Here is a 71,754-nt window from a genome sequence, read left to right on the forward strand (position 1 = left end):
GGGGGCTCCGCGGGGGTGGCGGGGCTCAGCGGGGCTCCAGGCACGACCCGGAGCGACGGCCGGTCCCGGCACTCCCCGGGAGGGAGACTGCTGCCCTGCGTGAGGATGACCAGGAGATCGCGAGGGGAAAATAAATTTAGCTGCAGGAGAAGGGCCGCGGGTGCGGCCAGGGGGGCTGGCAGCAGGGAGACAGGGCAGAAAGAAGAGATCTGGGATGAGTTTCCCCGGGCATCCTTGTGGCTAAAGTCGCCGCAAAACTTCGAGAGAGAAATTTCCCCTCTTTTACACTTTGCATCCCCCGCCCGCGCTGCCGGGCACGCAGCGGGATTGCCTTTGAGAGCCTCCCTCTGGCTCCACCACAAAAACCTGCCCTCGTCTTCACCGCTTCTGAGCTTGGTCTTGAATTTGACCGATGGTGCAGTGGCAATAAGAAGCCATTCTTTTCGGTTGCAAGAGCAGAGAGCAAGTCAAAAACAAGGAAAGTGAACTTTCTGGAGACAGCCTGGTGTAGGCTGGGGTTTCCATCCTCTACGAGAAACCGTGACCAGATTTCAAGTGAGGGATGGGACTTTGGACCCCTTTGGGGGCTGTGTGAGAGGAAGAAAATATAATTTGGGAACGATTCCTTGCAGTGCATCGGAGTGAAGAGGTCGAGTGGGAGCACGGAGATGTTGGAGCATCCAGCCCTGCCGAGCTGCTGCAGCTGAGAGCCTTTTCCAAGATGTGCCAGAGTACAATAGAAATACTCGCTAGCATGGCACTTCACCTGCACACCCAGCCCTGCAGTCAAATCCCACATCCCTCTCCAGACAGCAGCCTTACATTCCTGAGCTAGACAAATGATGAAAAAGTTCCAGTTACCGTCTAATGAAAGGCCTCCATCTCCCTTCCCCCAGAGGTTTCCGATGCACATATAATTAGCTCTCAATATTTCATGAATATGGGGTTTTACTAATTCCTTTTCACTCAGGAGATTTCTCGTTCGCCGTTTTACCCTCTCTGTCATTTTGCACAAAGCCGTGGCTGTGGGAAGGGTGGCTGTGGGCTGGGGTGGGCTCTTTCAGCTGGATACACAACATCCTTCAGTCGCCTGAGGCCTCAGCCCAGACATCATGGGAGACACAGATCTCAAATGAAGGACCACAGCTTTTTTTTTTATTGCAGGAAATTAAATGTGCTGTGGGATTTTGGTCCTTTGGGGCAAGCATTTTTTTGCATGGGTAGCAATTCAGGAGCAGGTCTTCTGCTTCTGAGTTACAGCATGCTTTGGAGGGAAATTGGTACTTTCTGACCAAAAAAAGCAGTCATCTCAGACAAACCAGGAGGCGAAGGCAAACTAAATGTCATCAAGAAATGTCCCATTAAACCTTAGTGATCTTCCACAGCAACAGCTTCAAATTGTCTAAATACTACACAAGTGTATCAGCAAGGACAATTTCAAGTTCCTATTCTGTACAATGAAGGGGAAGGCTTTGTCAGCATCATCTTTAATTTTTTTTCTTCTTCATCTAATCATGCCAGAGATATTGACTATATCTTTTTTTCTCATTCTGTTCAGTCCAAATGTATGTGCCTCGAATAAAGTGATATAATGATAGTACAGTCCTGGGTGAGTTATTCTAAACACACTGCAAGAACAAAGTTTGGTTTTCCAGTTAAAGCAGATTTAGACTAATGGACTTTTCACCACATCCCTCAATGCTAAATACTGGCATTTGCAATGCAGTGGATGAGTATCTGCAAAGGCAACCCCCAACCAGAAACAGCTCATTAAAAATCCCATTATCCCTATAACTCACCTGTTATTAGTTTAAATGACTGTCTTATGATTTGTAAGAGGGAAAACAAATCCTAAAACAAATGATACTTATAATCACTGAGCCTGGTGGGCAATGGATTTTATTTGCCACACATTTTTAGCTGGATGTTAAAAAGGTTTTCCAGTTTACAATAATTGCTGTCTCTCTATGTGGTCCATTGAAGGATAGCTTTGTTTTCTCACATTAAACTTAGTGAGTCACTGGTTACTGTGCTTTGCCTATTTCTTAATAATAACTTTACACTTATATAGAATTGCAGGGCATTTTCCACCCTGCAATTCTATAGCTGTTTACTAGGAAGCCAAGAGGAGCTGGTGAAAAGGAGAGGAGTTCCCTGAGTGACTGACATGGATGCAGGATCAGAACCTGCAGGCGTTCTGCTGAGCTCTGAGTCACGTTCAACAGGATTTTTCCCTGTGTCAGAGACGGGGAGTTCATTCCCATAATGTCTGTCTGTGGGTGTGCCACAGTGGGGTTTTGTCTGTGCTCATCAGTCCCTGGGGCTGACAGTGCAGGTAGTGAAACCCCACAGGAGCTGGCAAGTTTGGAGGTTGTAAACCCAGGCCAATGCTGCCTACAGGAAACATCTCAGAAGCTGAAAGTATCTCCTTTAGCTCTCTGGGGAGAGACCTGCAGCAGAAGCAGGACCCTATGGGAGAAAGGGATTGTTCATCACTGCTCTGGGCTGAGACAGCCAGTGCTGAGATCCCATCAGCTGCAGGCTGTGCTGCAAGGGATCCAAAGCTGTGCAGACACTGCTCTGGAGTGCAAGAAACAGGTGGTAGAAGGGCTCCCAGAGAGGACTGCCCCAGTTCTTCTGTTTTCTGCTGCACTGTGATAATTCTTTAATCTGGTTTCCAATGTGCACTCTTTGCTGTTTGTCCCATGACTTCAGAAGTCAGTTTCTGATTCAACAGTGATTTACAGATCCACAGTTCTCATCCATGCATTAAAGTGCCACGTGTGCAACCTCATGGGCCAAGTTGTCACCTGGAATAAACTGTTGTGGAGAGGGACCTTTAGCAAACAGGGCTGTCCCTGCCCTGCTGCTCCCAGAACAGGCTCAGAGCAGCACATGTGCCAGGGCTCAGGGCTCGCTGCAGATGGAAACAGCCCGGCCCCTTTTCTGGGGTTATTAATGCCTTTTTTGTGTCCAAATGCTGGTTTCCAGAGACATCTTGTGGCTCTCACCAGCTATCACAGCTGAGCTGCTCCACATCCCAGCACGCTGCTCTTCCTGCAGGGCTGGACAGCTGAAAGCTGCTTCTCAGGCTGCTTGTTTCCTTATTTCATTTGATGACAATGCTACAAAGAGAAACCTAAAGCAAAAGCACTTTTGGAAGAAGCAGGGGAAGGACAGCATTGGCACATGTCTGGAGGATGCTTTGAATCCCTGTGTACTGCAGGCAGGAGGGCCCTCTCCAGCCCCTGCAGCAAAGATTTCCAGCAGCAGTTTCTCAGCTGAAGTAGGAGAGATGAACCCTACTGGGGTGTGAAAGACAATCTTTTTTGGAAAAGGGAGGTAGGAAACAAATATGAGGATTGAACCCCATGACTGTGTAGGTCCCATCCATCCACAGGCTGACTGCACAGACGGTGATGTGAAAGCACAGTCCTCCCAGACTGCAGTGAGCAAGGACTGTTGGCTTTTAAAATATTTTCAAAGGTAATGAATTAGCAGTAATTATTCAGAAGATAAAGGAAGCCACCCAGTGTCAGCAGATCTCTTCTTGTTTAACCTCTTGTTTAGACAACAAGCCCATCATTTTGTCTACCAGAGTGGCTTGTTCTAGCAAGCATGGGCAGCCCCGTGCCCCTGAGCACATGCAGGGCTGCCAGCCAACTCCTCACTCATGGCCACAGAGCTCAGGAGGGAGCAGCCAGGTTCAGGCAAGGAGATGAAGGCTGTTCCTCAGCCTCAGGCACACAGGGATTGTTGTGGTGCCACGCTACATGGGATCTGTCTGTCCAACACCCAGTTAATCCTCTCCCCTTTCTGTGGGGAGATAGCAGCTACAGCTATGGTGTCTGAGCCAGCAGATTACTTGTCTCCATCCTGCCAGGGATTCCCTTCCTATTGCACAAAGAAAGCTTCAGAAATGAGGGTGATTTCAAATGTACATCCCATAGTCACACTGACTCTTGTTGGGTCCAAGCCATCTATGCTATCTATACTTTCCCACTGGTGTATAATTTTCTTGGCACTTTCCATGCAACAGGTGGACTGCAAAATAAGGAAACATAATGTGACTGCTTCACTAAGAAGAAAGATTTACTGCAGAAGACACATTGCTTACAGTTTTATGGAGATTTCTTATCTAAAGCCATGTAACACCCTATGGCGGGGGGCCACAATGTTGAGAAAGTCTCAGAACATCCAAACAAATGTTTTCAAGCAGGAAAGGAGCCAAGTTACCATGTCTGTGCACAGCACCAGGACACTGGGCTGGGAACTGCAGTTGAGATCACATGGTGCTCTAACCCCATTTCGCCTGTCTGGTGTCCAAGGAACCTTGTGTAATTCACCCAGCCCTGGAGGAGAGAAGATACCACAGATGAAAAATGACTTCCCAAGTGCCCAGGACAATGTGTTGGCTGTGCTGACTCAGACAGCTTGCTGTGCTCTGTCCCTGAGCTAATCATCAGTGTCTCCATCCAAGAGGTGGCCAAGCCCATAACACAGCCTGTCACACCCACGAGAGGCCAGGACACAGATCCCTTCACCCACGGCTGTGAGCAGGTCCACACCAGATATGATAATATCTCCTGGCCTCTCACAGATGTAAGAAAAGGACACAGAGAGAGAGCTGCTGTCCCTGCTTTGCTGCTTGAGGTGGTTTTCCTGCATGGGTTTGTAGTTTTCTGCAATGTCCACAGTGACAGCCAGTCCCTCTGTCACAGACGCTGCTAAGCACCAAGCTTGTCATGAGTTACAACCACTGAACAGCAAGGCAACACTAATAAATCTTAATCTGAAGGCTGATAAACTGTAAAACACAACATAAAATATGATGCATGGGTTGGTGTTGAGAGTCCAAGCCTCTGATCTCTTCCCACGGGTGCAAATTCTGGCTGATTTTTACTGATGGAGCTCCAAGTGGGCCAGCTGCTGTCACCCGGGCTAAAGCCAGCCTCATGACTCTTATCTATGTAATTCCTGGTTATTAATAACTTTTATAGCTGATCCGTGGGACTGAATGGTGTGTGCTTTTGCAGTGAGGATAAACCATTCAATCATGGAGAGCATGGCCTCAGACATGTTGCTAGATGAATCATTTAGGTTGATTGAGGGCTGTGTAAGTGATATATTAAAGATGTGCCAAGCAACATTCCTTGATGGGGAAAATTATGTGTTTTCTGGCAGATTCATAAGCTAAGGAATTCATCTGTGGGTTGTTAAGGAGATTATTGTCTGGTATGTGTGTCTATACATGGGAGCAGGAATACCAGTCAGTCCATTTTAATAGATATCCAAAATAATCTTGGTTTGCTGAAATGGAACTGTCAGCCCGGTCTGATGCTGGGTAAACTTTTGACTCATCAAATCAAAGCAATTCTTTCTGTAATTCTTATGCCAAGGAAGAACCTGGCCCATGGGTTTCAGAGACAGGATCTGTGTGGGACATGACCAGCAGAGTGGACTCAGTGAATGTAGTTCCCTTTTAATGTCAATAGAATTGTTTTCTAGGACCACTGAAAGGATGGCTAAACACTTCTGTAACTCTAGAGGACTTTAGGATGATGTGAAAAGTGCAGTAGTTATCAAAACCAGTTCAATTCCTCCATACATTAAAAATAATCCTAGCAACTCTTTTCTTTATGGTGGTCCATGCTGTGACCTAAAAGATTAACTCTAAACCCACAAGAAACTTTTGGTGCCTATGATGCCATCCCAGGGCAAACCATAATGCCTCCAGTTCCCCAACCAGTCTTTCAGGAAGATGTCCCTCTGGGCTGGCAGGGCTGGGCACAGGGTCTGGCTGGGGGCCATGCCCAGCCCTACACTGCCACCAAAACAGCATCTTCCCTAAACTGGCAGCTGTTTGCCATCCACCAACACTCACATCAAGGAGAAATGAGAAAAAGCAGGATCAGAGAATATATTTTGCGATACCTACATGTTTAAAGCATTTTTTTTTCTTTTAGTTTTGCTGAAAATCAAGTGTGTGTCCCTGCCCCTTGAACTCCCATACTCTCTACTTTCAGTTTCACACTGTCTACTCAGCTGGAGTTCAGTATGGTCTTAGTTTGGGTTGCCATTCAGTTCTTCAGGCTATCTTCAGTTTGCTTCAGTTCATATAGCTTATGCTAAGTTTATATAGTTTATATAGTTTGCTGCAGTTTACATAGTTTATGCAGTTTATATAGTTTATGCTAAGTTTATATAGTTTATATAGTTTGCTCCAGTTTATATAGTTTATGCAGTTTATATAGTTTATGCAAATCTCGGAACCTGAATATCATGTTAGAAACATGAAGGCAGCACTGCAATTTGCAGTGTGCTGTACAGTCTGAACTTTGCATCATCTCTTCAAAGCAGAGTTATTTATTGTCTCATGATCCGTTTTGTAGGATTTCCTAGTTTATAGTTGGTACTTTTCCACCCCTTCATTACATACTGTAATTTTATCATCCTCCAGTGAAGGATTTTAAATCACTGCTTGGTTTCTGCCCTGAATCCTCCATCCAAGGGCACACAGCACTTTTCTGCAAGCCTCTTCCTATCAGTTGAAAAAGTATGGGAAACCCCATTTTGGCACATTTCTCCCTAATACTTCTCTTCCCTGCTTTACTCTGCTTCTGCCCATGAGCTGCCAGTGAGGGAAGGGCTCTCCTTGGCTGTGACTCGGAGAGCACTGCTCCCTACGGAGAGAGAGAGACAACAATTAATAATATTAACTGTATGTCATGGACAGAACCAGCTTATGAAGAGCCCAGAAAGCTTGCAGATGGGGAGCTTATGGTGGCATCAATCAGCTGAACAAGCAAATGAGAGAGGCAGGCCCTTAAGCCCATTTACTCAGCAGCTTGGTGCTCCACAGAGCTCGAGTGCTTTGGCTGTCTCTCTGTGTGCTTTATAAGGTTATTGTGGCCATTATATATCTCACCTTCACATTACCCATTATGGCTTTGAGAGATGTTTAAAGTGAACTTCAAAGAAAGCTTAGAGTTGCTTAATGCTGTTGAGGGAACTTTAATATCCAGTAGCTTGGGCAAGGTTTAATCTACAGGGAAGCGTGTTAGGGTACAAATCCCAGAGTGGGCTGCAGACCATTTGCCTTGACCTGCAAGGGTGAGCATGGCTGGATACTGCTCTGATGGGAAAACCAATCCTGGTATGGATGCAGCCTTGGCCACTGAAGGAATATTTTTCTGGTTTATACTATTGGAAGGATGCAAAGTAGCATTAGGTCAGGCTGGGTAGACGCTCTGCCAACTGCAGGTGGACAAGACTTAGGTGGTGGCTATTTCTTTATGGTAGTATAAGTATAAACATAATGATTAAATGTTGCATGTCTGAAAAGCTATGACTACCTGAATAGCTTCCCAAACAATACTTGGTGCTTTTCCACCATTAAGAGTGTGATGATGCTGAGACCCTCTCCCTAAACTCTCTTCTTAGCAGAATGTAGACCAAAGAACACTCAAATTCAATTAAACATATCAACTGTTCAGTAAAGAAATTTGTTGGACATTCTCAGCTAGTCTCCAAGGAGCCTGAGCTCCTCAGCTGGCTGAACCAGATAATATCTTTCAGCTACTTGTTGGGAGCACGCATTCCTTGGAAAAGCTATGATAAACCCGGCACTTAACAAGGCTCACAAACCAACTAAACAGCTGTGGGAGACATTTGGTGCGTTCGACAGTAAAGACAGGAATGCTTTGAAGAGCGGGCTTGTAAGGCAGAGCTCTGTCAGGCAGCCCCGGAGCAGCCCGGCGAGCGGCCGGGGCGCATGGAGCGGGCTCAGCCTTGATGGCTCGGCAGCCCGGCACTGCCCTCCCGGCCGGCGGGGCCGTGATTTATCCACCCCACACCCCCGGGATGCTTTGCTGCTCTCGCTCCCGGCATTTTCCAGGGCTCTGTTTCACATTAACTCATCAGCAGGTTGCAAAGTTAGCGAGCCTGGAGAAAAGCTTTTTAAGAGAGACCCTGCGGATCATCATCTCTTAGCCACAGAAGGGAGCGGGATGGGAGGAGGTCGCCTCCTGCTCCTTACAGCCATCAGCTCCTCCGTTCAGCAGATGTGGATAGTCTTCACTCCTTGGCACACGAGGAAGAAGTGCAGGAGCAAAAGAGCTCTGAGCTGGTCAAAGTCACCCATGGGTTTATACTTTTACAAATTGTTCCTCTTGCTTGGAGAGTGCTGCAGAGCGCTGTAGAAAATGCAGCCCTGGGTGTACCAGGCATCTGCCTGGGTCTGTTATAAACAGTGTGTGCAGAAATATTTTTTTCCTACAAGATACAATATTGTGTCACCTTTCCTCAAAGAACAAAGGACTGAAGTTACTTCACCATAACACAGGGCAGGAGAATGCTGCATTCCCACCCATGTTTCCACCTTGCCCAGTTGGGTTCAAGTCATCCTCGTGCAGATGCTCTCAGAGAAGAATATCCAAGTCTTTGACAAAAAAGTCAAGTTTACTCTGAGTTGTTCCCACAAAAAAGGGATCATAGAATCACAGAACCATTTGAGTTAATGGACCTTTTAAAGGCCATCTAGTCCAACACTACTGCAATGAGCAGGGGCATCTTCAACTAGATCAGGTCGCTCAGAGCCCAATCCAACTTGACCTTGAATGTTTCCAGGCAAGGGACAACCACCACCTCTCTAGGAACACTTTCATCTTACTACAGGTGATGGATCATTTCACAGATCCAATTGGTAATCACTGTGATTTAGAAATATACTTTTTTTCCCTGAAGACCAATATCTACTCACAGCACTAACTCAGGATTCACAAATGGCTACATTTCTTTTGCTTGCAAAATATGCTCTCAGTAAAGTCCATATCGCCTCTGAGACCCTTTCTTGCATAAGCAGCCCAGGAGAAGGCACTAGCTAGCTGTGTAACACCCCTGTGAAATCTGTAGTGATATTTTGAATTTTCATGGTAGATATTTAGGTATCTGAACTGAAGGTTTCATCTTTCCAAAAGGAAAGATTTAAGCAACATCGCACAAAAAAACAAAAAAACAAACAAAAAAAACCCAACCCAAACAAAACAAAACAAAACAAAACAAAACCCAGATAAAACGTCGAAGAAACCTTTCCCCGTCTATCAAGGAATTTCCCATACCTTTTAGCGCCTGCCTAGGAGAGGAGGCAGAGCACACGCTTGTGCATCTCTCGCAGTGGATGCTCGCAGTGGAGCCGCTGGCCGGGTGTCCCCGCAGCCCTGGAGAGGCTCCGGCGCGCACCACAAGGTGGGGATGCTGCAATGCTGAATGGCAGCGGCTCCGGGCCGGGCTAATCACATCCATCTCTGTCTAAGATGAAGTTTCCAACAGCCAAAAGCCAATATGAGGCAAGGTAAGGTATACTAAGCGAGGTATACTTAGCCCTGCAGAGCTTGCTTCATGTCCCAGCAAGTTACCCCCCATTGTATCTGCTACATCATCAGCATTAAATATTTTAGAAAACTTTGGTGCAAGTGTGGTTTGGTCTTGGGGTCCCAGAGTCTTTTCTATCACCTGAAGAGCCAGCAGCAAGGCTGCTCCTGAGGCTGGGGTGACACAGCAAGACACAGCAGTGCTGTGGAGAGAGGGGAAATCTGATGTGCCTCGTGTGGTTTTTTTCATGCAAGAGCAAGGTGACACCACCGTCAAAGAACAGTGATGGATTTCAAGTAATTAAGGGAGCCTCTTTCTCTAGAGGCTGAGCTGGGCTGGAAAACTCTGCGCTCCCACTCAGCATTACTTGTTTTCCACAGGCAGATGCCACAGTGAGAGCAATTCCTGCACAGAGGCAGTGGATGATGGTTCCTGAAAAACTTTAAAAGACAAGTTTCAGAGTGCAGTCAGAGGGCAGCACAGAGGTATTTCCCTCCTGCACATTGATCACCTCTCCTGCCCCAAAACTTCCCCTGCCAGGGGTGTCAGCAAAAGTGTGGCAGGCTCAGGGCTGTGCCTGTGGGTTCTGCTGACATCAGTGATTTCAGCACATGCCATCCTGCTCTGCCTGCATCCCACGGGCTCCTGAAGACTCCAGGCTGGGTAAGAGGGATCCTTCCCACCAGCTGGGAATGGCGCATCTGGCATAATGAATATGGGCAAACAACAGCTGTGATCCTTCTTGGAGCTAACAAAGTATTTGACTGACTAGAAAAGAGAACTGGGATCTTGAGTATAGTCTTCAATGTGCAAGAGGTTATTATGAAGAGGGCAGCTCTCAGTGGCTCTCCACAGCTACCAAGGGGAGGACAAAAAGGAATGAGCTGAACATTTAGCAACAGAGCTTCTGAACATTTTGCAACAGACCTTCTCAGTAGGCATTTGGGAGAATCAGGAATAATCTTCAGACCCTCCCAGACCAATACCTTCTGCCTTTGTGCTTTCAACATTTCCCTCCTGCAGGTCTTGTTTTATATCCCTAGGGATGAAGCTTGGCAGAGAGGTTCCCTGTGTCTGGGGAGAGTTTTCCCCAGTCCCCACCCATCTAGATGTGGTTCTTGGAGCTTTTCTGACACCATCAGAGGTGTCTCAGCCTCTTCATTCAACTCTATTAGTTCCTACATTGCCCTAACCCTTTCCCATTTTGATTCCCAGGAGCCCCCCTGCTCTGAACACCCCAGCTCCTGGTCCCTCTGCCTGCAGGAGCAGTCTCAGGTTTTGTCTGAAGTGTTTCATCTCTGTACAGAGCTGCCTCTCGCTGGACTAGGAGTGGGTGAGGAAAGCCCTAAGTCTTGCTCATGTCTTAGTGAGGCTTGCAGGGACTTTGCACACCATGGGGCATGGCCTTTCCTAAAGCCCCAGTTCAGCAGCAACCTTGGACACCTCAGAAAAGATGTGTGGGTAAACATGAACCCACAGCTCTGCTTAACCAGCTGATTCAATTTCAGTATTAAAGCAAGGTCAGGAGCAGTGAAAGCAGCCCCTCAAATCAGGCTTCATGGAGCAGCTGGGCACCCCAGAGTCATGGGGACAGCAGCACTAGCAGGGGCAGCTAGCTGGGACTGCTTGGTCAGAGAAAGCAGATGGCAAATGCCAGCATGAGTTCATTGAAAAAAAGAAATACACCAAGAAACAGCAAATCCCTGGAAGTACCATCCAGTCATTTCAGGGAATCTCTGAGCTGAGAATGAATGTAGGCTGAGAAAATTGTTGGGAAACTTCATAAATATGTTCTTACATCTCCTATTTCTGCTCTTTGCTAGGCATTCACTTTTTTGGCAATTCTCAAGCAGGGCAGTGGGCTAAGTAGGACTTTGGGCAATTTAAGCCAATGTGTTCACTCACACACTGCTCCTCAAAGGAGGGGCTGAATTGGACTGAATAGGGCTTATTACAGGATTTGTTCTTCTATATAAGTGGGTTTTCTTCCCACAGCTCCTGGTGAGAGGTGGGTGTTTCTACCTTCTGACCACTCACTATCATTGTTTAGTTGTATTTCAGGGACTCTAGGACATGGTCCACAGAGTCACAGGCTGAAGCCCTCAAGAAAAGAAAGTGGAGGAGTTCTGCAATAATTTACTACTGTCCCTGGCCATTTTTAACCCAAATGAAGAGCTGGCTGCTGATATTTGACAGAAGAGGAAAGCACTTAGAGGAAGCAAGGGGAGTTACAGCAAGGCCACAGCAAGAACAAGTGAATTGGATGAATGAGGAAAGGGCATGAATATTTTCACAGGGACAAAGTGTCCATAGATTTGGGGGTTTTATTTTTGGTACATAACAGAAAAGTTACATTCAAACAGCAAGGGAGAAATTCAGTGCTAGATGCAATTTTATTGCCCCATAGCAGAGGAGATGGAGGTGCTCATCTGTGGCTGTTTTCTCTTTGGGGCTGTCCATCCCCAGATGAAGTGTTGTGTGCTGCAGTTTATTCTTTATCTCTCTATTCTTTCTCTCACTTGTGTGGTATGAAACCCTACAGACAGGGATGGAATGAATGCCATTGGCAGGAGCTGGAATTTCTTTGCTATGCTGCTGTAAAGCTATCCCAGGCAATTCATAGAGATCAGAAAAATCAAAGGTGCTTTTTCAGCTGCAACTTCTGCTCAGGAGGGGATCCCATGAGCTCATCTAAAGAAAGGACACCCTCAATCCTGCTGGGTTCTGGCAGACCCAGCTCCACCTGCCTGAAAGCATTCCCATGCCTGGGAGGTCTTGTCCTTCCCAAGGCCGGGTATTGCCAGGAGTGGCCTCAGTGCTGCAGCTCACCACTCCCAGAGACCTGGGGCTTGTGCACACCCAAACAGTTTGTTTTCCACCAGCCCTGGGGCTATCCCGCTGTGAGCAAATCTCTGAGGAAACCTGATAGGAGAGGCAGGACTTTGCCTCTGGCTTGATCAGATGCTGAGGGCAGAATAAACCTGCCTGTGCAGTGGCCACTGCAGTGACTTTATCATTATTATAGAAGCTCAGTTATTGCTCCCTTGCTTAGGGCTGCCATGTGGATGTTTTACTGTCAAATGTACAGAGAATCAGTAATGGAAATGTGTCAGCACAGCCCACTGGCACAGAGCAGAACAGGAATTGGTGGAACTTCCTTGCAGCTGGGCTGACCAAGAAACCAGAGGTGGCTTTGCTGAGCTTCCTCGCTGTGTCTAGGAAGCACCAACAGGTGGGTGAGTGCAAGCACCGCCCCTGCAGCAAAAATACTGCCCAAAAAATGGTCATTTTCACTAAAATGTCCACCATACCCCTCTGTCAAACATGGGCAGTCTCACCTTGTCTTCGTGGCTTCAAGCAGGGAAAATCCAAACCCCTGGATGTTTCCATCCTCTGTGTTGAGGTGTCCAACCCTGGGCTGGAGGTGCACCAGGAAAAAGCCACAAACCCAGAGCAAACTGCAGCATAGCTGCTGTGTGTACATGAGCAGGCTGAGCATTTCATAGAAAAAGAGGTAAAAATCTGGTGAAAACCAACAGCAAATTCAGCTCTCCTCCAGCTCAGACAGAGTGGGACAGAGCTAAGCCACAGTTAGAGACTGCTCTTTGGAAAATGTCTGGTTGTAACATGCGCCTATGTCTGAGTTTGACAAAAAGGATGCAAAATGGCAAGTTTGAAGACTTTGCATCAAAGCAAATATCTGAAAACAAGCCCAAGTTGTCACCTATGGCCAAAAGCTGTCACTGGTGTTTGGAGAGAGTAATTTGTAGGGGAGGAGTCATGCAATGAACTCACCTGGTTTTGGTTTTGGTTTTTGTTTATGAGACGGTTTCAAAAACACAAAGATAATTGTTCAACAATCCCACTAGTTTATTTTAATTTCTTATCATCATAGCACTGCTAATTTGTACTAGGGGGGTCTTCATGTGCCCACAGATTCGGAGCCCTGTGTGATGGCCTTCCCAGGGAAATGTCATTGCAGAGCAGCTGCTGCTCTGGAGCCTGGCAGAGGTGCCCTGTGCTCCCAGCTCAGCCCTCAGATACCCACCAAAACTTCAGAAAACTTTCATCTCCAGCACTGCTGGGTGAGAAGGAGCCAAGGAGCACAGAAGGAATGCAAGGTTTAATTGCTCCCAGCAGCCAAGTGCTGCCAAGCAGCTCGGAGCCTCTTAGCTGGAGGTAGCACACCCACCCCACACCTCAAAAAGAGAACTGACACTGGGAAAAGAAACTGGGCTTTCTGGATTTTTCTTCTTCTTCTTACTTCTCAGTATCATTTTTCTGACAGATCCCAACACTTTAGCAAAGGCCACACCAATGGTCTCTGCTCCTCTCAGCTCTTTTTTCTTCCTCACAAGGGGCTCAGGGGCCCAGGACAGTGATCACAGAGACTCTGTCCTCTAGCAAAGCCTTTAGCAGCTAAACAAGGAGAAAGCTAGGAATATAAACAAAATGGAATTTTTACTGATTTGTTTTCATCCTAAATCCTTGTCCTTTCTGAAGCTCTAGTAGAAATGTTTTTCTCCCATTGCCTTACTATTATCCATGGAGGACTGAGTGATACCCAAACCTGAGCCCCACTTACCTGGTCAGCACCTGACACTTGTCACCAAAGATGGACAGAAATTCCCATGAGACAGATCTTGGTGTTAGAATTCCAACAGGACTTGCATTTTCCTTGCAGAAAATTGGGTCATAAGCTCTATCCCTCCATAGGCAGATTTTTCAAGATGGCCTGTAAAGGTGAATTTTCATCCATGGGCCTCTTTGTGCCCTTTGCATTTAGCTGAAATGTATTTCAATGAGGTTTTCAATTCTCATGTTATTTTGAGACAAGAAGAGTCTTGGCAGGGCAGGCAGTATAAAAAAAATAAGTATCTTAATGAAGAGTGGGAGGGAAGGTCATTCTCCTGTTATTTGTAGCACAATACCTGATAAGAGGTCATTAGTCATTCAAAACCACCAAATGACTTTAATTAAAATTTGATCTTTGAGAGCTGGGAACAATCTGCTAAACAGACTTTCAGGGCAAAAAGACAGAGAGAGGGAGGGAAGGGGAGTGGGAGTTGACCAAAATGACAATAAGCTTAATCAAAGCCAGGAGGAACACTGGCAAACTCTCATTTCTGGGCTCCCCAGTTGGGTTTTTATCCAGATGCTCCAGACCTGCATCTTCCCTAGGTGTGCCTGGGTACCACAGCCTTGGCAGGCATATTCCTGGGCCCTTCCCTGCAGCACTGGGTGACTCAGTAGTCTTTACAAGACACTTCTTTTTCTCTCCCAAATACTCTGTACTTTATAAAAATAATTGTATTTTTAAATATTATTTTGTATTTCGAGATGTTCTGCTCTGTCCTCAGCCCAGAACAGAGATGGGAGGTATAATTGGGCCTTTCACTAGGATAAATAAATGCAGGAGAACAGGATTGTGTGCCTGGGATGCACAAGACCAGATTTCTCAGAGGTGTTGACGTTTCCCAGCATTTTTCCCCTCAATGCCCACAGAGTCCTGCTGCTGGTAGTGCAGCAGCTGGGGCTCCCTGCACTGCTGCAGGATGGCTACAGGGAAGAGCTGGAGTGGAGAAAAAAGGGCAGCTGGTGCTTCTAGGGGAAACACTTTACAGAGAACTATAACCAAACTTGGATTTAAAGAGAAGGAAATCAGTCTGTGAAGGGACGAAGACAATTTTTGCACTGTTAAGTGTAAAATTAGATCCTCCCCACTGCAGCTTCTCTCTCCAGGGCTGCACCTCCAGCACCTCTGCTTGTGCTGGGATGCTGAGACATGTTGATATATGTGCTCTGAACAGCTGCAAGGCAGACACAGCCACACCAGACTGTGAGAATAAAGGAGGGGGCTTGTCCCCTGCTATTTGGTATATGCAACATATCATAATTAAGTAATGTGAGCTTGCTGCCAGCCTGGGGCACTGCCACAGGACAGGGATGTTTTTTATTTCTTAGGACAGGAGATATCTCCACATGGGCTTTTAAAAGTATTTCTCCTACTAATTTTTTTTTTTGCTGTGTGACAAATGAATGTCAAAGGCCCTTATTGGCACACTGGGAACTTGAACTTTGAGTGGAGGCTACACAATACAACACTGGCCATGAGCTGCTGATTGTTGTCCCCTTCCCTTGATGGGTCACTTCTAGAGAGCTTCCCAGGGATATTATTCACATGCCAAAAAGCATTAGGACTTATCCTTGCTGAGGGCTTTATCTAAGGCAAACCAGACAAAAGACCCCATCTCTTGCCCCACTGCCTGTGCTGGTTCCAGGGGTCAGAGCTGAGGGACAAGGACAGTGTGGGTTTTCCCTCCTCCTGCCTCCAGCTGCTCAGGCTGACTCCCAGCATCAGGGTCCCCATGCAGACCACCAAGGAAGAGCTTGCTGGCATGATAAATCCCCTCCTGGTAAGGCCATGCCACTGGAGACATCACACCAGGCCTGTGCATGGACCAGTTGATGGTTTTCTTGCCAGCAGAGCTGGATCATCTCTATCAACAACGTTGCTAGGCTAACAAAACACTACCTAAAACAAAAGTTTTCTTGGCTCAGCTTTCTGTGAGGAGGTGCAATGATTTTCTCTCCCCAGCCAGCTTGCCTCCACCAGAAACATGCTGCACTATAGACTAAGCCCTACTGCTATTGCAAAAGGCAGCCAACTTAGACCAGTGCCTAAGTTCCCATCTGCTTGTCATTAGTCTGGATCTATCACATGCTCAAGCTGGAGAATGAAATCTATGACCTTGATCCACTTTCTTTTCATTTTGCTTTAGGATTTTGCTAGCCTTTTTTTTGGTCTGGGGAAATGTTTTGAGACAAATCCTCAAAGGCCACTTCTGATCCCCAGCTCCAGGTAACCTGTGGAGGGAAAGCAGTGGACAGTTAAAGAAAAATGCACACCCCAGAGTTTCTGTAGCTTTGAGATCCCCTCTGGATCTTACTCATCAAATATCCCTTGACTGCTTGAGGGAATGAACTCTGAAGGTGAGATGACTGTTGGAAATTGGAGCTCGTTTTTGCTTTGATAATTTTTTTTCTTAATGATGTAAGCTACCAGACTGTCTCTCTCCCTAAAATAACACCTTGCTTTAGCTTGTTCTGATGGACTAACATATAATGCATCTATTCCTGGCACACACATTTATTGGCATGTTGACATCTTTTTTAATATTCTTCCCACCTCAGACCTCTCCATCAATCCACACTCCTTAGGCAGAGACTTTTCAATGTGCCACAGAAGAGAAGTCAGGGCAATTTTTTTTTTCATTACCTAAAGCAGGGCCATCTCTCCCAGGTTACCTTAGCCCTGTACAAAGGCTCATGCCAAGTCAATCTGAATTCCCTTTCAATTCAAACTGCACTTAATGGGAAAGGTATGATTTCATAAGATCTGTGCAAGACTGATGTTGTGCAGACAAACCCCCATAATGATTAACATGTGTCACCCTGGTCCAATTCACTCAGCTATGCACTGACAGTGCAGGGAAAGCTGCTTGCCAGCTTGCTTGCTTGGTGCAACTTGATTAAAGAAATTAGGAAAGCCAGAAATCCACTGCAATTGTCACACAGTTTATTGACACCTGTAGCTCTAATTTCTTACCATACCTTTCTAATATTTTTGGCAAGGAGAGAGTATTGAAGCCTCAGTCGCAATCTCTGCAAAAGCCTTTCAGATGTGGCTGGGAGAGGAGCAGGGGCCAGCCTGCCTGGCTTAGCATCCCTCTGGTTGGGCTGACCTCTCTTATCCACCTTTGCCAGTCCAGTGCTGGCAAACACAGCAAGGCCCATGCACACTCATGGCCCTGGAATTCAGCCCCAGAACTGGGTGGGAGTGAGCCAGGGCCTCTGGCAGAGCCTCACCGAGAGTGAAAGGGTGTCTGAGGCACCAGTCCTGTCCTTCTGTGACCCCAGCACTGTTGAGGAGGTGGCTTTGAGGGAGGCTTTGGGGACCATCACAGCTCCAGGGCTGTGTGAGCCAGTGATCTCCAGCTCCCCTGCCCCACCAAGCAGCAGCAGGCACAGAAATGCCCTGCTCATCACCATGACTGAAGGTCCTCTCAGGACTTCCCCTGGTCCTGCCTGACCTGAAGCCAGATGACATCCCAAAAGCAGCTGGTTTAAACCAACACCTTCTGAGTGAAGCCCTAAATCTGCACACACCTTGGGAAGGTTAATCAGACTATAGTGTGGACATTTTCACCAGCTCAGCTCATTTGAACACAACAGTGAATGTAAATCAGTGGCTTCCACAAAGAATTTCTCAATGCCATCAAGAATGCTCTATTGAACTAAAGATACCCAACTCATTAATAAAGTCAAATAACAGCAAGCCAATATTACTATTTTATTGAGCTAGAATTAAATATTTGACCAAAATGAAAGCCTATTTCTAACTGATTTCTCCCTTTTCTCTCCTGTTTATTTTGAAGTACACATACCTGCATGGTTTCAATGTTTGGTAAAATTGTGCCTGCTGCCAGATTTCCTAGTGGTTAGAGGAGAGGGAGTTTATTAAGAACCATTTTTTTTTTTTTTGTGATTACCATCTCTGTATTCAACCAGGGGACATGCAGGGGCTGTGCCATGCCAAGCCTTTTTCACAGCATCACAGAATGGGGCAGGTTGGAAGGCACCACAGCAACTCATCTGCTCCAGCCTCCTTTCTCAAAGAGGGTCATTCATCCCAGAGCACATGGCACAGGATTGCATCCAGATGGTTCTGGAATATCTCCAGGGAGATTCCACACCTCCTCTAAACCTGTTCCAGTGCACAGTCACCTGCACAGTTAAGAAGATTTTCCTCATGTTCAGGTGAAGCTTCCTGAGCATCAGTTTCTGCTCACTACTCTAGTCCTGTTGCTTGGCATCACTGAGAAGAGCCTGGTTTCTCTCAGCTTTCTGTCAAAACTCTGCTCAAACACTCAAGGGCAGGTGAGAATAGCAGTGCTTCTGAATTAATGGGGTTGAAGTCTCCAGCCTTACTCAAATGTGAGAATCCTAGAGGCCCACTGCTTCCAGTTATTTTGGTGAAGAAAAAGAAAGAAAAAAGAAAAAAAACCAAACAGTTCAATGCAAGAGGTTGGAATGAGGCAAGAGTCAAGGCTGTGGGGCAAATTCAAGTTTTATTCATCAAAGCGATCAAAGCATTCAGCTGTGCTTGATCTGTCATTGCCAGGGCAGCAGAAAGAAGGGAATTCCCAGCTAGCTCCCCAGATAAGGTGTGTGTTGATTATGGAAAGAGGCAGAGAGCCTGAAGGTCAGTACAAAATTACTTTTTTCCCTAGAAGACCTGCCCACACCTCAGGCAATTTAGCCACTGGCAAGAACTGAGCACCGTGTAGTTCTCCAGGCATTTGGACACTTGCACTCAGTTTCTTAAAAATAAATAAAACATCTGAAAGCATGAAAACAAAAAGTAATTATTTTTGCTCTTTTTATACCATCTTGAGTCACTCCTGCTACTAGCACTATCCCACTTTGGGAGATGCTCTGAGGAGAGCACTGACCCAGGGCTCTGCTTTTGTTTCTGCATGGGAGGAAGCAGCAATGACACTTGTCTTCCAAGCACAGGGTGAGTCCAAAGGTTCCACACACACTCCAGCCCTAACACATGGGTGATGTAGCAGGACTGGACAGGATCCAGCCTTACACCTAGCCCCAGGTGTGCCCAACCTGTTCCCAGCCCCTCACCACTTTGATGAGGGACTCTGCTCCACCCTGATGGGGGCTTCAACCCACTCCTGCCATTTTTCACCAGTTTCTTGTTCCCTTTCCCTGAGGCACCTCCTGACACAAACACCTTCAGGCTGAGAAATAGTGGAGAATGAAAAGAATAAATCAAGAATCAGTTATCATTGCTAAAGGCCATAATGGAGAAGCAGCAATCAGTTATTGGCTCTAGTTAAGGGGAAACAGCCCCTGCTGGTCTAAAGGTGAGATCTGTGGGAGCAATGCAGTGATTGCAAACTGACTGTGGTTCTGGTGGGTGCTGTGCCTTGGAGGGTGGCAATGAAGCTCCCAACAAAGGCACCTTTTCCTTTCCTGTTGCTTTCCCCCCATGTGCTGATGCTGGAAGTTTCACACCCCAGCTTATCACTTCCTAGCAGGAGATTGAGCAAGCTCAGGCACACGTGGCTGTCACAGGCAAGCAGGAGTCACCAGAAGGGAATGGAGGTTTTTTGCAGAGCTGTACTGAGCAGACAGGAGCTATGCTGTCACATCAGTACTCAGGGAAGTTGCACAAAAGGACAGCAAAGGGACATCAGAACAGAGGGCAAGAGATGAAGGAAGGAAATTCAAGGGGAAAAGTCATGACTTCAGGTCTCTGAAGCACCCAGTGTCACCACAGCAATTACTGGAGATTATTTGAACAGCAGAGATGGCTGCTGCTCTCTAGGGACAGCAGAAAATTGAGAGGCAAGGGAAGGAGCCCGGAGAGAGAGGAGGCTGGAGCATTTTCAGGGTCTGAGCTTTAAAGCCTAGCACTGCACACATGTTTTACAGTTGCTTTGAGTTAATTCTGTATGGAAATATGCTGTCAGGGATGGTTTCAAGTCTGTGTGTAAAGCTGCTCACACACATGTTTGCTCTCCACATTCATTGAGTAAGGGGCACGGGGTGGTTACAGGTTAATGGATTTTCAAGCTGAAGTGTTTGCCAGTAGCATTCAGGACATGGGAATTTGTGCCAGAAAGCTTATCAGAGACAAACCATCCCGTGGCATCCTTCAGTGGAAGCCCAGGTATCAGCTCCTTAATATGTTTACCCTGAGATAAATCCAGAGTAACACATTGATGTGCAGGCAATTAATTGGGATGTGCCCCAGTGCAAGGACAATACTCAATAATAAACCTCTTTAAGAATGTCCTTCTGAACAATGTGCTGACTACCTGACTGGTTTAATATCTAAAAATACCATGACCCTGAGCCTCACATAATCCCAGAGACTTTCCTGAAAAAACACCAGGGCAAGTTAACAACCTCCTTGCCTGGCTGGGTTGGTTGTGGGGCAGACAGGACCACAAGACCACCTGCAGCATCATTTAATATGGTTAATAGCTGCCTAGCAAATTAAAAATGAACCTTGAATTTTAAAAGCCCAGGAGATGGAGGAAAGTGGGAATGTGGCTGCACTGTGAGCTGGGCTTAGAGAAATCTCTTTGGCCTTGTGGAAAGCATGTGATGAACCAAAGCATTCCAGAAAAGAGGAGCCTTAGGCAGCAGCTGATCTCTCTCCACAGAACTGAGCTGCTAAATGCAGAGCAGCCCTGGGAGATGCCTCCCTGCAGGGGTGATTGTGCTGCTTGCAGCAGACCATAACCAGACCTAACCCACCCTCCATGTGATTGGTTTTGTGATGCCTCATTACCCACCCTGTTTCTTAGCCTGCCTCATCCAGTCCTTGGGATCAGCTCTTACCTGACTAAGGGACAACTGCCTTTGAGGTGAGGAGGAAGATGTTGTACAAGGACCTTGAAAACAAACTTGCCTGTCAGGCACACTGGCCTTGCAGAACATATTTTTCGGCTCTGAGGGTGGCCTGCTAGCCAAGCCTGACTATTTCACTGTGCTGCAGAGGCTGCCCTGGTATTAATTCACCTCAAAGAGCAGGTTGAAGTCATTAAAATATTTTGCAGGTGGTTCCTTGAATTCATGGTGCAGCTGGATCCAGCCTAAAGGAGGAAAAAAAAAAGGAAAGGAGGAGAAGAGGCAAGTTCTGATGAAACACAAATTAACATAACTCATGGAAGGGAAAGAAAATCTGTTTTCAATCTCTACAACAAAGCCAAGCAACACATCAAGCTAGAAAGGAGAAATGTCAGCCAGGCAGTGCTGGGGGTTTTATTGCTTTAGCACAAGTGCTTCTCCACAGTCCCAGAAGAACCCAGGTGCTACTGCAGCAGCCAGACCCCCCGAGCACAGGTCTGGCCATGCAGGGATGGGGGGAGCTTCACAACAAGGCCTCTGCTTCCACATGGGTTCAGACTCAAGGTTTGTTTTAATGCCTTGGCATTGGAACTGGTGTTTTGGCCTCAGTCTCTCCTCCACAAAGAAAATCTCCATTTAATGCACCATTTCTTACCCTTAGAGCTGGATGCACTTTTTTTCAGGAGATGCTGACCAGGGCTGAGCTGGGCAGTCCGTGGGACGCTCACAAGGGAGATCCCAGATGTGGTATCTCCCTCCATGCTCTACTGGTGGGCAGATCACCCACAACCTGCCTTGGCATCCCCTGGATTCAGCAGTGCCTGCTGATGTCCATGGGCACCAGAGTCCTGACTCCTTCCTTAGGGAGAACAAGGAATTTTAGGATAAACACTGTCACACTGAGAGCTCTGCTGGGTCTGACAGGCATGGAGGCATCATTCCCCACAGCAGCCCAACACAGTATGGTGCTGTGCCTCGGGCTTGGGGCTAAGCCAGTGTTGCTAACACAGATGTTTTTTGGCTATTGGTGGGCAGAGCTTGTACAAAACTGAGCCTGGGAGCAGGCTGGGGTTGGGTAAGAGATTGGGAAGGGACACAGCCAGGGTTGTGACCCAAACCGAGCCCAGGGATGTTCTGCACAGTATGATGTCAAACTCAGAGATTAGAAGTTCAGGGGGGAAGGAGGAAGGGGACAGGTTTGTGGTTTGTGTGTTTTTCAGCCCAAAAAGCCATCATGCATGCTGAGGCCCCAATTCCCAAAAGCAGTTGCTGATCTGTCTGCTCATGGGAAGAAGAGAATGAGTTCCTCTTTCTGCTTTGCTTGCAAGTGCATCTTTTGCTTTCCCTATTAAACTGTCATTATATCAACTCACAAGTCTTCTCACCTTCCATTTTCTCCCCATTCTTTGCAAAAGAGGACTGAGACAACATTTGGGTGGCTGTTTGGCTGATGGCTGGAGTAAATCCACCACAAGAACTGGTATGTCAAAATTCATCAAACTTGTTCTTTGCAAAAAGACAAAAGACTGAAAAATCAGGTAAAATAGGGGATAAAAAGAACCAAGGTAGTCTGCTAGCAAGGTTGTGATGAAGCAGTTGTACAGCTCTTGTCATTGCTGGCTTTGGACATGCATGGGTGGACATGCACGGAATGTGTCACAGATCAAACCACAATTACTTGTTTTTTTCTGTGGGAGAGCAGTGTGGTCTGTGGCAGGATTACTTTGTGATGTTTTGAAGTCCATCTGCAGAAACATGGGTGCAGATATCAGGATAAGGGGTAGACTGTCACCTTTCCTGGCTGCAGCCCTCACTTCAGTCTAGAGGCAACAGCAGAAATGGTGAAGGTTCCTCCACCAACCTACCCAGTGTTGGGCCTGTTTATGCCATACACTTCCTTGGAGAGGAGTGAAAGTCTCCTGGATGCTGCACATTTATGCCTAAGACAGTCTGCAATCAAATAGATGAGCTTGGAAAAATTACATCTTGTGGGTAAATAGAGAAACACTTCTGAGCTAGGATATCTTCTCATGCAGGGAAAAAAAAAAAAAGTCTTTAAAGAAGCACAACTTCATTTTTTTCAGGATAAATGGCTATCCTGAGGAGGCTGACATCTGCCCAAGCTCTCTGGCAGAATCACTGTTGGGAGGCTGTTGATATGTTCAGCTATTGCCAGGCTGGAGTTCAGTGTTGCATCCCTTTGCTTTGCCATGAGCTCTTGGGGTTGGCAAATGCCTGCAGAGGACAGCAGTGATGGAAGATGAGAAAGGTAGTGGGCATGGCCAGGGACTTTTTTGCTCCACCAGCCACTTCCAGGCCACTTCCTTTTCCCAGCACCAGCAGCTCCCCCAGGCCCGTGACTTTGAGGCAGCTGTGGTCAGTTTATAAAACTTGGTTCACATGTTGGTGCACATTTAGCGTGAGAACATGAGGAGCACCGTCTGTATGAATCTAGGAAGGAAAGGGATGAGCTGTAGGACTACAGGCTCTTCTTTGAGTGTCAGGGGAGGCAGGATGAGCAGCAGGAGGAGATGGACCAGAGCTTCTCACAGACAGCCTGAAGGGTAAGGCTGAGGGCCCAGCATACGTGTCCCATAATGTCCCATAATCTGTTATTCTATAAATAACCCCATTGCTTCAGCAAAACATCAACCTAGGGAGACTGCCCTGAATCAGCAGTTTCTTTTCTTTTTTCCTTTCCTGATTGCAAAATCAGACTCGACCTATTGCTGCAGTCAGTGATGGTACAGTGAGAAATGAAAGGCAGCAGAAAGCAGGACAGGAGCACAAGGCAGAGGCTGAGCCAGCATGTTGGGACATGGTCTCTGGCACCAGGGCGTGGTCCAGACCCTCGTGCACTGGGAAATCTGCTGCCTGTTTGCAGAGGCTGACATCCAGATAGAAATGCACCACAACCTCCCAGGCAGCTAAATGCCCAACTGAGCAATGAGAAGGTGGCAGCTTGCAGAGCTGCATGAGGCTGCATCAAATAGATATAAAGGTTTCACCAGCTGGGTAGGCAACTGCAGCTCATGACTTTCCCACCAAAAGTGGAGGATTGGACTTCAAAACCCAAAACACTGCAGTTCAGGACTGTCAAATTAATGGAATCTACTCCTGCTTTTACACCCAGCTGGGCCACTGAGAGTGTCAGGGCCACAGCCTGACCATGAACCACGTGAAAACTTATCCAGGCTTCTTTCTCAGGGAAGGAGGACACAAAGATCTCATTGAACCTTTTGTCTTTAGGCAGGCTTTTGAGAACTACATCTGCCAGCTTATTTTTAATACTTTGAAATAAAATGGATTCGACTAGAAGTATTATTAAAAGCCTCTCTGCTGTAAATCTGCTCTCTGCATGCACCTGAATCACATCCATCCCTATAAACATCCACTTGGCAGCACAAACACAGTTGTTCCCAGCTCATCACCCAGCAAGAGTAGATGGTTCCAGGCCTGTGCAGAGTGGTCAGCTGAACCACCAGAACCATCAGAAATGTGCTGGATATGAGCCCTTACTCCAGTGAGGAGGGGATGCCGTGATGGGAGATGTTGCATAGGCATTTACTGTGGCTCAGCTGATTGGTGGTAACCTATAGAGCCCCCCTAACTCAAGGGGATATCTGAGACCTTCACAAGGAAGCAAATTATCCCAATTCCTACACAGAGTGTAGCAGAATGTTTAAAAATGGAGGATTCCTCTTCCTCCCTCCTGGGGACAAACCAGGTCACAGCTGCACAAGCACTTTTGAAAGGAGAACACAGAAGCAGATTCAAAAATCCCCACATATTTGTAGTCCAAGGCTTTCAGAGACTTGTACATCAGGTACAGAACAGAGGGCTTCACTCTGCACTGTCAGGGTGTGGATCTCCAGCTCGCCCCTGCCTGAAGCTCTGCCACACTCCATTCCATGGCCAAGCAGGGCAGTGAGGAGCCAGGGATGGACACAGCCCCAGGGCTGGACCCAGACCTGCAGCCCAGGACCAGGTGTGACAGTGACAGCCTTGCACCTCGGAGAGGTCAGGACGTGGTGCTGGCAGCATGGATGAGGAGGGCTTTGTCCAGCTCCTACCGACAGCTCCTGCCTCTGGGCCTGGGTGAGTCACTTTGCTTTGCAAAAGTCAAACCTAAAGCAAATGGAGATGTCAGAATGCCAAATGCCAGGGGGAGTTTGGCAGGATGAAGGCATTGAAATGGTGAAGAGGTAGGAATTGTATCCATGGGTGTGAAAAACTCATCAGGGAGGAAGCAGGAGCTGGAGAGAGTTTTTCAAGGAGGCTGCAAGTGCCTCTTCTCCATCATCCCAAACCCATTTGGGTTTCAGCATCCCCCATCCCACCATCATTCACTTGTCTTTACAACTTCTCCTGATCCTTTCCCTCCTTGCACTTGAGTCACACACAGCCACCAAGGTGTCACCGTGGTGCACATTACTGGGAGCTTCACTGTGACCAAGTCCTCAGCCTCCCCTCCCAGGAGAGTGATGGCCAAGCTAACACTGGACATGGAATCTTCTTGGCTACCTGAGGAGGATTACTTCTGTTAGAAACAAAATGTCCATCTCATGCCTAACTCTGCCACAACACAGAGATGCTGAATAGCTCCAGGTTGAAGATCCTTCAGGATCCTGGAAGGCTCCCTGGACTCCAGCTGAGCACATGAGAGCAGCTCAGCATCTTAGCTGTGGGATTTTTTGAGGAACTGTTCAAATTACCACATCAGAGTTCTCAGCAGTCTATAAAAGCTGAGCAGATAGGAAATGCATATCAGAAAACATATCAAATCAGGAGGCAGAGAGGAAGTACCTCCCATTCTCAATTGTCCATGGCTTTGGGATAGCCACAAGAAATTTGTCATGAAAATTACAGACAAACACGGAGAAGACAGAAATTCAAGTGATATGAACTCTTTCAGTGTTTCAGAAAAGATTGGGTTTGCCTCACCTGCTATCACAACCTTTCAGATAAGTGGTAAGATTTGTTTTTGTTTAATGGATTTATATGGATTTTATCTGGTCTAAAACAATACATAAAAATGAAATATTGTATATTAAATGCTCTTTGCAGTGATTTTGCAAGTAAATTAACTGCCATTTAAAAGTAGAATTATGTCAAACTATCCTTTCTAGCCAAAAGCTGATGCTGAGCATCAGAAAAAAATCAGTTATTTTCCTGTCTTAGAAAATGTCTAATTTTCTTGAGTAAGACTTTCATGTGTAATAGTTAAGATACTAAAATCACCAGACTCAATAAAAAATGTAAGTTTATGAATTTTCAGCTGAATATAAAAGCTTCATTGCTGACTAAGCCATTCTATTGTAAAACCAATTAAAATATTGTACTCTTTTAAAACTAAGACTTTAAACTCCTGATTACATTACTTTGAAAAAAAGGAAAAACCTCAATTGAGGGTCACTTAATGAATGTCTGATGTAGTTACCAATGCTTCTGAAATACTTTTTTTCTCCCTGAAGGCCAAAATTCAACAAAGCCATTTATTTCCTTTACACTTGCTGGTAATGATTGATTTTACATCTTATGACTTGTTTCAATTTGTTCTGCAGTTCAGTTTATTATTGATTTTTCATTTGTTTTGATGCATACATGCATCACTGTTGGAACCACACGTATGCAGTGCTCTGGCTGGAGAAGGGATTGCTTTGGGCAGCCCTCTGAATGGCAGCCTGGGACAAGTAAAAATGATGGAAATGGGGAGTTTATTGGTGCAGAGAGGGGGAAATCACCACACTCACACTGGATTAAGTCTTGATGGAGCTGAGCTGGTTAAATTAGCTCAGGAAAAGGCGGCCAAGATTGCAAAGCCTGGGGCAGAGGAAAGCAGCTCCACACCTCTGGAAAGCACTGTGGCCAAGCCTGGAGAGGCTGCAGGCACGCAGAGCTTGTAGGGGAGAAATGTGGGAGAGTGTCTACCCTGCCTCTCTTGGTTTTAGAGCCTCGGAGCCAGAAAAGGGCATCCACATGCTGTACTCGGACAGCCCTCAGCATCTACCTGCTGCTGCTGACGGCCGGCCAGGGGCTGCTGATGTACAAAGGTAACGCCACAGCCTCGCCGTGGGCTGGGCATCAAAGGAGAGCTCTGCTGGGAGCTGCCGGGGGCAAGTGGGAATGAGCACACGGGTCTGACACCTCCGAGGGAGCGGAGAGGCTCCCCCGCCCTCCGCCGGGCCCAGCAGCGGCTGCAGGGACGATTCCCCAGCCCCGGGCGTGTGCTTTGCATTCGCAAAAGCGCTCCCAGCTGCGCTCCCGGCACATGAAAACCATCTTCCCGGGTCAGACAGGGGTGGTCTTTATCCCCCGGTGTCCCCCCCAGGTGCTGGGAACTGCTCTGCCAAACACCCATTTCGCAGCCAGAGCGGGCAGTGAATATTCACTGCATGGGCTTTTTGTTTCCTCAGTGTTTAAGATGCAGAGAGAGATACTGAAACTTCAAGAGCAAAATGCCTCCTACACAGAAGAGATTCTGCAGCGCTTCTCTGCCAACCATCTGGCCTTGTCGAGAAGCTCTGCTTGGAAGGGCTTTCTCATGGGACAAGAAGAAAACTGGAGGAGAAGCTTAGAAGAGGAAATCACCATAATTAAAAGCAACAATGCAAACCTGATGATGAGGATGAACAACATGACCCTGGTTGCAGGTATGGCTCTCCATGCTGGCTCTGCAGTGGGGAGACCTGGCTCCTCTGCATCCCTAGTGGGGCTGAAAACCCAGTTTAGTTTAACTAGGGCAAGATTCAATCTCCCTGTCACTTAGTTATGTCCCCATGCTCAGGATGGGAGTCACCTCCAGACCAGGGAGCACCTATAGGAGCTGGAGCACTGCCCTGTGCAAGCCCCCAGATCCCTTTGCAGCTGCAGATGCAGTTCTGGGCTCCTCTTCCCTCCTGTGACTTGTAGATTTGGACTCTAGGTCCCTCCAGAAGGGTTGTGTCTCCAGCTCACACCTCAATCCCACACTGCTGTGCTCCTCACTGACTGCTGAAAAATACCCATTAAATATTTATTTCAGGGCCTCCTGGACGAAAAGGAGATCCTGGTGTGCCAGGTATGTTGGTAACCGAGCCACAACTTCTCCTCTTTTCCTCTTCTTCTTTATTTCATCCAAGAGACCTTAAGTGAGGATTTGGGATTTCAGTCTCCAGACCCTACCCAGTGTGCAGACACCCAACACCCTGGTCATGAGGAGACCTGCTGTAAAAGCAGGTGTAAAGCCTGTGTGGAGGCTTTTCACTGATCCTCCAGGAGCCTTGGCTAGCCCACATGCTCCCACAGAGGTCCACGCCCACCCTGTCCCTAGGAAAGCACTGGCATAGACCCAGGAATGAGCTGGGTGCAAGTTCTGCCCTCCACAGCCAGGCACAAGCTGCTGCCCTGGGTGCCTGGGTGTTTGGGTAGAACTGCCCCTGCCACAGGAGATGAATATCTCCCAACTGTGAGGATGCAGCAGGTCCTGATCTAACACTGGCTCCACTCTGAGCAGAGGTTGGGCCAGGCAACAGTTTCCATGATCCTGTGATGATGATCTAAGATGCAACCCCTGTTAGATCAGGCCTGTAACTCATCCATCCTTACTTCTTGGCTACACTGATGAGATTTTCTGAAGGGAAAAAAAAATTTAAAATTGTGTTTTCATATGTTCCTGGCTGCACTTAGGACGTTGAAAGAGCACCTCCTGCCAAGCAGTGTTATTACACATCAGAGCCCAATTGTTCAGTGCATTTCATGAAAGATCTCCCCAATGGTCCCCATGAGCTGGGCTTGGCAGGAAGACAAGCTGGCCCCTGCCCAGCTGAGCACTCAGCTGAGCTCCAAGGACTTTACTCAAGTGGTTGTTCTGGTCCCTGCCAGCTGAAGATTGGCCTCACTGGTGACTGAAATTGTGTGAGCAAAGGATGATTAAAAATTTGTCTCTTCTTCTTAGCCATTACTGTGAATAGATGATGTGTGCCAGCTGATATATGTATTTTACATCCCAGGGTTACAGGGACCACCAGGGACAAAGGGAGACCAAGGTAAGGCTTTTTTGACACCTGAATTACTTCTGTGGATGAACATAAAGTAGCTTTATGGATGATTTTATGAGCAATCTCATCCTCAGCCGAGGTATAAGTGAGTAAGAATGTCATTGGAGCTGAAGGAAATAAGCCTATGTAAAGCTAATGTGAGAAAAAGCAAAACTTTGCTGGAAAAAAAAAATCTTATTTTAAAAGTCAGTGTGCAACAGCCACTGGGGGCCAATTTCCTACTGTCACCAGCACCACTCTCAAGTGCACAGAGAGTGGAGTTTGGCTCGGGCTCACAGCTGTGGTGGGTGTCCTGCTGCTGGCACTGACTACACATGGCACCCCAGGAAGCATCAGAAAAGTGGTGTTGTCCTTGCAGGCACACGTGGACCCCAGGGGGAGAAGGGGAGCAAAGGAGCTCCTGGTCCTGCTGGCCCAAGTGGTGGCCCAGGAGTGAAAGGAGAAAAAGGAGAGATGGGGCTTGCAGGTAAGACTTCTTCACTATCTTAATATTTTTAATGTTCTCGCACATATTTCTCCTTAAACTCATTCTACATAAAACACCAGAAGAAGTTTTCATAGGTCAGTATTCATAAAAAATCCAAGCAGCCCTGAGCATGGTTTGCCAGTCAGTGAGGGAGCTGGATAAACAGGACACTTGACCTGATCTGAAGGGGTTTAATTTCATGTCATGCTTCAGCAAATCTCTAAAGGAGGGCTGGGGCAAAGGGCCACGCAAAATGTTGATTCTGCACCAAGGAAGTCTCTTTGCAGAGTGACCTGTGTCTAATGAAAGCCACAGATATTCAATTATCAGCCTGTCCTAGATTAAAGCAGTGATGTTTGCAGTAGGATTTCTATGGTATAAAATAATACAATATAATTTATATGCACAAGCATGTGGGTATTAATCCTCATTTTAGTGGAACCTCTTTCTGAGAGCTTTACGAGCATTTTACATAAGCCTGGCTTTGCACACGTGAAGTAGAAGAGCTATGCCACGTGTTTGTCCCATGTAGCATGAATTATGGATAGCTGTTCCTCAGGGGTCTCACATGGGCTGAAAGCAGGAGAAGAAAAGGAAGCAGGTGATGTGTGTGGTGCAGAGGAGGGAGGACAGTTGGACAGGTTGGTAAGAGCTTCCTCAGATCTTCCATCTGATCCTGAATGCCCCAATGCTCTCATTAGCACAGGATGCTCCAGGAGAGAAGAGTCATTGCAAGAGGAATACCAAAAGGCAAGGACTTTGGGATAATTCTAGAGCAGAAAGATGAAGGAGAAGTCCTCAAATGAGGCACTTTCAAGTAATTTAGCTCCTTTGGAGCATGCTGATCTCCTGTTCAGAGAAGACAAGGCTAAGGGGAGATGACAGAACTCTCTGGAAGAGCAGGAATGGAATGTGCTGCTCTGTATCTCCACTGTGTCTGGCAGAAGGGAAGCATTCAGATGCAGTAAGGGATATTTAAATAGAGGAGAAAACATTGCAGTAGGAGGGATTGTTTGGGGAATAGATTGGAGAGGTGTCATGGCACCACTGCAAGTCTTAAACAGCAGGCCAGACAAACATCTGGCCAGGGGAGGCTGACAGAGCCAGAGGTGGATCAGGCAGGCCAGCTCTGTCCTCCTCCAGCTTTATGGTGACAATGTCACTGAATGGCACATGCAGGTGTGAGGCCAAACCTTGCTGCTGGTGTGGCCAGACAGAGGTGTTCCACAGGCTGCAGAGACAACAAATCTGGGGTTTTTTTTTGAATTTACATGTGTGTGCTGTGCTCTTTGATAGGTCCCCAAGGACAGAAAGGTGACATGGGTGAGAAGGGATTCCAGGGATTCATGGGTCCTAAGGGTGAGCCTGGATTCCCAGGAGTGCCAGGTTACCAGGGTAAGTGCAGAGGGCACAGTGGGACAGGGTGCAGGGCTGCCCCACCAAGGGGCTGGGCTGAGCCTGCTCTGCACTGATGCCAGGGTGTCATTACAGGGAGCCCGGGCAATCCTGGACCTCCTGGGCAGAAAGGAGAGGCAGGTAAGCTGTGCAGAAGGTGCAATTTCTTGTGGAGGCATAAGGCTGATCTCTTTAATGTGGTGTTTCATGACAAGGAAAGCTGCAGCTGCTCTAGATCCCAGCATGGGTAAGAGAAGATGATGATTAGATGCAGAAACCATGCCAACATTTCAATGTCATCCAAACTCATCCAGCAGCCTTGGCTGTCTCTTCTGGGCCCCACTCACTGTGCAGGAGACTGAGAGGGAAAGAAGAGCCATGGCCTCCTTCTTGGTACCCGTGCTCACAGGGGCAGAAACTGGCTGCTCTTTTGGGAAGAACTTGTGCATTTCAGGGCTGGCAGTCAGGCAGGACCTGGTTCCATGCAGCCCTTCACTCCAGATCACCCCTGACTGCATTGCTAAGATTAGCACTGCCAGGATTGCAATTTGGAGACAGTCAGTGTTTGTTTTGCCTTCACAGGCTCAGCTCAGTGTGCAAGGGCTGGTGATTGAGCTCTCTGCCTTTTGACCTCCTTCATGTGTTGTGTGACATTTCATATTGTGCTGCTTTCACTCAACCTCAAGGTGCAGCTGGACAACCTGGACCTCCTGGGAGTCCTGGCCCTGAAGGCAGACCTGGTCAGAAAGGGGAGAAGGGGGACCAGGGTCCCAAAGGTAGCCCAGGTACAGCCCTGCTCAAACCTGTAACTCATTGACCTCCTACTCTGGCCTCACTTTGTGTGATGAGTTCACCCTTACTGATTTCTCTTTGATTTTAGGAGCACAAGGCATTGCTGGACTCAAAGGTGTACAGGGAGAACAAGGAATAGCAGGTAAAGGAGAATAAAACAGCTTTTGGGTCAACAACACACATCATGCAGACACCAGAAAGGGAGCTGCACCACCAAGACCAGACCTCCTGAGCTTTCTTCTTGGACTCCCAGTGCATCCCAGAATGCCATGGCACTCCTGGGGCTCTGCCAGGCTGCTGGGGGCTGACTGGTTGGTTCTTCCATCTGTAATATGTGTGAGGGGTGATGAGGCCTGGATTTTGGTATAAATTGAAAATGCACCAACAAAGAAGCAGTTAAGGATGAACTTCAGGAGAAGTTGTTTCTCCACTGCCTGTATTTTCTTGTTTGGCATGGTCTGCACCAATTGTGACATGAAATAAGACCCCTGATTCAGAAATAGATGCTTATAGTGTAGACACCAAAACTAGATGAGTTAAAATCAATTGTAAATACTGCTTTGCATAAGCTTTTATAAATGTATAAACATCAGTCTTATAAATGTTTGTTTGTTTGTTTTTATGACCTTAGGACCTCCAGGGCAAAAGGGAGCAAAGGGAGACCAGGGCCTAGCAGGTAAACTCTTACAGCATGATTTACTCTGATACAAAGATGATGATACAAAGAACTTCAGGTGCCACATTCCACTGTTGTGCATCAATGTGAAATGTCATGTTTGTCATGTCCTTTCCCTGGGAAGGGACCAAGACAATGACTTTTTGCTTTCCACCCAGGCACCCCAGGCCCAGTTGGTCAAAAAGGAGCCAAGGGGGATTATGGCCCTAAGGGTCTGAAAGGAGAACCAGGACTAAAAGGAGCCAAAGGAGAGATTGGATTTACTGGTAAGGCTCTTTGCCAAGGACTGTGGAGCTGATGGCACGTTTGGGGTTGGGACTGCAGATCAGCCTTCCTAGCAAAGGCATGTGCAGGGTGTCAGCTGTACACCCTGGGAGGTGTGTTAAAATGCATGCAAGTACACAGAGGCATTAGATTTTCTCAAATCCCTGATTTCACAGAAAGCTGGAACAACACACGTTCCTCTTTGCTTTGTTCAGAGACATCAGAGACACCCTGTGCCTGGGATAAATCCCATGTAAACATGGCACTCAGGAACATGCAATACTGAAGCTATTGGAAACACTTGACAGTGAGGCTATTTAACTACACCTTGCTAACTGTAGGACACAAAAGTTGCTCAAAAAGGCCAACACTACAGCTACTCGCCATCCTTAAGCCCCCTCCCTTCCCATCACAGAATGTTTCAAAAAAACATAAGACTTGTAATAAAAAAAAAACTAAAATAAAAAAGCAAACAGTTGTTACAATAGCCCATGGGAAGCAAACAGGGCTCCAGATGTTTTTTTCTTTTAGTTGTTCACACAGAATCCTCAGAAATAAAATAAACTAGATTCTGTGTGGGGGTGCTCCATGCACTCCTCCCCTGGAGCTTTGCAGCTGGAAGATGGAAGAAGTGTAACTGGGCTGGCTCCATGCTCTGGGTGCATCCCATCTCCTGGTCCCCAGAAGGAGTCAGCAATGAGTGTTTTCTGGAGGTAGCTCTGGGGAAAGAGCTCTCTGGGTTCTTTCAAACACCCCTACCCTCAAGACAAAGATGCTCCACAGAAATGCGGAGGACTACTGAGAGCACCTTTCTGCTCTCCCTGAAGATCAAATCCCAGGATGCAGGTCTTCCTGCAAGTACTTTGGGAGATACCATGCCTGCTTCTGGAGATCCCAAAGCCTATCAGAGAAGTCATTTCACAGGTAACAGTGGGAATGAGATACATTTCCCACAAGTGAATGAATATATGGGATTTTGAAAGCGGCCCTTTTCTTGGGTCACACGTTGGGAATATTTTGCTGGATGTTATCCTACTTTTCCTGCCATGTTTCTTTTACATGCCCTTGGTCACTTCAGGGTGTTCATTTTCTACAAGGGGAGGAATCTGGACTTCTCTAACCCACACAAGTATTAAGAACTAGATAATAACCAGATTTTTCCACAAGCAACTGTCAAAAGTTTGCTTTTCTAATTTGAAACAGGTTCCTCAGGACTGAAAGGGAGCAAAGGAGAAAAAGGAGAAGGTACTGGACTTTTACTTCTTCTCTCACTTGCCTTCAGGTATCAGAGCTACCTGAGATCAGGATCAAAAACATGCTGGTTAGCCCACAGCACAGCTAACAGAGCCAAGGAGTCTGTGCTCTGAGCTGCAGCCTGGTGTCTCCAAATACAGGGGGGCTCTTGAATTGTTTGGATTTGAGCCACCAGAAACCTCTGGTCCCATCCTGGAGATGGGAACATCCGTCTGGTTTGGTGGTCACTGCTTCTGTCTGTCAATCTTTTTCCTTGCACCTGTATGACCCATAGAGTTTTCTTCTCCTCTGAATTCTCAGCTGGCCCTGGCAATTATGTACGGATCGTGGGAGGACAGAGGAGGGGCCGTGTGGAAATCTTCCACAGAGGGTCCTGGGGAACCATCTGTGACGACGGCTGGTCCACGCGAGAGGCCGGTGTCGTCTGCCGCATGCTGGGATTCAGCCGGGCCGTCTCCTTCTTCACAGCCCCACCAGGTGAGTGCACAGCAGCTCACACCCCTCCAGGCCTGGCATGGGGGTTACACACACAGAAAGCACCACAGCAAGGCCACCTGCCCCAGCAGCCAGCAATCTCCTCGTTCCTCTTGGGGTGAGGCAGCTGCATGTCAAGTGATGCTTGAACTGTGCCCAAATGCTTGATTTCCAACAAACCAACCACACAACCCAACACACACCCACTGTCCACAGGGCAATCTTTAGGAAAAAAGGCATATTCCTCTCTCTCCCATCCCATCCAACAGTCTTTTGTTTGTTTAATCTTCCAAAGGTACCGGACAAATTTGGCTTGATGATGTGAGTTGCACTGGGAGTGAAATTTCAATTACAGACTGTAGCAAGCGCACCTGGGGTGAAAACAACTGCAGCCACAGTGAGGATGTTGGGGTGGAGTGTGCTTGATGGGACACCGAGTCTGTCCTGGGAGCTGCTGCTGCCTCTGCTCTCCATGGAGCTCTTCTTCATGATGTAAACTCAATTTCATCAGGCTGTGCTTCTGTGCCTCTTTACCAGGTCATAGAAATATTAACAAAGAAAGTTGAATTTTTCACAAATCAATAACAGTTGCAAGACCCACAGGTAACCTGAAACATCCCAGCTGTCACAAAGCAATTGGAGCTCAGGCATGTGAGCCAGTTCACAGCTTTTCCAGCTACCTGACATCAGCTCATCTGCAGGAGCTCACACGTGTGTGACCTCTAAGTCCACAGGGGAGGGGATGGTCCACATCAGCTTAGTGCAGTAAGAGAATAGGATCAGTGTGCAGAAACCTGCACTTACTGCAGCTGAGCTGGATAGTCCATCTTCATCATGCTACAGTTGTAAACCTGAGCTTAAAACCCCCAGAGAAGTGCATACACCCAAGACAGCAGATGCTCAAAAATCATCAGATGATCTCTCTGGCATGCAAATATAAATATTGAACAGAAACTATGCTGGTCACCTATTAAAGTGCAAAAATAAGTGCCTGGGATCTAGGTGCCACACTACCCTGCTTTAGCACAGCACTTGTTTTTGACCTTAGCTAAGTCCTTTGCCTTCTCTGTTGGCGTTTCCTAACCTGTCTCCAGGAGCAATGCCCCTTACTTATCTGGTGTATAAAGCTAAGCTTTTCATGCCTTTAGATGTTAGATGCTCCAGGAAAGCAAAATGATGACAAATAAAAAAATATAGCAAAGCATGAATAAGCTATCAATTGGTGCTAAATATAAATAAATAAATAAATAAATAAGTGAATAAATGCTCGAATATATAAAGAATTAAAATTATACACACACACACACCTGTAGATTAGGGAGAAAATATTGAACTGGGCTTTCCTGTATCCCAAGCGATTGGTGCAATTTACTTTGGATAAATAAAGGTGCCCCTGCACGGACAAGCGCCGGACCCATCCCGCCGGGATGCGGTGGGACCTGCGGGCTGAGCCGCGGGCACGGACCCATCAGCGCCTCCCGGTACCCTGCCCGTCCCCGCAGCGGAGCCGCTGCTCCAAATGCTCCTTCCCGGCACTAAGGGGAGCTCAAGGGCCGCCGCCGCTCCGCGAAGGCGCTGCGGAGAGCCGCGGCATCGGCCCCGAGGCTGCCCCGGCCCCGCTCCCCGCTGCCTTCCCCCGCGGACAGCCGGGCATCCTGCGCATCCCTCTCTGCTCCGCTCCCCTCAGACCCCGGCACAGGAGCGACACCGACCTGCTGGAGCGAGCCAGAGGGGATGGAGCACCTCTCCTAGGAAGACAGGCTGAGAGAGTCGAGGCTGTCCAACGTGGAGAAGAGTGAGCTCTTAGAGCACTTTCCAAGTACCTGCAGGAGAGCTGGAGAGGGATTTTTGTCAAGGGCATGTAGTGATAGGACAAGGGGGAATGGCTTTAAACTAAAAGAGATTAGGTGTAGATTATCTGTCAGGGGAAAATTCTTTACTGGGAGGGTGGTGAGCCACTGGCACAGGCTGCCCACAGCACCCGTGGATGCCCCATCCCTGGAAGGGCTCAAGGCCATATTGGATGGGGCTTTGAACATCCTGGACTAGTAAAAGTTGTCCCTGCCCAGGGATTTGAAATTAGATGACCTTTAAGATCTTTTCCAAGTCAAAACATTCCATGATTCTATGATCCCAGGAGTGGGAGGGCAGTGGCAGCCACAAAGGCCTGGAGATACATCCAGAGGGTGCCTGTGATGTCCCACCTGTGTCACAGGAAAGGACTAAAATGTGTTTTATCCCGTGGAACAGCTGACAGCACAAACAGTGAGAAAAAAACCTGAGAGTGGGGTGCTTGGTTTGAGGGAATGAGGCAGGCTGTGGTGGTTTCAGTCCTCAGTAACTGCAGCAGGGATCAATCAGTTATCCAATAAAGGGATTTTGCAAAATAAGAGCAGGTGGGTTTAGGTCTCTGTGATGCAGCCCCTTGTACCTGATGGTTTGTCAGAGACTGCTGGGCAGCTGTGACCCTTGTACAGGTCTTGCTCCCCACTCAATAGCCAGAAACACAATTTTTAAGGCAAACCCTCAGATTTTACCAGCAGTGTCCCCTTGGAGGGACAGAGGAGGGACAGCTGCACAGCTCATGCCCTGTGGGGACAGGACACAAGTGCCAGCAGTGGCATTTGGAGCCTGAAGCTCAGCACTGGGATCCCTGTGCAGCAGGTTTGGAGGGCTCTCGTGCCCCACATGTTCACTTCTCCAGCCTAGGAGAAGGTCCACTGGAGCAGGAAGAGTGCCACAAGTCCCCTTGGGATGGTTGGTGAGCAACAAAAAATCCTCGGGTGGCCCTGAGGTTTGTAGGTTGGTTTGTAGGGCCACACCCCCTCCCTCCCAAATGCCCAACTCCAGCTGTTCCACCCCAGCTTCAGTCTCCCAAGCATCCTGCACTGCTCTGAAAGAGCTGCCTGTGACAGCTAACAAGAAGTGGCACAGCTTTGCTTATCATTCATGCCCAGCACCAATTAAAAAGACTTAGTTAAGCAAAATGCAATTACACTGTCATGGATAAAAGGGATACAATTAATTAAAATGGAACACTTTCCCTTAGGAATGATGTTATTTCCAGATGCTCCCATCCCTGCCCCTGACCATCTTGCTGGCTCACATGTATTTATGAGGTAAGTTAGCAATGACCCTTGAGGACACAAATCTTTTCTGGAGCCCTAAAACAGCATTTCCAAGGTATCTGACACTACCTTTCAAAGAAGAAGAACATTTCAGAGAGGCTTTCTCCTTTTGGGGAGAAAACTGAGCCTTCTGTCATCTCTGAAGGAATGGGGAACAGCCAGACACTGTGGGATATGTATGTGGCTGGAAGGGTTTTCCAAAATTCACAGGGAAGCAACTGAAGTGAGGTTTCCCATCTCAAGCCCCACAGGAAGGGAGAGAAGCTGAAGAGCAAAATGTATCCCAGCTAAAAGCCAGTTCTCCAGGGTTCCAAGTCCATGAAGTTTATGCTGAATGCATCATAACACACCTCCTTAGCAACATTATTGATGGTTCCAGCTGCAGAGGTAAAAAAGGCAATTTAATGTGTTTAAGACATTGTATTAAAATATGCAATAAAGGAATTAGTTTTCTCTATTATATTAATATGACAGACAGGTAACCACTTTTACACACATGCAGGCTACATCTAAAGCTTAAACTTATCAATTCATATATAGGACACTAATTGTATTTTCATCCCTCTCTTCTGAAGTCTTCTGATGTTTTAGATCACATCACCACAAATCTGCCAGCACATTTCCTCATTTTTTCTGTTAAACATCACAGTGGAGGGCAGCATCTGGCCTCAAAACCCTAAGACTTTTTTTTCTGTCTCACTTGGTGTCAGAACTGGTCAGGTTTTGCTTGGTTAACTCTTCCCATCAGCATGGTCCAGAAAAGGCCCAACCAAGCCCCCAGTGCAGTGCACAAGCCCAAGCTCCAAGTGTTTCTGATCCTGCAGAGGAGCCAGTTTGGCTCTCACAGGTGCTGGCACAACCATGCACTGATGCAGGCAGCTGCTCTGTTGATTTTAACCCAAAGTGCTTAAACAAACTGTTAATGGTAGCTCCAAGAGATTATCCATTTATTTCAGTATTTGTCTTTTTCAAATGTGACCTAAAATCTATAAGTAATTAGTTATTGTACAAGCCACGGTATTGCAAAATGCTTCCCTTCATTTTTTATTCCGACTCTGAACTATAACTCCAAAATCATTCTAGTCACACCAGCCTTCAAAGGTCTAAATGGGGAGGAAGGGGGGCTAACTCCTTAGTATCTTTGAGATTTACAAGAATATTTGAGGATTTTCTGGGGATTCGGTGTGAGATGAAAAAAAAAAAGAGTTTTGCAGGCAAGCAGTGAAACTTATGCTTCCAGTTCAAAAGGAAAGACACATCCAGACAGAGAAAGATATAAATGCTAAAATGCTAAATAAACATTGCTATTCAACAACAGACTTTGTCTTTTGAGTCCTAGGTTAAAATTACTTCACAGGGACTATAAACACTCCTTTTTACTCTCCTTTGTTGGAACTAAATGAATTTTAACCACAGAGGTTCCAGAGTAAAGAAGAATTGCCTCCTAAAACTCCTCCTAAGTCACCTAAATACCCCAGCAGAGGAAGGCAGGAAAGGACTTTGGGAGCAGTTAAATGAGGTGAATAAGAAAATAGTATACAAATTGCATTTATTCTGGGTCTGCTTGTGATGTTTTGTATAAATGCTAACAAATAAGTGGTGCTGTGAAGGTGCTGGTTCCACACCATCAGGGTATCAGCAGAAAAAGAAGCACAATTCTGCAATGACCTTGCCTTAGGAAATCCCAGTGGAGTCAAGGGATTCAGAGTGCTTTCAGGCTCAGGCCATAAATCACTCAAGATATGAATTACTGCCTTATTAGAGCAGATTCATAACTGTAATTCTAGATAAATACACAATTAGTGTGATCTCCTCTGATAACATGCCAACAAGAAAAAAAAAAAGTCACCTCCTACTAAGCAGAGTAACTATTCAAAGGAGCTGCAACAAACTTTCACAGATGTTGAAGCCAGCAGGATCACTGTAATAATCCCATCTGATCTTCTGCATGGTGCAGGGCAGAAAAACTCCCCCAGGGATTTCTACATCATTTGGAAAATACAGCTTGTTTTCTAGGAAGGTGCCTTACCTTGGTTGAAAGTTTTCTGAAAGCAGAGAAAGCTTTGTATTCCTTAAGAAACCACCTCATCCTTGCCTTATTAATTAATGTGCCAGCTCTCTCCCAGTGACTCCACTCCTAACCTGTGCTGGGACACCTGGGGTCCTTGAGCCACTGAGTGTTGTTGCCTGAAATCTGCTCAGACAAGGCTTAAGAGACAAAATAAGTTTTCCTTAGCACAATTAACTTTACCTGGCTGGGACAAGCCCACAACCAGGTTTTGGAGGAGCTGCTTACAGTTCCAAGCAAGCAGCACAGCTCTAAAAAGATGCTAATGCCCTTGCCAGAGTTTAGAGAAATGAGGAATGTGCAGCACATGCCAAGATCAAGCCAGAGGTGACCTTGATAGTTTTACTTCTGCTCAGCATTGAAAGGGTATTTCTGGAAGGCTTTTGCCATAATAACTGTGGCTCACAGGAACACTGGGACTCTGCTTTTGCTCTGATTTTAAAGGAGATGTTTGACTTTACAGATAGAAGGAGCTCCTTGGGAGTAGAAGGCTCTCAGCACACTTCTGAGGCCCTCAAACTCTTTTCTGGGTGGAAATGAGATCAAACTAAACTAAAGTGGCACTGTTTGCATGAGTAACAACTAATCCAAATCACCCAGGGCTGCGAGATGAGGATCCCAGGGCTAAAAAGAACAGGGGTGTTTTTTTCCACACATGGGTAAAGATTGTTGACTCAACTTGCAGGGCTATAAAATTTCTCCAGTAACAAGCAGGGACAGACTCCTACAGCAATGCTGCAGGGAAGGGAAATACCCTGTCTCTGAAAATCCACTTATTTCAACCAGACTGTAAGAGCTGCACAAGACTATAAATGGATCTGGCTGTGGTTAAGGGGTAGATGAGAGAAGGAAGAACACCTTTTGCTTCTCCCTTGTTTTTACTTCAAAACAGTAAGATTAAGAGTGGGGAAGTCCCCTGCTTCCAGTTTATTTGCTTTAGAAATCTTTTTGAGTGCCCCAGTGCAATCTGGCATGAAGAGGGCAGAAGCAGCTCTTTTCTGGACACAGTGATCTGGCACACTCTGACTTTACACATCACAGACTGGGAAATGTGAAAAAAGTCACTTTTTCAACATTTTCTTTTTGTTGCTCCCGGATGCACAGTGCCACTTCCCATTACTGGCCAGCATGTCAGCTGTGACCTGCTGGGGGAGACATGCTGTGACCCTGTGGGACAGGCTCAGCACACTGAGGATGTGAGGGTAAAATGTACAGTCCTCAGTAAACATGTGGGGCCCAGCTCAGTGAGGGGTCCTGAGCCATGAGACTTCAGCAAAAGGCCTCCAAGCATCACCCAGCACGGGAGATGAAGCAGAGAGTTGTGACCTAGGTCACATCTGCAGCTGGTATAAATCAACATCGCTCTGAAGATAACTGGGGAAATACATGGATTTGTTCCTGCTGATAATTCAGCCCTATTTTGATAATTTCTTTTATTTTGCCCAGCTCTCTAAAACACTCCTTAGCTCCTGGTGAGTCTACTCTTGGGCTTGCTGGTGGGTTGTGTGTGCTGCCCAGCAGCCTGGGAGGAAGGTGAGAGACACGGCAGCAATAGTGAGTCCTTCCTCAAACACCTGGGCAACCAAGAAAAGCATACCTAAGGCTAGGAATCCTGACGTTTTCTAGTGCAGAAAACAGTAGGGACTCTTTCTAAAATGGTTATTTAAACAAGGCATTCTAAATCGAGCTGCACTGATTATTAGAAAGCACAGTAATTTTCAATCACATGCCACAAAGGCATTATAAAACTGCTGACAACAGCATTTCATCAACGCCTCTGGTTCCAGCTTTCTCCCACCTTGACACTTCTGCAGTTTAACCCTAATTATTGCTGCTTGCCCTGTTATGATGGATGTAGTCCCAAGCCATCCTTCTTCTCTGTGCCATTAAGCTCTCAAGGATCCTGATTCCTTCACTTAATGTGAAGTGATGAAATGGATTCTGGCAACAGAGATGCAAAGTCAGAAAGCTAAAATTCTGTTGAAGTATAAGCACAGAAGTGAGTTGTGTAGAGCTTTCATCCAAATTACTTTAAAGAGACATATTTCATAGAATCATAGAATATCCTTATGTTGGAAGAGACCCACAGGGCTCATCAAAGTCCAGCTGCTGGCCCTGCACAGGACCACCCCAAGGTTCATACCATATGTCTGAGAGCATTATCCGAGTGCTTCTTGAGCTCTGACAGGCCTGGTGCTTCCAGAACCCAAGCACCCTCTGGGAAAAGAGCCTTTTCCCAATATCCAACCTAAGCCCCTCTGACACAGTTTCATGTCACTCCCTCAGGTCCTGTCACTGGTCACCACAAAGCAGAGATCAGTGCCTGCCCCTCCTCTTTCCCTCACAATGCTCTCTTGTGATGAGATCTCCCCTCAGCCTCCTCCTCTCCAGGCTGAACAGACCAAGTGACCTCAGCTGCTTCTCATATGGCTTCCCCTCAAGGCCCTTCACCATCCTTGTTGCCCTCCTTTGGATACTCTCTAACAGTTCAATATCTTCCTTAGATCCTGGTGCCCACATTTGGAGAGGAGAAACTCCTTCCCCAGTATAGAAGGGCTTGCTCACAGTTAACAGCAAATACCACAGCCTATCTAATGAAGTATATGTGGATCCCTTCCCTATCTATTGAAGTATTTGTGAGTCCCTTCCTTTATCTTTGGAGAGTAGTTTTAGTTTTTCCCTTCTATTCAGTTGTACATCTTCTGCTCTTTAGCTCTAACTGTTCCAAGATGTTCATCTGATATGAATTTACAAACCAGATGATAGCCATCATTTTCACATTAGGGAGGAAAACTCATGTACTGTTTCAAAGGCTTTAACTCTTAATCTGTTTTCAGGCCTGTATGTACTGCTCTGTTCATATTTCTGACATTTAGTTTCCAAATACTCAACCTTTTTCAAACAAGACCATGGCAGCTGGCAGTATCTGAAAACACTGATACCGTTAATCAGCAAAAGTCTTGTTGAATTGAAAGAAACCCAAACTCGTCTGTCTTGCATGACAAACAACTAATGCAATGTTGACACATTGAGGCATGGAGCAGAGAGCAGGCCTCTAAGGCCTTTAAGTTTGGTTAAGACAGAAAATATTTTAATCACAGCTGAGAAAAGAAGAGATCATTGTCAGGTTTGGATAGGCTCAGTCAGGTGCTCAGCTGGTGTAAATAATCTCAACTCTGTTTGACCTCTGTGAGGTCAAAAACATTTATACTCACAGTTATTTTTCCTGAATGAGGTGAACATGTAAAATCCCTTACTGAGTCATTTTTAGCAAGCTTGAGCGCTACAATTCTCCCAAAAATTGGGAGGAATGAGCAGTCTGAAAGAGGACCACCCAAGTTATTGTAAGCTGTCAAGGGTAAAAAGGCTGCAAATCAAAGAATATTATGTTCTTCTTCATTAAAAGTATAGATGAAGTGGATATAGCTGAAAGTGGACATAGACACTTTTCTTCCTTCGTGTTCTTGATGCAGCAGAAGAGAGTTTGTCCTGGCAGCAGCATTTCAGGTAAACTGGAATAAGTCATATGTGTAAATACTGGGTCTGAGCCATCCCATCTGTCCTTTGAGAGTTGCTGAGAGAGTTACCTGGCATGGAAAGTAGAGAAGCCTAGATGAGAGGAACATCCATTTCAAAATGGAAAAGAAAGTCTAAACTGACCCCATAGTAAAGAGCAGAAATGCAGGGAACCTCCAACAGAACATCAAAATACCACATTATTATGAAAACAAAGTGATATTTTCAGGGAGTTAGAGATTAGAAATTAGAGTTTGGGCTTCAGAAGTATTTGGAACCACAATCAAGTCAAATTTGAGGAAAAAAGAAACTTCACATTGTCACTGAAACTACGGGAAAAACAAAAACTGTCCAAGAACATTTTTAGTGTTAAAGAATCAAGGCATTACTTTATTCTGTCCAGGATGTGCAACAGAAATCATTTCACCCACACAGAGCCCGGGCTGTCAGAGAAAATCATTAAATGACACATGAATTTTACCAGATTTTTCAGATACTTGTAGAGTCAAAGCCCAGAGAAACTCATTGGTTCAATGTTCATTGGTCCCAAGTTACACAGTTCTTAGTGTTTGGTTTCCTGCTGGTTATCAATCTTCAGTGTTAATTAGGTTCTCATTCTTGGTTCTCTCATCTCTCTTTTCCCAGACCAGGTGTCTCTGACCTTGCCAGGGGTTAAGTTTGGAGCTGATGGTCATTATCTTTTGTGTATCTTCTGTGCTACTCCCAGTCTGTTGAGATGTTAAGCTCATCAGCCTTGAGTGATGAAACAGTCTTTTGAAAAGAAACTTAAAATTCCTTTTGCCCAGGGGCAAAGGCAAACATAACCCCTGACTAAATTTATATGAAAAAATTTTTGAACTTGGTATCTTTTCCAACAATATCAAGTCTAAAAAAATCTTGGCACAGCAAATATAAGAACTGGAGCAGTAAGAGACTCTTTTTACGAGCCTAAAGAAAAAACAAAAACTTGAGATTGAGCCAAAATGCTTTTTTTTCCCTTACCAAAACTAAAAGCAAAAATATTACCATTTCTAGGGAAAGTAAGTGTTAAAGATTTTACGAAGTTTGCATATAATCAATCCACAGTAATTTAGAGGTGGTCCCAACAGTGAGGAAAGCAACCTTATCTATCCCAGGCAGAAGTGGCCAAAAAGAGGAGTTCAGCTCACCCAGCTCTGTGTTTGTGTCACACTGAAACCAATTTAATCCTAATGTCCCCGTACCCATTCTGCCAATAAGCACTTCTGAGCATCCCAGCTAATTTCTAGAAACTTTGTCAATGGTAACCATCTGTCATTGGGAAAACACTAGAAGGGGGATTAGTGACAGACTGGCAGGGAATACTGGAAAACTGGCAATATATTTCACTGAATACAGATGTAAACACAATGAGGACATTGTTTTGAAATTAAAGGAAGAGCAGGAAATTTTGCAGTGTTCTCCTCAGCTGGTTTGTTGGGGATTTTTTTTTACCCTTGCCACATCAGTGGGAAAAAAAGGCAAGTGAAAAGACTAATAATAGGGCATAAATGTAAAATTTTGGGGAGTTTCCCCTGGGGTCTGCTATCCCTCCCTTACTGCTCAATTGCCACCATTACTGCACGTGAGGTGCATGCTTATGCAGCTGCTGAATGAATGCACAGATGCATCTCTGTTATCCTTAGAAGCATGAACTGCTTTTTCTAACAAATACATTGCCTGGTGCTCAAACACACCTAACGAGCTCCTTCTGCCTTGTTTGTTGGAATACAGCACCTTCTGCTAAGACTAAGATAAAACAGAAAGAGCACAGAAACCTCCTGGAAAAGTTAAATGGGGGGACTTAATTGCCTCAGCAGTTCTGCTTCCAAAATTAGAGGGGAAAATGTTTTACAGATGAGAAGATTTTAAAGTGCGCCAATCACAATGAGAGATTCCTGTTTGAAATGCTGATGGTCAAGACATCTCCAATGCCATGTTCATTGCAGAAGGGGAAAATATTCAGAGAACTGCCAAAAATGTCATACAGGGAGGGAACCTCTCCCCAGACCTTGTCTGCAGTAATAAGAATTTGCTGGCACTTCTGAAGGCAGATGTATCTTCTGCTGAAAAAAGTCTTTCCCATTCCCTCAGTGAAGGAAGACACGCTCCGTGGCTGGTGTGAATCCATATACTGCTGCTGCTCTAGCATCAAAACGTCATTAAAAATCACAGCCTGATAGGCATTGCTGCAGCAGGAGAAGTCTCTGGCAAGGGGCAGCCTTTGGCTGGAGGCTGTGGCTTGGGAAGGCTCTGTAGCACTGCTGAAGCAGACACAGGGGCCAGCGAGTCCCCCAGAGTGGGGCAAAAAGCATGAAGGCAAATCTGCAATTAGTAGGGCAATAAACACGATCCACAGGAGTGGAGGCTGGCTGGGATTGCTCCCACTTCTCTCCACTCTCCTCTTTCATCACCCCTCTTGGGGATCAGCCAGGAGTTAACCAAAGTGATGGAAATACTTCACCAACTTTGACAGACTTTGGATCCGGCTTTTCATGACATTTTATCTTCTCATACTATTCCAAAAGGTCCTACAAGACAACCATGAGGCTGAGATTTCCAAGTCTACTCCCATCACTTTTAACAGAGACTTTTCTTCCACCTGCCGAGACAACCCCGAGCCACGCACGTTAATAATTAAATAACAGCTGAGCACCAGGGGAGGGGAAGTGACAAAGCTGCCAAAATCCTTCCGAGATATTTTGACAATCCACAGCCTGAAAAGATTTTAAATGAGGGTCTGGCCCCTTGTTACTCTCCCACTTTCTCCTGGGTATCTTTAAGCATCACACGAATTACGCCTCATCCATCCCAGAGATGCATATTGATGCCATAACAATATTTCCCATGCCGGACTACACAACGCCGAGCTGCAGACACAGTGATTAACAACTGCTTTTGCCCCTGTGCCTTTTGGGCTCCCATCAAAGTAGGATTTGTCCCAATTAATCAGAGCCAGTGTTCCTTGCTGCCGCGCTGTCTGCGCGCAGCCAGTGCCGAGCGCTCATCCCGGATGCTGTGCGCGGCTCTAACCTTTCGCTGGAGTCTGCCGGGAGCTGCTGCTCATTTATACCCAAAGCACAGCGGGTAAAAGGGCAACCAAACATCATTTACCTGGAAGGGAGGTTAAAAGGGGTTTACCAACTTAATGGTGTTTGGCATGGGAAACAAGACACTAATTAACACCTACCCATTGATTAATATTGACCGGGTTGTTGCCTTGTGCAAGTTTTAAGCAGGTAATGCCTAAATTTATTTTTACTCAAGTTTTACCTGTACCAAGAATATTTTGGCTGAACTTCGACCAAACATAAGCTTCCTTCTGGCCTGACATCTTAACACAGAGAAGACTTCACCTCCACTGATGGCTGTAAGCAGTGCTGCTCTGGGAGGTATTCCTGCCCTCAGTGGGAGACTGCCCCAGGACATCCTGATCCAGTACCACTGACATTAATGAGCCTTGACACTGCTTCCAAATTCTTAGGGCCAAATCCTGCTGCCCACAAGGCTGGGACTTTGTGACATGCTCCCCTTGCCTTGAGACCCATGACCAATTTCACTGCAGGCATGTTAGAAATACCCAGCACGAAGGCACAGATCCTCTGTTTCTTTGAAAGATGTCATATACATTTATTTAGCAGTGGTATCCTCCTGGTGCCATTGCAGTGATTGCAATGCACTGTGGGGTATTCACATGATCTCGGCACCCCAAGAGCCCTGCTGATCCCACAGACAGAAGCTGTGCCATTTCACCCCAAATAAGAGAGAAGACCTGCCCCAAGCTTTGTGATTGCCCCTGGATGCCTGTGACACAATTAAAATATCCTTATTGCCAGGGTGGTCCTCTTGGCACAGGAATATGGTCCCGATTCCTCCTCTGAAAGTGCTGAGTTTATCACTTCTCGCCCATCCATGGCACATTTAATTTGTTAATATGAGATACAAACAAAATGAAAGCCAGCTATTCACCCATCTGAGGCAGGAGGAAGCCTGGCTTCCTGAAGTTAACAGACACTGAAAGAGGGGAAATTGGCTTTTGGGGAAATGTGAATCTTTCCCCAAAAAAGCCAGCATGAGGCTCAAAACTCACCCACAGGTGGGACCTCCCAGGTTCCAGGAGACTCCATTTAAAGGAGGGAGGTGATTCTGGAGCCATGGTGGGAGTACAAACACCTAAGCCTGATCTTCCTCCACAAACTGTCTTTTGAGCTGGCCAAAGCCCATTGAAGCAGCTTCTGCAAAAAGCAGAGCAGGTGGGAGTACCCTTCAGGAAGGAAAGACAAAGCCTTGAAGTTGTATCTGCCTTGTCAGGCCTTGAAATACAGCCTTTCCTTTGTACTGTTTTCTTTTGTTTTGTTTTTTAATGGTTTTGGGTTTTTTGTTTGTTTGTTTGTTTGTTTGGTGTTTTTTGGGGTTTTTTTTTTGATGGCTCTTTAACTGGTGTTTATTTTAAAAGAGACTACTTTTGAAATTTGAAAGATCTTTTTCCAAACTGGCATATTTTCTCTCATCCTCCAAAAACTTGAGTTTTTTCTTGACTTGAGTTTTCCATAAATAAAGACACTTTGCAACTTTGAAAACTACTTTGATTCAAAGTTTTAATAAAAACCTTTGAGGCATCTTACTGTCCTTGCCTAGAGGGGAAAATACTTGTTTTCTTGTTGGCAGGGTGGAAAATGCTGACAGCAATGGCAGGTCCAGGAAAAATTAATTTTTGGGCAATGTGGTGGGGTTTTTTTCGTCTTATTGACATACGACAAATCTTGTCTTATGCAAGGGGTTGCATAGGGGTTTATACCTTCAACTGTAGAAATATTACAGCATTTGCTAAATATAAGCTATTAAAAGATTTCAATGCTGTCAATAATCAATCTGATAATTTTCTGTTCTCACCTCCCTTTTCAAGATGGGATGACTTTGCACTCTGGAGTCATGCTGCTCACTTCAAGATTGACCTGTTATAGGACAGGTGAAACAATCCCAGCTACAGTGTGATTTTAATCAAACCAAACATTCTGAAAACAACAAAAATAAACCAATCACTTTTTTTCTAATGCAAAACTGCTACAGCACACCCTGAGCAGAGAGACTGCTAGTTTAGCCACTGCTGATGGGCACCATTTTGCAAGTTTGGTTTTGTTTGCTTCATTGGTTGTTGGGTTGGTTTTAAGGATAGATCAAAATGATCTATCACATCTTGCCCATCACAGATCAATAACCCAACCTGTTCTTGCCTGTGTCCTGTCCTCCTACCTCCTAACCACTGAACTAGAACAAGCATTAAAGGACTCTGAAATCACTCCTGGCCCAAGAAATATGCAGTAGACAGAGATCTTGCTCTGGCCAAGTTGCAGAAGCACATTTTGTTCTCTGTGCTCCAGAGCCCCCAAAAAAGCATCCTGAAAACCATTCTTCAAAATGTTCTGCAGCTTAGGCTGAAATGCTGAACACAACTGAGGCAACCTCAGCCTTCAGGAGTTGCTTCATGGCTCAGGCTGTTTCAGCACTCCTGCTTTCTGCCAAGGGCTCAGGATTTGCTCCTAGTTTACAACTGTGCACCAGGGACAGCTGGTCTAGTGATCAGGTGAGAGATGAAGAGTATTCCTAATATATAAATGTAAATAGAAGGATGAAAATTATTTAAATCTGTGGTTTAATGCGAAAAAGTTATTTCCTTGCAACTGAAGCCTGGTCTCTCCAAAACAAAAGGAAGGCTGAATTTGTTTCATCCCTTTACAGGCAGATCAGTGCACCAGGCTGCAGCCACTGCTTGACTGACACAGAGATTTTGGAAGCTCTGTCAGTGATGAGTCATGTCCCTGTAGGAGTCTCCCTCAGCCCCTCTGTGGGCACAGGACAGCCAGCCTCTCCTCTGGGTGGGTGTACAGTCATACTCAACACATGAATAAATTGTAGCTCTCCAAGGCTCATAACTCAGCCAAATCAGTCCCAGTTTTCACAGGAGCACCCAGATACACTCATCAAGGTGACCCATTCCCCTGCCAGGATCTATCTGTCTGCCCCCAGCTGCTTTGACTGTGCAGATGCTAAAGATAAAATTGCAATGACTGTTTGCTAGAGGAAATAAAGAGGTTTTTTGTACTCTCATATTGCAGAGTGAGAAGGCCAGGTCAGCTCACGATTTCCACCCCCCGTCCATATTAAAAAAAACCACATGAAAAGCAACAGATCTGCTAACCCTTTTGTCCAGAGAGAGGCCAAGGTTTGGAATCAATGCTCTGGCAGGCAAATAGAGAAATCCTCTTTAATCACCAAGAAACCTGGACACCTCTTTAATTATCTGTGCTGATCACCTCAGCAGCCTGGCCTTGTCTGGGTGCTCACCCAGGGCTGAGGGGGGCAAATGTCCTGCTGAGCCCTTGGAGGTCACCTGCCAAGACTGAGCAGCTGCAGCCTCTGCCACAAAACTTGCTTTTCTGACACTTATTTTTTATGAACTTCTACAAGCTGCCAGGAAAGAGATTTTTTTACAGGGAGAGTTGACTGAAGCAGCAGGAAGACATGAAAAATGCCCATTCTCCCCCCACTTTCTCATTCATTGGTAAATTAATGGGAAGCATTTGCAAAGGACACAGGCACTGCAGCCCACACTGCACACTGGGTTTCCCCCTCCCACGTAACCTCACAGGTAAACAGCACCACCAAGGTCTGGCTTTGTGACAAAAGGTACCCACCATGGCCAGAGGCAAGTCTTTAAGAACCACTCTCCAATTAAATTAAAAACATGTCTTGCAATAGTGTAATTCAGAGTCTAGGCTTAAGGGAGGATTTTTGAATGCCAAATAATCCATTAATTAAAAGTCAAAAAACCCACCCTTAGTTTATTACCTGCTATTCTGGGGTGAGAAACTTATACCCAACCTCTGCAGAATGCACTATATTGACTACAAACAGGATTACTCACAGGAGCTTTTCATTTGCAAGTTTTCTGTGGAGCTTGAAGGTCACACATTAAGGAGGGCTTCAACCTCCTTCAAAAAACAGCAAGGGAGAATGCATTACCTCTGCTGCTGCTGCTGCTTATTCAAGGAAACAATAAATGCCTTTCTTAAATGGCATAAATTGAGCTGTGCTGATGTTTCACAATGGCACAAATTGGTTATCTTATTTAAATGTCAGGCTGTTTGCTCCTGGATGGGATCTGAGCCACTCCACCATGACAGACAAGATTAACTCAACATCTCTGAAGAGGGAAGGGCCAGCTTAGAGAGCCCAGCACATCTCATTGGGCTGGTTAAAGCATGTCTGCAGGGACACATCACTCTGTCCCACACATGCAGTACTTTGCCACTTATGACCCAATGATGTGAGTCTCCAGAAGTTGAGATTTGACATGACCAAACCAGAAGGACATTTGGCCTCTTCAATGATCCTTCTTGAGACACTGGAGCTTGGAGAAGCCACTGTGTGCCTGCTCTGCCTGAGCAAATGAAGGCAAATGGGCACCCACAAATTCCTGACCACACCAGATCCCCCAAACCCTGCCTGGGCGCTGCAGGCAGCCTCACAGAGGTGACACAGATGTCACCTCTCTACCTTGTTTCTGTTGGCAACAACTCCAAACCCCTCACAGGTGTGGTAGTGCTACAAAGACAAGGTGAGGCTGTTTCCCATCTCCATTCCCAGCCCTGGGCAGCACCAGTGATGTGCAGGACATGCCTGAGGACTCCCTATTCTCATCAGGGACACAGTGGAGCTCATTGGGGAGCAAAATGAACTCATCTCGGTCTTGCCTCTGGTCTCTGCAATAATTAGTTGTGCCTCGGATGACCCCTGGGCCAAAAATCATACATCTGAAGAGTTTCTTTTATTTTGAATTCATTTTCAGATACTTTAATTGTCTCCTTCAGCACACTTCAATGACATCTATTTTTTAAAAATGCCTTAATTAAAAGCCCAGCTTTTGGAACTTTGAAGGATAGCAGTGGAAGTGTCACGGGGCAGATGCACTGACTCTTATCTCACCAGACACCAAGGGGGTTGATGATCCTTTCTTTTTTAAGAAAAGGAGTTGTTCTGTCTGGTCCACAAAATGTTTTCTTGAGACCAGAGGAGCCACCTGAGAGCAACGCCATGAGGTTCATTAGTAAGCACCAACACACACCACGTCAGGAGCTTCTTTTCCAAAATAAGCACCCAAGACATGTACTGCTCCCTGACCACGAATCCTCTCCTGTGGGGGACAGCCACCCTCCACAGGTTTTATAAGCCTGGACTGGTGACTGGGGCCATCTGCAATCCAGGTTTACCTACATTCAGAACCTGCTAGTGTTACAACTCCTGCCCCTGTGGTATGTGCAGCAGCCACCCAGCTTGTGTCTCCTGGCTTGCATCACAAAGGATGCAGAGTAAATTTTTCTCAGGACCAGCTGTAACTTATGCACTTCTGTGATTCTTTTTCCTCACTACTTCTAACATTTTGGTGTGTTAGCTTTGTTCTGTGCTATTGCAACTCCTCCTCTCAGCTGTGGGAAAGAAAGGATGGGTGGGTGGAAAGCCTTCTTGAAAGATCACAGAAAAAACAGAATGGCAATGGGGGCAGCAGCACAGCCAGGCTCTCTCCTCAGATGTTGGGCTGCTTGTCTGGACAGTACCAAAGAAAAGTCCAAAAATGGGTTTGGGACAAGGACACACAGCCCATGGTAGTGCCATATGTGCATTGAAGATCTCAGATATGTGACCTGACATAGGCATATCCATAGGCATATCCATTCTCCTGCACTCGTCCTCTGGGAAAACACCCCACATTAGGAGAAAACAGTCCCAGCTGTCTAAGCTAAACCTTGTTAGTAATAGGAAGGCTGCAGACTTCCTGGGAGCTCCCAAAACTCAGCATCTGTGTGGTCCCACAGAGCAGGCTGCGAGGCACGGGGTCAGCCTTGCTTCTTAGCATCTTCATCAGGTACCACATAATGACACAGATTCTGAATGCTAAATAAATCATGTCTTTCATAAGCATTTATTGCTCATTAGTTTGGACACCGAGCTAATGAATGACTCATTTGTCTTCTAAATCCCTAATGACCATTAATTAAAGAATTAACCCAGCTTGCTGAAAAATAGAAGAAACCAACCGACAATTATTTACAGATATGTACAAAAAAATCACAGTTTTTTTTAAGATTCCAGGATGCTTTGTCAGGGGATTGCAATCACTCACCAAAGTGCTGTTCTTTAATTTTCAGTTGGAAAGCTTCAGAGCATTTCTGCTGGCAATTGCTAAGTGGCTGAATGATTGCTCCCCATTGACAAACGAGGCGCTGGCAGGTCGCAGGTGGTTATGTGCATTCATATGAAGCAGCACGATGCGAGTCAGTGCTGCTTAGCTGTGTGTGTCACCTTTTCATAACAACAAAGAAAAATACCTCCAAAGGTTCCCAGTGTTTTGCTTATTAAGCAGTTGACTGATTGCTCCAGACTGGCAAGTGACACAGTGAAAGGTACCAGGTATTGCTGCTTTCTGGTGTGCTAGAGCTGCCCCCCTTTTTTTTTTGGGCTTACAGATTAGTGAGGGACACAGTCAGAAGATGAAGATTTTGGTGGCTTAAATATTTTTAAGTACCCATTATGCAACGTGTTCTTGTCGTCCTCTCCCGTCACAGAGCAGCTCCTTCTATTCGCTCTGAAAACAACAGAAAAAATACTTGACTGACCACTTGAGACACAAAAGTTTCCATGGAGGCAGACAGGGGGCTCAGTGTAATTGGGAATCAGGTGAGAAAGCACTAGGAAGCATTTTTTGTGTTTCTTTTGAACCTGCTGCTCACCAGTAAATACTTGTGTCCAACAACACGGTGAATAATCCCCTGGTCACTCTATCCATCACCTTCAAGATATCACAGCTTCTAGCTCATCTCCCTCAGAGTCATTTATTTCCCAAGAGGAAAATTCCCAGTCTGTTTAGTGTTTGTCATTTGGAAACTCTTGTATGCCCTTGGTCATCCCTTACCCTTCTCTGTGTCTCTCCTGATGGATGAACAACACTGTTGGCTTCACTGGAATCAGTAGAAGTGTGAAGTTGGGATTGCAGTTAAAGGTTTGTTGGTTTCACGTGTGGGTTTTAATCTTTTCAAGCCACATGCAGTCTCATAATTTCAGTGACATTGAGCTGGATTAGAAAAAGTACTGGTTGGGTCACTGCAGGCTACAAAAACACAGCCTTTGCTTAGACTCAGTTATTGGGATCACTTGAGAGCTTGCAGGATCTCAGTATTAGATGATGCAATAGCCAATACACACCTTTGAACTTCAAAATACTAATTTAATTTATACCCTGTAATTTACATATTCAAATGTTGGCTGCTAATGGTGGAAATGAGACCTCTTATTGCCAAAACAAAGCATTCCAAAATCAGGCTAGATGTCATCCTGCCTCCAGAAAACATGTACAGGGGGAATGTTCTTCTGGGAGAGAGATTTTTAATCTGTGGTTTCTGAGCCTGTGCAGTGTGCTGAGCTCACATTTCCAGGCTTTTTGGATTAGCTGCTCTCTTTGCCAGTGTCTCATCACCTCATGGTGACTCAACCTATGATGAGGGTTTTGCTGCAGAATCTTCTCTGCAGCCACTCCTGTCTGCCTCTGCCTTGCCCAGGGTCTCCTTTGGCAGACATCATAGCTGTGGGCATTTTCTGGTGTCTGAGGTGGGACTGCCACCATAAAAATTTTTTAAAACACCCCAAAAAAATGCAAATGAAACCAAATTTGTAACCTCCCCTGTTTAAACCACTGCTGGATGGGGCAATGCTTAAGATCTCAGTATGTTTGATGGACTGGAAAAAACATTTCCCAACTAGCCCTGCCTAATTATAGCCTCATTAACGGGAGAATCGACTGTACTGAGCCATTGGCAAAACCAGGCTGCCACAAAGGAAAAACTGGGAAATGCCTTAGATTACATGACCTGTGGCACTTCCAGGCTGGAACACCTGTGGCTGTCTCATGAAGGACCCATCCAGACATCAGGAGTGTGCTTACACAAATATGCCTGAGCCTGTATTTCTCATTTTCCACACGTGGTAATTGGCAGTAGGTGATGCCACCCCCAGCTGTCCCCCACCCAGAGCTCACCCCCAAGGCTCATCAAACACATCTGCCCTGTGTGGGCACAGCTCTGGTGCTGCAGCAGGTCACCCTGGTACAGCTCCAGCAGCTTTGAACTGACAAGATGCGACAAAACAATCACCACAAAGCTGGACAAAAAACCAAAAACCATGGGGTTTGGTGTTCTAGAATGGCATAATAGACTGCCTTGGACTCAGAGTCTGCAGCTCCTGGGTGAGAGTTGAAAAATTAAGGTGGAAATCACCAGTTGGGGTGAATACAACATAGATACATGATTAAAAGCAGGCTGGGCTCACCTAACACCCAAACAACTCCATGCTTCAGTGACCATGCACCTAGAAGCCCTCTCTGTTTTCTTTTTTTTTTAATAAACTGGTGTGCAAGCAGAAGGAAAGGCCTAGTGCATGGACTAATTTTTAATTGTTTAATTGACTTAATTGATTGTCTTTCATTATTTTTTTTCCCTCCTGGCCATCTCCCATCCTCCCAGGCACACACCAGTGAAACCCAAATTGCTGGCAGAAGCAGGATGAGAGCAAGCACAAGCGTTGAAGGTGGGTGTTTGGCAGCAGAGCTGGGAGCCTGCTCCATGTTCATCACTGCTGGGAGGACAGCAAGGAGCCAGAAAGTTTCATCATGTCCAAGAGAAAAGAGGAGAGTAATGAAAGACTGCTCAGATGGTGCTGCTGGGTGCCGAGGGTAATAAATCAACCAGAAAGAGAGTCAAAACAAACAGGAGCAAAAACCTATTTTTGTGCTGAATTTTGAGCTTGCTTTGTTTAAGTTTAGAAGCATTTGGTGAGGGCAAGTCTTTGCTTTTATATAAAACATTTGCAGTAAAATTCCAGTTTCTCTCCAGGCTCTTTTGTTTAAATCAGAATGATTTTAATTTTTATAAATCGAGAATGACCCTTCCACAAAGGGTTTTGTAAATGGTACATCTACAGAAATAATATTTTAAATAGGATTACTTTTTGCCCAAATTGCTTTTTAAAATAAAACCTCATGTTTATTTAAATGTGCAATTTGAAAAAAACATTGACCAAAATCCTCTTAGCAGAAACCTTGGCCACAGTGTGATGAAGGGGATTTTTGTTCTTGATTACAATGAGGACCAAGATTAATCACAACATGATTTTGAGAAACAGCTGGATTTTTGGCTAGAGGGGAGGCAGTTTAAAAATAAAGTTGGCATAAAGATGAAAAAAAGGCTTAGACATTATGTTTAGCTAATTAGCTAATTATCCTATCCTAGCAGTCTGCACAAAATGAAAATACTCTTAAAAAAGCATCAAACTCCCGAAAATTTCCAAAACATCTTTTGAAAGCTGTTGTGCCTTCTGATTCCTTCCCTGAATTCCTCTTCTTTCCTCAGCCCAGCCAGTGATGGATTAAATCCCCTCTGTTCACTCTGGGGATGAGGTGCAGGTGTGGACCTGCCTTGCTGGAGCTTCCCAAGCCTGAGAGCAAACCTGGCAGCAGTTGGGAGGGACATGGTGGTGCTCAGCAGCTCCTCTCCTGCACTCACACACCCCAAATTGCGCAAAAAAAAGGGATTATTTTACCCCCTTTCACCTGCTGGGAAACGTGCAGACCAACCCTTTGCTCTTGGGGCAGAGGAGGGGTATTTTTACACTTGCAATCAAAGCTGTAGTTTGATGTGTTAGTTTTAGCTCAGAAATGAGGAGCCTCCCATGCCAGACTCTCAGCAAGCACTGACTAAAAAGAGATTTCCAGCACAAGGCCAGAGACAGCTGCAGACAAGCAGGGTGAGAGCAAGGGCTGAAGCACCCAGCACTCAGTGATGGCAGGGTGAGGTTCCTGGCTGGACTTGGTGATTTAGAGGTCTTTTACAATTCAATGATTCAATGATTCCACAACATTGGGTCACCATCAAGTGATTATTTTGGAGTGGGACCATCTGAAGAAGGAGGTACTGAAGAACATGAAGGAACAGGGAGATTTACAGAGGGCAAGAGATGGCCACCAACAACTGAAAAAGGAAACTCCATGGTGGCTCCTCAAGCTGCATTTGTCTGGCGAGGTGGAAAGGTGGGTGCAGGGGAAGCTGGAGGAATAATATAACACCAGAGGGTGATGGAGAGGTGGTTGCTTGTAGCTGCTGCACAGAAACTGCACGTAGGGCATAGGCACAGCCTGGATGCAAAGGGCTTGAGCTGGCAACCAGACATCCACTAGGAATGTCAAAAATGCAGGCACTGTAGTTTCTCCTCCCTGTACAGCTTAAGCCTCTGGTCTGTCCAGCAACCAGCACCCTTCTGGTCAGCCACACCAATAAATCAATACCCACTGACTTTGTGAGGCCACATCTAACCCACCATACACCTCACTAAAGAGTTGTAACGACTTCTTTAAAACCATCAATCACTAGAGTCCAAAACAAAACACCTCTTGTTCAGCACAGAAAGGATGTGGACCTGCTGGAGTGAGTCCAGAGAAGACCCCAAAGATGCTCAAAGAGCTGGAGCATCTCTGCTATGGAGACAGGCTGGGAGAGTTGGGGTTGTTCAGCCTGCAGAAGAGAAGGTTTAAGGGAGAACTTAGAGCAACTTTCAGTACTTAAATAGGCTACAAGAAAACTGGCGAGGGGGCTTTTTATAAGGCCTTGTAGTGATAGGACAGGGGGCCATGGCTTTAAACTGAAAGGGGGCAGGTTAGGTTAGATATCAGGGGGAAATTCTTTGCTGTGATGTTGGTGAGGCACTGGATCATATTTCCCAGAGAAGCCAGGGATGCCCCATCCCTGAAAATGTTCAAGGCAAGGCTGGATGAGGCTTTGAACAACCTGGTCTCATGGAAAGTGTCCCTACCCAGTGCAGGGGGCTTGGAACTGGATGATCCTTAAGGTCCTTTCCAACCCAAACCATTCTGTAATTCTATGATTCCCAATGACATTTCAGTCCTCAATAAAATGTCTTCAAACCTGTCTTTTCCTGTAACAAATCTTAGAAATATTCTCCAGAACAGTCATTCTTGCTCTGGCTTATCCTCGGACTTGTGTTTTCAGCATCCCTGTTTAAAATCCTGTCTCAAAGGTTTGACTTGCATGTGGTAAGCCATGCCCAGGAGCATTTCACTAATTGCTGTATGACCAATGGTCCTGGTAGTAGATCACAGTTTCAACATACTTGGCACAGGTGCAAACAAAATTTCATAAGAGTCTTTTGATTTTAACAGCACATTGCTGAAGTGGGCAGGAGATGGGTAATTCATCAGCTGCAGAATCTCTAAGCTGTAAGACAGTGCTCTCCTCATGCTCAGTGTGAAGAACAATGTCAGCATTCAAGCCTTGTCTTGAGAGGCTCCTCACCCCAGTTGTTGTGTGACCCCAACAACTTGTTTTTGACCTACTGAGTCTTTGCAAAAAAATATCCCTGATGGATACCCCAAACTTCCCAAACCTTGGCACGCTGCTGTCAGATGTAAACAGATTTGACTGTTATTGCATGAAACAAGACACTAATAGCTAATAGGCAATTTATTTGGTGCTGTCAGCTTCATGATTATCCACCTCAGAGACATGGCCTAAGAAAACGTGAATAAAATGTATGGCCAGATCCTCATCTCTGCAAATCTGCCTCATTATCTCTATTTGTGCATGAGAGATTTTCAGTCTGACACTTAATTCATGTGAAGGACCAATGTCAGCCACTGGGAAAGAAGCACTTCATCAAAACCAGAAGATTTGCCCCAAAACACTTGGTGTAAAAGGTAGGATTTAAGTGTTCAGAAATTATAAACTGAGCTTAATTTCCCATTCATATTGAAGACCAACTCTCCCGAGGATAGCACTGAGTGTAAGAGCAAGTGGGTGCTTGAGTGGCTTTTGACATGTGTCATATTGGGGTTTTTTATCAAGCAGCTGAGGGAAGAGCTGAGCACTCAGACACATGACCTGTGCTTGCTCAAGTCTTCCCAAACTGATACTGGCCTGTGGCGAGGACAGGGTGGGGCAGATGTTTTGGGTCCCTTGAATACCAACATAGTTGATGTTCCTCAGAGCTGGAGGTCTGATGGCCTGTTCTCACACAAAGTCACCCAGTGACAAAAACAGTAAAAAATTAGCAGCTACCTCTCAAAATAACAACATATGTTATGGGTCCAGGAGTCATAAAAGACATAACACTGCTGAAATCCTGCCCATCTCCTTTCCTTCCTCTACAGAGTGGAACATTCTTGCACAGGCAGTTATTCTCAAAGCATGCTGCATCTCGATGGAGGCAGGAAGGAGCATTCCCCAGTATTTCACTGCAGCCTGGGCCAGGACAAGGGCTGCTTTGTCACTATGCACCTACAACTAGTGCAGAAAGGCTACCTTGTGGACTAGCAAGGACTTCACCCCATTTTTCTACACTCATCAGCATTTGTTCATTATTTCATGCCCCAAAATTTTCTGCTTGTAAGTCTCTTTGAAGAGGTCTAAGTAACTTTCATGGTGCTCCATCAGAGCACCAGGTTTCAGGGCTATTCTTTTTTTCCAAGCTTCCCTCGTTTGCATTCCTGGTGACAAGGGCTGGCGCAGTGCATAAAGACAATTTCATACCTGTTTATTATGGGGAAGGACACATGCATCTGTAACTGATTTGACAGGAGACAGCATGACAGCTGTTTTACAGGATTCTCCATTGAAATAGCAAATGAGAGGCTTGCTGGCATATATGGGACATATTTATATCCTAAACAAAAGGGCAATAACATACATAGTGACAAGCCTTGTTTGTACACAGCTTTCAGCAAGTTTGTGCCAAGCGCTGGCTCCCGGCCAAGCTCATGGCTGGTACAATCTGGCACAGCCCCTCCGACTCCAAGGCAGCTGCATCAATTTACACCAAGGAAGAAATGAGTTATAATTTTCTCAGTTGCACACCAGAATCATAAGAGATAGGGAAAAAAAAAACAAACCATGATTTGAAGGAAGGTTGGAGGCGAGCAGCATCTCAGCCTGCCACGTGCTGGAGGGGGATCAGTCTGAGCTTGTTTGCAAGGCTGGGCAGTTTCATTTGTGTGGGGGTTGCAATAAAGATAGAAACAGTTTAAAGCCACCCATAGCTGCCATTTGCCAGCATGGCAAATAGCACTTAGTACAGCAGCCCATTGTTTTCAGCCTGTTTAAATGGCAGGGTACAGTGGGGAAAGCTGCACTTCCATCGATGATTCCACACAGGGAAATGGAGACGGGGCTCTCCTGTACCCCAGGGTCTCCAATCATTCTGCAAACAGCAATTTTCTCATGCAGGGAAAAGAGATATGAAGATCACCTCCAGCCCTCACTTAGTCCCTGACCATCTGTGTAATGCCAGAGGATGCTTCAGGGAAGAGGCTGATGGTAGTAGCCTGTGGAAGCAGGACATTAGTGATCACGCCACTGAGCTGAATTTTGGCTGGAACTAGCATGTGAACAACCTTTGCCATACCATTAGTGGGGTTCTTTTAACAGTGCACACTCTCAGGAGCACAGTAAGTATTAGTGCCATTTCCAGACCCCTGTTCAAGAGGTCTAGAGGCCTCCACCTTAATCATCTTCTTTTAAATTGATTTTCATAACTCAATGACCAAATCAAAAAATAATGTGGATGCTTCATCCTGCTGTTTAGGGAGGGCTTTGGTTCTCCATGGGTGACTCCATAGCTCCTTGCTGCACCAGGCAGTTGTCTTGGCTTAATCATTTCACATTGTTTCAGCAAAAATAGAAAGAAGTTTCTGTTATTGTTTATAGGAATTAATTTCAACCATAATAAATAATGCCATGCCTGTACAGCTATTTATGGTATGTAACTATACCTCGTCACACCCAGCCCTGCCCAGAACTGCTATTGAGTGTAAGGGATTTGCTGTACTTCCAACCCAAACCCTGGTACCAGATCCTCACATGTAGCCAGAAAGCTGCCCAGCAGATCAACGCTGTCAGAAGGTTACAAATTACAGTGGCCCAAACATGTAACTTTGCTTTCACTCTGCCCCAAAAAAAGAAAAAAAAAAGCATAACACAGGAAAACACATAGGACATAAATCTCAGCAAGATCCCACAGATCTACATTCATGTTTACATCACAAGTTTTATGATGATTATCTTGATGTTGGCTTGTTATGTCAAAGATAGGTATGTTAAGAGAAAGGTTTGGAATGGTTTGTTTTAATTTCTGTTAAAGCAGGAACCGATATATAATTAATTTTAATTTTAGCCTTCTAATACTGAAACCAAATCTCTTTTCAGAAAACTGAGATGGTTCTGCCTCCAGCTATTAAAAGCAACAATATGGGTATTGTATGCTAAAAACCCCAGGAACAATGGCACAACAAGGACTCAGTGTAAACAAATGGATGAGGCAACAAAAACAGAATGAGACATTTTCAAACATTTAATGATTACATGTCAAAGCACAATTTAAATATCACAGCACCTTATGTGTTCAAGAGGAAAACAAAATGACTGAGAACTCCTGGCTAAAATAGTCTTGTTCCTGGCACTGATTGATATTCTTGAATGGAAGACTTGATGGATTATGATTTTTGCAAGAGAATCATTACACGCCAAGTGCACAAATAGAGAAGTACAGCATGTTGACACCTCTGTGCAAAATAAAACCATTCTAGAAATTTTGATTCATTATATCTCTATTAGGAATCAATCCACCTGACCTAAATTTTGCATCATAAATCAGATTAAGAAACCCATCTGGATCTCAGCAAAGGCTGTACGCCCTTGGTTTAAAATCACTCCACTACATCCAGCACACCATTATTATTCTAAATGCAATAATCTATACTGTATAATTTAGGTCAACTTGATTTCAGACGAGGCAAGAGCATTTCTACACAGTCACCTGCAAACAAATTTAATCATTTTAGGGATGTTATTTGTCTTTTTGTATATGGGCTATTTGCTGGGTTTTTTATTCACTCACTGCTCAAGGTATGGGGGAAAAAAACAGTACAACACTGATAAAATACTGCAGGAAGATCATAAAGCAACTTTGGAGAACCTTAAAGTAGAGCCATATCTTTTTCTTACATGGGTAATTACAGTAAATTGGATTTACACAGCTAAGTAGAGAGTCATTGATTTTTCCTGGCTGGCCACAGTGCTGAAGAGAAGCCAGGTGGGTTTGTGATGCTGCCTAAAAGACTTTGACAGCTGAAAATCTTCCCCCCTGAAAATGTGTAAGAGTGTATAGGTCTGGCTGAAAGTCAAAGGGAGTTGCATCCAAGTCTAAGATGCTTTTTAAACTATCCCCATAGGTATCAACCTGGAATTTGGAGTGAGTTTTAAAAGGAGAGATGCTAGCATTTTCCGCATAAAATTAGACAAGTTCATTAACCGTGAGGAATTTTTGTTTAACTTTGAGGAGCTCTCTCCTCTTTGAGCTGCACAGGCAAACCCAGGGGTACAGCACCAGCCTTTGACGATGAAAGGGCTACGAGCAGAAACAAAATGGGCTTCTGAAAGCTTCAAGCCCATGACAGCTGTGAAAGAGCAATAATTCAGGAAATGTCTTGGGTAAAATCAACTCGAATGACTTGATGCTTTGTTTTATCATTATGAACATAAAGGAGTTTCTTTTAGTTATCAACCAAAAATCTCAAGGGGTTCCCCAAAGATTTGCTAATAACATGCCTTGAATAGAAATGACTGCAAGTGACAGTAAAATAGCAATTGAAAAGGGACATTTTGCCCACAAGTGTCAGTGCTGTCACCAAAACATGAGACTCCCTAGCTACACCTACACCCTGTTTCCACAGACTGTCTCTAAATCCAACAGGGCAAGTCTTTCTCCAGGCTTCAGTCTGCCCCTCCATAAAACAAAGATGACAACACTGCCTGTCTACATTCCTATGGAAAGTTCCTGGGAAACCTTCAAACTGGGACATTTATTGTTACAGCCCCACGGTTTTTGGTGGTCACCTGTGTGTGTGGGAGGTGGGGAATAAAATGTGCTGTTAGTGTTGGATGCTTGGCAAACACTTTGCCAAGGGGGAGGCACCACTGGATGGGAGCTCAGCCCTGTGGACACCTCCCTGTCAGGGGAAGCTGGTCCCCATCCAAACACCACGCTGCCATCGGGCAGAGTTGCAATGACAAGTGCTTTTCTATAACATTCAACACTGAGTTTGTATGGGCCCATTTCCAAATGAGATGCCTCTTTTCCTGCTAAAGGAAGTGTTTACACATCATGTGATTATTTTGTCATGACCTGCAGGCTTTTATGTGCCTTTAAAGAGGTTTCCCATCCTGGGCATGACTGATATGGCCCCAGACTCTGATCCCAGGGCAGGACCAATCCCCAACCCCATGGATGGATAATACCCTGACCTTACCCTTGCCCCAGCAGAACCCCTTCAGCCTCGAGACAGCTCAGCATGAGCCCAGAAAAGCACAATGAAGTACTAGGGAAGATGCTAAACAAGGTGATTGTCAGCTGTGCTAACTGGTAATATTTATTCCTGCAGTAGAAATAGACTTTAAAGGGAACATAAATGTTCTTGGCTCCTTTCTCAATCATTCTTTTACCTGGCACAGTGGTGTGAAGGGACTAAATAAACACTGAAAATCTTACTTAGTCTGTATTCTGCTAAATAAGACCCTACCAACTTCCTTTTTATCTTTTTAACACAAGACAATGAATTCTCTTAAGAGTTTTCTGACTTTTTCTAAGTCCTCACACAGACTTTCTTAGCAAAGAACTAAGTTATGCCTTTCTTCCAGAACATTTGGACAAATGACAAGACTAAATAACAGGTCGTCCATATCCCTTAAGTATAAATGCATTCACTGACTGCCTATGAGGAAGCTGATGAAAGCTTTAAAAATCTATAAGCAGTAAGAATTACATTTCTGCCATGGGGAGACCTGTGACAAAATTACCTCTGCTGTTTATTAGCATTTTTGATCTAAATGGTTAATGCTGGAGAAGAAAAACTGTCAGTGTCACTCACACTCTTTAGGGAATCTCGAAACACCTTGGCTGAGTGGCATCTCCCCTGAACTCAGTTGCACTGTTGCTGCCTCCCTGAGCACTGGGTTTAATTTTTTAACCCACTGCCAAACTCCCCCAAGAACATAAGGTTCCATGAGGGGTGGTCTGAGGATGCTCTGGGAGCACTGTGATGGCATAGCCTAATACCCCTGTCAAACACTGCAAAGTCCCATTGTGCCATGTCCCCACCACTGAAAATACCAATGTTATTTTCACAGAAAATAAAGACTTCCTGATAGACACGATTTAAATAATACAGTCTTGGCTTTTTTAAAGGGAAAGAAACAATCCATTCAAATGTAGAATGATTTCTTTCTCAAAATGTTTCAAAGTCATGTCACTCTATCCATTACCCAAGACAAATTACTTTGACAGCACTATCTACTCTTGACATTTGAGTTGTCTCTCTAGCCTATTATATTTTAACACAGGCATAAAATATTGTTCAGACAGTATGGTTAGTCTAAAAGAGTAAATCTAACTGCTTTGAAATGGCCTATTAGGAGATGAACTCTCAGTTTAGCTCCAGGCAGAGAATTAATCCAGTGCTTTTCTTAGTTCTTCAATGGCAATCTTTTCTTCCCCGCTAACTAAACACTCTTTATTTGGAGGGATGTAAAAAGAGAGTGATCTTCAGAAAGAGAGGGGGCAAATTAAACAGAAATCAGAGGGGAAAGTGTCATTAAGAAATTCTGACATGTGACATCGTTAGAGGACATATCTGGGCTCTCTTGTTGTGGCAGAAATGGAGATGGGGTTGAATTTTTACTCCGGTCTTGAGAACAATTATGTACACAACTTACTCAGCCTCCTGCATGCCTTAAAATACACCACCTGCCTCTGCTGTTTGGGCTGGCATATTGCAAATACCCAGTTATGAAAAAGAGCACCCTGGGCAATGCCTTCCCAGGGCGCAGCTGCTCCCGAGTCATGAGGACAGGAGCACTGAGGGGTCCCAGCCCCGCTCGCTCACATGGGCTCCAGCTGTTCATCAGGGGAGAGTGCTCTGCTCAGCTCACAAAGGGCTCCTGCCTGTCTTAGGGCTTCACCTTCGGCCATGGGAGTGGTGTGAGCTTGTGCTTGGCCACATCATCCTCTCATGTGTGTGGAGATACATGGTTTGGAATAAACAAATGGTTGCAGCTGTTTCAGAGGAATTCATTTCAATTCTTTCCCCGAGCTGCTCCTCTCCTTAAAACCTGCCTTTCCAGTGCTTGCCTTTACATCTCAATTTTAATATTTATCTACTTAATGCCTGCTATTCAGCAGCTCCTTCTGTTGCCACTCGCAGCTTCTGCAGGCTCTGGAATTAGAGCCACATGCATACTTAAAAAGCCCAATTAAACACCAGTATCTTGCTGCCCTTCAAGTGTGTGATGAAGGTTTTGCACAGGTCTTGGAGCACCCCAGAGATATCTCAGCTATGGACATCTTCCACCCGGTGTGCGCTGCTGGAACCCCGGGGAGATGGGCACTGAAGGAGGGGAGCGCGGCCAGGGAAGAGACCAAAAGCCACCCTAAGGTGCAGATATGGGCGAGGAGCACCCCACGATGCCGAAAAGGCAGCGGAGGTGCCAGGGTGGGCCAGCAGCACCTCTCGCTGTCCCCAGGGCTGTGCCGGGGAGCGCAGGGAGCCCCGGCCGGGCCGCGGCGGCTCCGCGGGCGCTGTGAGCGGCGGCGGGCCGGGCTCTGGAGCCGAAGGCAGCATTGCCACCCTGTGGAGAGAGGAGGGCAGCGGACAGCTCGGCTGGGTGCGGCTCCCGGCACTGCCCGGCTCCCCTCGGGAGCCCTGGGCTGGAGCTCCCCCCGGCCGGGCCCGGCCCCTGCAGAGCCCGGCTTCGGAAACGTGAGGCAGCTCCTCGGCCAGCAGCTCCAGCAGCCTCTGCCTGCCCTGGCTCGCGTTACCCGGAAGGATACCCGAAGGGATCCCCGCTGAGGCCCCGAGGTTTTCCCGTGCTCCCTAGGAACAGCACTGGTGAAAGCAGGAGTGTGCCAGCTCCCGGGAGAGGTGCAGCTCTGCCCTTTGCAGCTGTCCCGGCCGGGTCTGTCCGATGACTCCAGGCTTTGCCGGGCCCCATGAGACATCCGCCCGGGACACCGTGTCCAGGTCTGGGTCCTGAGCCCAGGAAAGACACAGATGTGTTGGACTGAAGCCAGGGAGGCCGTGGAGATGCCCAGAGGGCTGCACCACCTCTGCTGCAGAGGCTGGCTGAGAGAGCTGGTGTGTTCAGCCTGCAGAAGCAGGCAGGCCTTAGAACACCTTCCAGTACATAAAGGGGGCTGTTATAGAAAGGGAGAGCAGCTTTTACACAGGCAGACAGTGTTATGTCCAGGGGAGAAAGTTTTAGATTAAATACGAGGAAGAAATTTTCAGTGTGAGGGTGCTGAGGCCCAGGAACATTTTTCCCAGAGGAGGTTTTGAGTCCCCATGCCTGGAAGTGTTCAAGGCCAAGTTGGATGGGACTCTGAGCAATTTGATCTAGCCGTGGTATCCCTGCCCATGAAAGGGGGATTGGAATGAGATGATTTTCAAGGTCCCTTCCCCCCAAACCAAAAAAAAACAAACTGCAGATCAGATGCCTGAGCAACAACCACCTACCTGCTGCACTGGGGCTTGCCAAAGCAGTGTCCAGAGATTCTGCACATCTCCTGTGACAAACGCCAGCACCGTTTGCCATGTGGCAATTCTGCCTTCATTCCCCTCACTCCTGGATGATGGTGAGGTTTCATCTCTTCTGTGCTTCCCACATCTGAGGTCACTTCTTGCCAAAGCACATTTATTGTTGTGACAGCTTTGCTTTGTGTAATTATCTGTTTATCAGCCGCCAGCCTTCTCTTACTAAGGAGCTTGACACCTTCTCTTTTATTCATCGCGCCTGATTAGTCCTGAAGATAGATATCAGGTTAAACGAGCTTCCTGGGCCAATCCATCAGCTCCGGAGACAGCACCTCTTGTTGCTCAATGAAACTCCCCTGCTGCCCTACCTGTGTGGGGTGATTGCCTTTCCCTTCCCCCGGGACTGCAGCAAAAGAATCCAGGAGGCTTTGGTTTGACTTTTGTTAATTGAAAGGTGAAAACTCTTCTAATTAATGATCCAACTACAGGGCCTCATTGTGTCATTATTCCTTATTGATGAAAAAGGAATAACAGCCATCGAATAAATTGGGGCAGGCACGTTAGGACCTTCACAGTGTGCCTAAATTGCATGTGTTGGCTCTGAAGGACTGAGCATAAAGGGGCTCATTAAGAGTGACTTGATGACCAAAGGGATACCCAGGATTACTGTCCCCTGCTATTAGATGTGTCTGTGGTAAGCCAGGAGCTCTTTGTGCCCTTCCTCACGTCCTTTCAGGAGCTGACCCAGCTCTTTTGCTGGTAGGGACCCTCCTCATTCTTCATGTGTAGTTATATGATGTTATATCCATCTTTTTTCTTACCCAGCATTGTCCTCTAACTCAGTTCCTTCTGCACCCCTGTGTCTTTGTCAGAGAGAGCACCCAAAGACAAGAACTCCTGTCCCTGCTCATTGAGTGCTCCCAGCCTCCTCTGCAGGATAAGCTCTCCCCTCTGCTCTCTTTCTATCAGTCTTTCTCTGAATTCCAGGGTAAATTCATATTTCTTGAGGATGTGTGACCCACATATGCGGTATTCCAGGCAAGGACTTGTACAGACCTTGTGTGCTGGTAATGACATCTCATTTTACTGTATCTGGGGAAAGTCTGTGCCATCCTTAGGTTACCCTGCTGCCTTTTGATAACTGGACCAAAGAGGGCAGCTGTCCTCACTAGCTCCCAGTCCCAAGTGTGTACCACAACCTCCCAGAATGGTCTCCAGTGTCCAAACATAGGATTTTGCACTTCTCACAACATTTCATTCCATTTCTGCTGCTTCTCAGAAAAAAAAAAACCAAACAAAACAAAACAAAAAACCCTCTGTGATTCTGCTCTCCACTGACCAGATCTCCTGAAATTGTCACAATGGCTAATGAAATAAATTAAATGTTGTCTTTTTGGACCATTAAAGAAATGTCCCTAGGTCCTTAAAAAAAATCGGGCCCAAGACCTACCTTTGAGAAAAATGTTTATTAAGTTCCTTGCTTGCTGCTGTCTGCCTGTAATGAATTCCCTATCAACTTTATTTGTTCATCTGTTGGGAAACAACTTTTCTAGTTTACCAATGACTTCTTGCAAAGTACTTTCTCAAGACTACATTTTCAGGGAGGAGATTTACTGCTCTTGTGTTGAGGGTGTTTGTTAGCTTAGCCAAGGAGACACAAATCAGAGTAATCTGGCACGAACTTCCTGGCAACACCTTGCAGGATTTGCGTTGCCAGCCTTCCTTTTAAACTGTTTGGGACTCTGAACCTTTGTCTGCAGAAATCAAAGCTGCCATTCCCTACAGTTTGAATAGTCCATGAATCAAATCTTTCTTCTGACAGCAGCCTCTGAAGTGTCAAACAACTCACCATGTTCAAGTCTTTCCCAGATTCCTACTCTTTGTGTTCCCACCTCCCACCCCAGTTTTTCCCCCCTGCTAAAGACGGGGCAGACACTCCATTTAACCAGTCAGAGGTTAAGAAGAAGAGAATGTGAAACAACACTTGAATTTGAAAAAAAAATTGTATTTGTATGGAAACTTTCTTCAGTTGCGTGAAACCCACCTTTTTGCACAAAACTGAATAATTTAAAGACTCAGGGAGACATTTCCTCTGAGGCATCAATCCACTTGTCCTTGCTCACTGCACAGAATAAACTGGGCAAACACTTCTGCTTTGGCTGAGGTGGTACAGCATAGGCTACAGCCAAGTCAGCCCCAAACTTGGCTGAGATGAAGATGACATCTACAGTCTGCTCCCAGCACTCTGAGCAAGACAGACAGGAGATATCACTGGAGCACAAGCAGTAATCACAGAGGTGTCTTCAGGGCACGCGAGCTGTGCACGCACGCACACAGCTATTTAAGGGCTCCGTAGCATGTCTCACCTTCTGAACCGCTCTGAACCAGGCATGGGGATTCTGCAAGCCAAGCAATTGCAGGGGAGGGAGATCCAGGGAAGACTGGCATTTTTATATAGGCAATAAATCCTACTTCATGAAGAAACTTGTTGAGGTAAAATTGCCAGTGGCTGTTTTAATAAGTATTTATGATACATAAAGGGATTTGATTCATAAACGCAGTAATTATGTCTTTACTACAAAGCGGTACAAATATAAAGCCTCCTACCTACTACACTGAAACTGTAATTGCAACTCATTAAAGAATATCAGCAAATCAAAATTAAAAACTTGAGCGGGGGGAGAAGCTTCCCAAAGTCTTGGTGGTTAGACATTATGGGCTTTGTGTTGTGCCATTCAATCAGCCTAAATACCTCGTAAAATGGGGTGAAGCCCTGAAGAACTGGGTGGTGTTTGGGCAGCCCAGAAGATGGCTTTGCTCACCTAGGCAGCAAGTTTCCAAGGAGACCTGTCCACATAAAAGGCACAACAGAAACCTTGGGTTTAACCTCAGACAAGTGGGAATTCCACCAGAACCTTCCATGTGAATGCAATTGCACCATGCCAGTCATGGCAGAGCCACAAAGGACAATTCAACCCTTCCTAGTCCAAACACGGCTGAGGGATAGGCTGAAATAAGCATTTCAAATATTATTTAAGTGCACACCTCTGAAGAGAGAGTCTTTTGAGTTGTGGCAACAGGGAGGTGTAACATCACATTATTCCTCTACTGCAGGCACCACGTGGGGAGAGGGTAAATTAATGTCACATAGAAAAATAACAACCCTGAGGTTCAGGCACTGGTCACAGAGGTGCCAGAGCCTAGTGATGATTTTGTCCTCCAGGCTAACCTCATTACACCTGGCCTTTGCCAGGACTCCTATTGCTCCTTACTAGGTCTTCTCTCAGCATCTCTGGAGTTTCAGCCTTTTACCCTTTACTCTGTTCATTGTGGTTTTGGGGTGAGGGGGTCTCCCTCCTCCCATCTGCGTCTCATCCCTGGGCAGTTTGGTTCCCTGACGCACCAGGCTCTCCTCACTGTGTTCAAGACGAGTTCCTTGTGGTCCAGTACAGCTTTTATTGCCCCATGTCACTTGAGGCCCAGCAGCTGCCTGCCTCAGTGGCCAGCCCTGCTGTGAGAGCACCTCCAGAGCACGGCTGGAATAGTGTCTCAGTTATCAATGCAACTTTCCTACCAAATGTTCTTTGGTCTAATCGCTTTCTTAAACTACACAAACACAATCTCTGCACCACGATCAATTATTTAACAGAAAATGATGCATTGAGTTAGAAACTAAATACCATTTAATATGCTTCAGGAATTCTAATTGAGAGATTTCACTGTACTGCTAATGAAAACTTTAACTTTGCGGTGTTTTCAAATCTTCCTTGAATATAGATAAGCCAATATCTATATACATTCTTTTAATGTCTGGAATTATTTTGCCATTTTAATGTAATCAGTCTTTCTATTTTGAAGAGGATGCCCTTGTAGGTTATTTGTTTTCCTTCTGTTTTGCAAATTGTTCCCTTTTCAGGATTGTTTGTTTAGTGTCAAGAGGTTATTAAACAAACCAAGCACAGTCCTTAAACTAATCAGCTTGAAGTGACAATAGAGATCAGGAATAATTCAATATTAAAGAGGTTACTTTTAAAATTGATCTGAAAATGTAACGCATTGGGGGGAAGGGGAAGCACATGCACATCTCTTATTAAAGTTGAGCTGGAGGGACCAGATGCTTTAAAAGCATGAGCCAGGAGCCCCCATTGATGGGAAGAGTTGAGCTCCAACACACCACAGCCAATTTCCACATTCATAGATGTTCTCCCCACTAGAGTGACTCAAGCAAAAACTCCACAGGCCTGGCAAGCAGGTGAGGGCTGCCTTTTCACCAGCCTTTGCTATCAGTCTTTTTCAATCTTTGGGATCCTTCTCCAAGTACTTCACATGCTGCCACCACTTAGGGTGGACCCTGACACTTGACCTCAACACTGCAACTGGTCTTTCTTTGAGGTAAAGGCTGAGGGGTCTGCAAGTCTGGGTGTCTCCAACAGACTGCTCATTAGCTAATTTACACAAATCACTGTAGATCTCTGCCCATGCAACTTTTGGCACTTTTCTCAGTGCCTCCTCTGAAGTTTGTTCAGCACATTGCCTTGGGCACAGTGATGTTCCTTCCCCCTGGTTTACACACTTTCTCTTCTCTCCTTCCACTGGCCCACAGCTGGTCAAAACACAGAAAGGGAACGAGTATAAAACCATCCACTAAGGGACTTTCTGAAGGAGTTTTAGTCTGAGTAATTTTGGCTGGGTACTATTTCTTCTGTAGTAAGGACCATACCTCTGCCAAGGACTCAACAAACTCCTGGCACTGTAAGTAGTATTTTCCATCCCAAGGTCTTTACATCCTTCCCACAGACTTCTGCCTGTGGAAGGCAGTGCAGGAATGAGATCTGTGATGGCCAAGTGTCCTCTTGCAAACGCAGTTCCTCTAGGACCAGCAGCAGGTCACTGTGGCTGCCTGCAAAGCACCTGGAGATCAAGCTCAGCAAACCACAGCCACTGCTGGGCTTGTCAGCAGTTACAGCCAGAGCCAGGCTGTTGCTGAGCTCTTTCAACCCACCTGGCTGGTGGGTCATCCTGGACCTTTACTGATGGGACAGCCCTGGGTCTCCTTTGGTGCCTCACCACAAGGTCACTTGGTTCCAAAGGAGTGCTCCTTATCCCAGCTGCATCCACATGTGCAGAGCATGGCCTCTCCTCACGCATGAGGACACAGCAGGCAGTTTGTGAAGTACATAGGATCTACCTGCCCAACACTGCCCACCCCATGAGCCCTCATGCCCACCAGGCACCTGCGAACAACCCTCCTGTTGCCCCATGTTTAGTATAATCAGTCCAGTGCTCCTGATCAAAGCAGAGCAGAAAGCTCTGGTGTCCCTGGTTTCAAACACAACTGACATGTTGAATTAACATAAAATCACCCTTTCATCATGATTTTGGGCAAAAGATCCTCCAGCCAGGCTATTTATGCCAAAGACATACAGCACAGAACATGGCATGAGTCCTCTGGTGCTCCTCGCTCCCGGTGCTAATTGTTCGGGAAGTGTCATCAGGATCATCTCTCTGCTCATGTTGTGACTGACTTTGGGAAAATTAATTTAAAGGGAGCAGCTGGTAACAGTCCTGGTCTTTCAAAGGCAGCAGCACCGTGCCTCACAGTGTGTTTCTGTCTTGTGTAAGGATGCAACAAGCAGTGGCAGAATCCCCATGCATGGGAGTGACCTTTTGCATCTTTAAAAAAGAGTAAATATCTAAATTCTCACCTCTGTAGTACAGGAGATGTCTAGAAATCCCTCTCTGCACTCTTCATGTGCCCATCAGCAAGGGGCACAATAAACAGCCTCCAGCAAAGCTGCTGCTGTGGAAACTGCTGGCTGGGCACTTTCACAATGCTGTAAGTGGGCTTTGGGGGTTTTTGAATATTTTTCTTCTTCTTGTTGTCACTTGAAATCATATTTAAGCTGAAGTGAAAAAAAATAAGCCATTCACAGGAGTAGATTTTGTAAATTTACTGGTCTCATTGAACTTAAAACTTCCCTGTTTATTTAAAGCAGCTGAGGGGAAGGAAGGAAGAGTGGAAGGGCAAAATCAGACAACAAAGCTTCTGTTGTAAGCCTGGGTAGTGAGAGCTGCTGTCTATCACAGGCAGGGACTCTTAAAAGCAGAAATGATATAACCACTGAGGCAACCAAAAACCAAGTGCCACTTTGCCTTTTTA

At 45.9% G+C, this 71,754-nt stretch overlaps 1 protein-coding gene across 1 annotated transcript; it reads left to right on the forward strand.

Moving 5' to 3' along the window:
* The first annotated feature begins 25,570 nt into the window (after positions 1–25,570).
* On the forward strand, positions 25,571–35,372 carry MARCO (macrophage receptor with collagenous structure). The gene is made up of 15 exons (XM_009087805.4): positions 25,571–25,779; positions 26,760–26,861; positions 27,225–27,461; positions 27,833–27,868; positions 28,800–28,835; positions 29,206–29,313; positions 30,610–30,708; positions 30,805–30,849; positions 31,395–31,493; positions 31,589–31,642; positions 32,132–32,176; positions 32,335–32,442; positions 33,644–33,685; positions 33,995–34,171; positions 34,464–35,372. The coding sequence occupies exons 1-15, from the start codon at positions 25,665–25,667 to the stop codon at positions 34,592–34,594; spliced, it is 1,434 nt and encodes a 477-aa protein (XP_009086053.2). The 5' UTR covers positions 25,571–25,664; the 3' UTR covers positions 34,595–35,372.
* The last annotated feature ends 36,382 nt before the right edge of the window (positions 35,373–71,754 follow it).

The sequence above is a fragment of the Serinus canaria genome, chromosome 7 (genome assembly GCF_022539315.1).
Source record: "Serinus canaria isolate serCan28SL12 chromosome 7, serCan2020, whole genome shotgun sequence".
NCBI classification, from domain to species: domain Eukaryota; kingdom Metazoa; phylum Chordata; class Aves; order Passeriformes; family Fringillidae; genus Serinus; species Serinus canaria.

Coding starts and splice junctions, on each gene's coding strand:
- MARCO (XM_009087805.4), top strand. CDS start 25,665: ATGAAAATTACAGACAAACACGGAGAAGACAGAAATTCAAGTGATATG. Junction 30,850..31,394: donor TGGGCAGAAAGGAGAGGCAG/GTAAGCTGTGCA, acceptor CTCAACCTCAAG/GTGCAGCTGGACAACCTGGA. Junction 31,643..32,131: donor GGGAGAACAAGGAATAGCAG/GTAAAGGAGAAT, acceptor TTATGACCTTAG/GACCTCCAGGGCAAAAGGGA.